This window comes from Hesperophylax consimilis, chromosome 15 (genome assembly GCF_061612785.1).
Source record: "Hesperophylax consimilis isolate HC1 chromosome 15, BYU_Hcon_1.0, whole genome shotgun sequence".
NCBI classification, from domain to species: domain Eukaryota; kingdom Metazoa; phylum Arthropoda; class Insecta; order Trichoptera; family Limnephilidae; genus Hesperophylax; species Hesperophylax consimilis.
The window spans coordinates 1,362,713-1,423,660 of NC_142850.1; the positions used below are offsets into that span (position 1 = coordinate 1,362,713).

The 60,948-nt window shown below is 31.8% G+C and overlaps 1 protein-coding gene and 3 non-coding genes across 4 annotated transcripts; 2 read left to right on the forward strand and 2 right to left on the reverse strand.

Annotated features, from left to right (window-relative positions):
- Nucleotides 1-22,107: 22,107 nt before the first annotated feature.
- On the reverse strand, nucleotides 22,108-22,179 carry TRNAQ-CUG (transfer RNA glutamine (anticodon CUG)). The gene has a single exon. It is a non-coding gene; the product is annotated as a tRNA-Gln (tRNA).
- Nucleotides 22,180-44,920: 22,741 nt separating this feature from the next.
- TRNAW-CCA (transfer RNA tryptophan (anticodon CCA)) lies at nucleotides 44,921-44,992 on the reverse strand. Its single transcript has one exon. It is a non-coding gene; the product is annotated as a tRNA-Trp (tRNA).
- A 4,346-nt stretch (nucleotides 44,993-49,338) lies between these two features.
- Nucleotides 49,339-49,410, forward strand: TRNAQ-CUG (transfer RNA glutamine (anticodon CUG)). Its single transcript has one exon. It is a non-coding gene; the product is annotated as a tRNA-Gln (tRNA).
- Nucleotides 49,411-58,001: 8,591 nt separating this feature from the next.
- Nucleotides 58,002-60,247, forward strand: LOC149417160 (uncharacterized). Its single transcript, XM_089640550.1, has 3 exons — nucleotides 58,002-58,043; nucleotides 58,509-59,011; nucleotides 60,222-60,247. Exons 2-3 carry the CDS (start codon nucleotides 58,510-58,512, stop codon nucleotides 60,245-60,247), a joined length of 528 nt encoding a protein of 175 aa, XP_089496676.1. The 5' UTR covers nucleotides 58,002-58,043; nucleotide 58,509.
- The last annotated feature ends 701 nt before the right edge of the window (nucleotides 60,248-60,948 follow it).

The following is a 60,948-nucleotide window of genomic DNA, read 5'->3' on the forward strand; positions in this document are numbered from 1 at the left end:
TTGAAAGTGAATCTGTCAGGTATGTTCATATAAATTAATGCTAATAATTCAGGGCTGTCAATTAGAGATTTGAAAATTTTTAATAAAAATCAGTTAAAATGGTAAATGATAAAATATGGTAAAGAATAAAATCTCTGCCGACGGTCAAACAACGAACTAACAAACGAAAAACTATTTTTTTATTAATGCCATATGCTTTACACAGACTGTGGGGTGCTTTTCAATATTTTATATGAATTTTGAATTAGAGACCAATATTTCATACCACGATAATGTTTTCAATCAATGTAGATAAATACAAGTTCGTCAAATAACAGAAAAATATCAATATTTTAATTAGTAAACGGAGAAAATTAAGTGATAAAAAATATTTTTTAATAATCTTTGAAAACGGGATTGCAATGCGAATAAATTGTTAGGTTTCTTAAAAAACTTTTAGTAAAATACCACGTTTATTGTCACGATGTCGGAACACGTCTTCATAAAAATCCTAACATTTTTGCATTTCGTCATTATATATTATCAAGACAGATGCAGGCGCATGAACACGTGTTCCGATACTATTATGAATTTACTAAAAGTAAGGAAACGGCCTGCAATCCCGTATTTAACTGGATTACCAATGATTTGAAGAGATTCTTAATAAATTAGCAATACACATTTTTCTCCGTGCATAATAATAGTATTTTTGACTGCATTGTTTATTTTTGACAATAGGCATAGTGTTAAATGCAACCGAGAAAGATAATATTGCAATCATCGTTCTTCAAAGGTTCTTTGAAAATAACTGGAAATATATCTGACCCGTGTAATGGTACGTATATTTTGTTAGTCGCATCAAATGCACACGATAAAATCTGAAAAGAATTTAAATAACATTGTGCTTGAATAAAAACTCGGCATTACAATATTCAGGTCAAGAGGTTGGCGGAAAATTAATCTTTAGGTACATTCATAAAAGCGTTGCATTGCTAGGGGAACATCCGCCCTTGTCACTTGTAAGTTGCGTGGGGTGGGTGGGAGTGGGGGGTTGCTTGCCTGATGAAGCCCCAGCCCAGTGTTCTGTTCCCTCGCAGCTTTATGTGAACTTCAAGTGCACTTTGGAGATGCGGGAAAGTTGACACAGTGCGTAAGCTTACCGAGAAATGTGACAAATACTGCTTGTAGGTAAATAGGTATACCCGCTTTTATGCATTTATAATATATCAGTTTTTAAATAAAATCCATAGAATACTTGATCCGTGATTACTTACGTGATGGTGATAGAAATTGAAAGAAAATCTTTCAGATATTATAATACTCAAAGACCTTTGACGCTGCTTTATATTCGTGGTTCGATAAAATAAAAAAAACCGTTTTGCATTTCGTCTGTCTGTTAATTTGTTCGTACGTTCCGTTTCAATATTAAGATGGCGGTTTTTTAATTGTTCAGTAAAGATTCACTTTTGAAATGTGAAATCATCGTGTTTATTTAGATTTTACTTTTGGATTTGGTTGGTTGACCTGTATGAAAATAGTTTAAAATAAATGTCATTTTCGTAGTTACTAGTTTTTTTGGACAAATTGTATAATTCCTCATTTGACACAAAAAAATATCATACGTTTTCTAATTAAGTACGTAGGTATTTAAGTACCTATTTACAGATCTTACGTTTTCAGAAGAAATATTTGTGTTGATTTATTAAATATTAGCTAACATTTACCCGGAGTTGCTGGGGGTTATCCTTAGAAGATAGACATAAACCACCCTAGATTTTTTTGTAGTCCTTTTTAATATAAAAAATTCCGTAGTCCATTATTTTGATGTATCTCATAAGGTTTATTTTTACTACTTTATTATAAAACATCAACTTTTTTCTACTTTCCATAAATAAAATATGCATGTATTATATTTGTAAACCTTCCGGAAAAAATCTCTAAATGATAGTGATAACCCTATCAATATCCGTTACGCAGTTTACAAAACAAACAGACAGACGCGGATAGTCACTTTATTTTATACTATTTAGAGAAGAGAAAACTGGAAACATACTTTTTTGGACGCGAGGTTTACTGTTCATAGAACTGCTAGTTACTAAACCCACTTTTTAAAAGAAAATAATTTAAAATAAGTTAACCTCAAAACAGAAGATTTAAAACGCAATATCCAAAAGGGAAGTCGAAGGCGAGGCTTAGGGCATTGCCTTTCAGATTTTAACACAAGAAGGAGGATGAAGCATCCTTTGACTCGGCAGGTACCACTTAAGTCATAAAACATTAGAAATAAATATATTAGAAAATAAACCTAAGAAAAAAAAAATTATACTGCATACCTATGCACCGGTTAATTGCGTAAGGTATACAAATAAGAATTTTTGTTGTTTGTTTTTGGGGTGTTATGCCGTGTTGCGCTAACTCCTTCTTTAGCTGACGTTTCGGACAGCGTTGCAGTGTCCATCATCAGGGCAGATCCGGTAGATCCGAAGATGTGTGAATACCGGATCTGCCCTAATGATGGACACTGCGACGCTGTCCGAAACGTCGGCTAAAGAAGGAGTTAGCGCAACACGGCATAACACCCCAAAAACAAACAACAAAAATGCTTTTGGCCGTGAAAATCTAAAAACTTAACCAAATAAGAATTTGACCATTTCAATGTTGATGTAACGACGATGATTGTACAAAAATGGATTATTTACATAACTTTAATTTTGGTATCAATGCTATCCATAATTAATTAGGTGAGTCTTAACATTTATACCCAATCTCTGTAGTTAATAATATAGAAAGTGTGGTGTTGTTGCTCAAATCAGCTTTAATGCATTGCTTAATTATAATGATTTGTACTTCTTTAATTATAATTAGACACTAATAATGACAGAAAATTTATAAAAATCCCAAATAGGGTTTTTGAAAATCCTCCGAAACTAGCTTAACGATGTTGTAACAATATAATAATAACTATTTGGAATTCATTTATTTCTTTGCTTTTAACGAATAATTTTTTTTTCAAAATAATTACGCTGTGTAAATACACTATCATGATTTTATATCATCATTTTACATCATTAGTTATAATAGTTATTTACTATAAAATCATCAGGCTGTAGTAAACAAAATGTTAATTAATAACTGTTTTTTAAAAATACGTAAAATGCTTTTGTGTAAGTTCTTTCTGTGCTATAAAAATTTATCTGCTACTTCTGCATATAGGTCACCTAAGCTGTGGGAGTTTATAAACGAATTTGTATTGACATTGTTGTTGCGTTGAAAGATATTTTTAGCTCGTGTGACTTTATTAGGAATATGACATGAAATCAATTGCAATAGTGTATGGCCGTCAATAAGGGAATTTATGATGTTTTAAGAAAGATAAATCATATCGGATATCAATCTTCTGTTACAGTTCATATTTTAAATAAGCTTGTAAGTTATACTCAATTTGAAACCGAGCATAAACAAAACGACACAAGACTGACATGGCATATTATTTAGAACACTGTTGCATTGAAGTAAAAACCATTCTAATTCTTAAACAATGTATAAAAAATGGAGGGATAAAAATGCATTCATCAGACAATGTATAAACATTGAATTCATACCACCCAAACATGTTAAAGGTACACCGTACTTTTCAATTTCATTACTCATGAATGAGTTCAGCTTGTTCCCATGAAACCATTTCAGAGATACATCATTCATTTCATATTTAAAGTGTAGCAATTGAAACGCGTCAAAAAAACTACCGATTACAAGCCCATAAACAACCCTAATGGGCGCCCTCCAGAAGTCAAAACACGCTTCCTATTTCCGCCGCCAGAGCGCATTATTCCGCGCGTGCGCATCCGAATAATTGAAATTCTAAATTCAAAAGCGTAATTATGTAAATAAAGTTTGAAAAATATCTCGGATGCTGTACGATTTAAAAAGAAACACATTTACACTTTCAAATTATATCGATGAGTATTAAATAAATGTTATAGATAATTTCGAAGGCCTCCGTGGTCGAAGGGTAAGGCTCTCGACTAGCAATACAGAGGTCGCGGGCTCAAATCCCGGCGTGCGCAAGAAATTTTTTATTTGATTAATTTTTGTTTTTCACAATTTACCATTGAAAATAATACAAATAGAGTCCCCACTGCCCAGATCCAAGGGATCTGGAATTAATATTTTTTGGGGTTAATGTTGTTAGGCTGATATAAGCGAGAGAGGAGGAGTAAAGTTGGGTAGTACCTGGCTGTACAGATCTAGCCAAAAAGACAGTTAATGTCATTTCAAGTATCATTCCGATGCCGAATGACTGTCTCAAACCCAGCTAGTTTAGTAATTTAGGACATAATATAATATATTTAATTAAATCCATATATTATAACCGCGATAAAAAAGTTCTTATAGGTTAAAAAATATCCCATTGAAGAAGAAGATAATAATAATTAACCTAAACGAAATATGAAACAGAACAAGACAGAGAAAAATAAAAAGACAACTAATAATAATATCATTGAATTTCTCGAGATAAATAAATTAAAAATCCTTAGATTTTCTTTAGATTAAAATCATCAGATCTTTACTCTATCATTAATTGAGGAACATTTTTTGCACTTTAGTTTAATTTTGAGATATATTATTGATAATGGGGGTTATGGCACGCGCCCCTGTTTAAATAAATATAGAGCGGGGGACATTCGAAAATGGAACACGGAACCCGTTTTAAACCGGAACAAAGCGAGATGTTTTAAAATGTTTACATACCCGTGAACAAGTCGGGAATATGTTTTCTGTATTGATGTCTACTAAAGAGAATAAGGTACAGGGCGGTTAAAAAAATCAGATTTTTTTTAATTAAAAGAAATAACTTTGATTGAAGCCCTCAGACTAATTTTTTCGTTTGGGAAAAGCTCATACGGTCTCTTATAAATCGTTCTGTCTCCCTTACTATGATGGTTAGAAATATGATGGAAACGGTGATAGAAAGAAAAAATACCACGCTTTATATTTAAGTCTACAATTTAACGACAGAAGAATTCAAATGTACACCTCTATGCATGGGCGCCCGCAGAAAATTTTCTAGGGGGGTCAAAATATTTTTAGTAATGTTTTAATGTAGTTTTAATTTACTGTAGCATATTTGTATGGTGACCGAACGGACAGGACACTGTACTAATGAAGAGCATACTGCAGTAACAATTTTTTTATGAACACAATATTTGTATAACATTATTTGACTATTTTCAATCAATCCAGGGGGGGGGGCAAGTGCCCCCCCTTGCCAACCCCTGCGGGTACAAAGCCTCTATGATTATGAAGCCAAAGGTTCTAAGCGAACATTGACAAAAGAGAAAATGATAAAAGATTAACGATTAACAAGGACAGATCAGTTTAGGTTTTCTATTTTTTTTCTTTACTTTTTTTTTCTTCGATGTTCTGTTTTGTCGTGGAACCAAAAAGACGACATTGAATAATAATTAAAAATATATATTTTTAAAGTGATCATTTTCCGTACACCCCATTCATATTCAACAGCCATCATTATATAAAATGGGTTTTCTTCCATTCGAGCGCATCATGTGTGAATCAACGAAGTCAAATGCGTTTTTGATTATTTGGGCGGGAGGGGGTATTCTAAGTACTTAATATCTAATACCAACCTACCACCAGAACTACTGAGGGGATCAAATAACAGAATACGCCCTAATCGTAATTACACAATGTCCTTAATGACTCGATATGTTTTGAGTCCATTGTTTTGTTTTTTATGTCCGAGCGTTCCAACTTTGAAATTTTAAAGGGTAGTTTTTTCACACGGGTGTTTTTTTGTGCAATGTGTTCTGTGATTTATGAATCAATGAATCTGTGAAATATTTATATATTTTACAATTAAAAAATATATACGTACCTACTTACAATCAGCAATTACATTTTTATTTATTTTAAGAGTGACAAAATTTGCCGTGTTTGAATAATCTGAAATTATTAAATACCGCCAAAATAATAACAATATGAATAATACTACCGTGTGAAACGATGCCCCGCAGAAAAATATCTAAATGAAGAGAAATCTATCTAGAAGTCATCAAAGGCACGTTCTTGAAATATCAATAACATTACCATTTCATTTTTGTTTTCATCAATTACGCAATTGAGAATATCTCTTATATTGAAATGAGCCCTCAGGCCCAGGACATAGCATGTTTTTCTTACTAAGTAGGAAAACGCATAATTTGTCACTAGAAAGGCTTTCTGCCGGATTATTCGCCGCTCAAAGGACCCTTCAAAGTTGCCCCAAAAACAACAAATAATATAAATAATATCATTATGATGAAAGATATTATTCCATGAAGAAGACTGTTTAGCATAAGGCTCGACGCTTGATGAAACATACTGAAATAATAACGGTGAAGCCGTATAGAACAGTATTATTCAATTAAAATTGCAAGGATTGATCCTCCCTTTAACCCTCAAATACACAAAATAATGTTTTGATAATATGTCTCTAGTAAGGAGTCATTTCGAGTATAATTCCACAGTTTGCTTTCCAAATGGTCATAGGTACACACAATGTTTAAAGAATTCAAAATAAATGCGTAAGATACGTTAATTTTAGAGATGGCGTAGATTACGACTACCTAATTTATTGATTAATTCTATAAAAAAATATTTTTGTTTTAATGTGCTTGTTTAAAATTATGAATAAATTATAAATTAATCTATGTTGAATACCCCTAAATTGCTATATTTAATTTACAAGGATAGTTACAACACAGAACCTGCATATTAATTTATTTTATTATTATTTTTCATCGTCGAAATATTATATTCCAATTCAAAATTTGGGAAATATTTACTCCCCGTTGTTATATTTACTTCATCAATATAATCAGGCTTTACATTTTTTTTTTCAATATAGTAGTAACGAGTGCTCGCACTGCGATTAAACGCAGTGGTTTTAGAATAGCTGAAAATGCCAAACCGCGTACAAATACGCACTGCGTCTGGGGTTATTACTTAATTATGGGCGGCTTGGCCTATTTCAGCATATCGCTCGCCATATATTACCTTTAGTAGTGTATGGCGAGCGATATGCTGAACTAGGCTAAGCCACGATGCCTAATGTGTCACCTACCTTAATCGCAGTGCTGCACCCACGTAGAACTGATTTATTTTGTGAAATTGTTTAACTTTGGATGTGCAAATGAATGATGGCTGAAGGTGTCAAATTGCATTGAGACTTTTACATACCTAATAATCCTGTGCACTTTTTACAAGTGTATTGTATAAACCATGTATGTGTAAAAGCCGGGCAATTAAAGGGCGTAAATAAATAAATATTCGGCTCCAAGCGAAATGTTTTTAGAAACATGTATGAGGAGATCATGCATGAGGAGATCATGCATGAGGAGATCACCTTACCACGAATGAGGAGATCCGAAAAGAATGCTAGGACGCGATTTAAACCTATTAATATACGCTTAATGCAGAAATTTCCGATAGCGAATTGATGTCACTTATCTAATATGAAATATCAAATGAAATCAGCTTAAGTAGTAGGATACTTTGGAGAGAATGTTTCGGCTTAGTAAAGAATATAAGGAATTAATCTTAGGTCTTAGCAATCAATTTTAGGAAAACGTCTCACTTTTCATGAGATATATAAATAGGTACATTTTGAAATCGAAATTTAGTTGATAATTATATCCCACAGTGTGCAAGAAGTTAATTTTGAAAAATTGTAGACCCAGTTTCATAATTTAATTTCAAAATGTGTGATATACGAGTACTTATATTTGTCTGTTACAAATGTAGTTAGTAAAGTTAACTATAATTTGTTTAATTAAATATAATGAATTATCTGTATTATTTTTAAAATTTGATTTAACAGAATTCCGTTATAAAACTTATATGAAAGAACACAAAAAAAATATGTGTTATGAATTTAATTTAATATGTTATGAAAAGTGCGCGCTTTCAGTATTCGCGTCTATCACTCGGTCAAGCGTTGACATTCACGAAAGCTCAGCTTCGCGTTATTTTACTCCACGTCTGAATGAGGTGATATATTTATGAAATTATTGAGTTTCCCCTATTTCTTACCACTAGCTTTCATCGCGTGATGTCAGTAGGTATATTATCATTTCAATTCAACGGAATGCATATTTGATGTATAAATAAATACGCTTTGATCGGAGTCATGTAATCGTTTCAGGTGACATTTCAAACAATTTCTCAATAATTCCATATAATTTAATAATAATTCCAAACGAAAAAAATTACAACTAAGCAGAAACATTTATGAAAATTATAGATTTCAACTTTCCTTCTGAATACCTTATTATGTACAGTTATACTTATCTTTATTATTTTTAGAATTGTAGCATCATTGTGCAACAAAGAAGTGAAAGTTATAAAAAAATGATAAAATTCACTTGGACCATAAATCTGATATGACTTTTATTGATGTTCCTACTTACATAAAACGCTTAAAAATTACCACAAAACGGTTTTCATGACTTAATAGCTGAATATTAAACTAAACTATTACTAAAAATTATAAATTCAAATTTCGAAGAGAGTTTTCGCGCTCCCTCCGCCAGTGTTGCCCGAGACGATAATGATTGTTATTATAGGGGATCCACCCCAAGAAGAATAAATATTAGTTTATGGTTTCATTAAAAAGGTAAAAAGAATACCAAAAGGGTTAGGTACTTAAAAAAATAGTGAGATATTTTAAGCGTCTCCTCAATTTAACTGCGAATAAAAAAAACAGATTAAAAATTATCATAAAAGCCGCACTGTTTTGCATACTATCTATGCGGTAATTCTTTTATGCGTTGTTTTTTATTGAAAGAAATGTCTTTTTATGAATGCATGATTATTTTTTTAATGATCGAACACTTAGTCTTCAATAATTTTAATAAAAAACTCTTTCGATCAATGAAAATAAATTATCTGGATTTTTATACCTTAAATCTATGCAGGCGCTTGCTGATGGATGACGTTAATCTTTTATGGTTTGTAAAAAATGTAAATTAGGTAAGCCAACCATACTAAACCGCCTTTATGACTTTTTTAACAACGACGAGCTGGTTAATATGGATCACTATAGTTAATCTTTCCAAAGTACAGCATCTTTCTACAGATGACTTATCTTGAATAAACTTCTTTAACAATGACGAGCTGATTACTATGAATCACTATAGTTAATCTTTCCAAAGTACAGCACCTTGCTACATATGACTTATCTTGAATAAATTTCTTTAACAATGACGAGCTGGTTAATATAAATCACTATAGTTAATCTTTCCAAAGTACAGCAACTGGCTGCAGATGACTTATATTGATTAAACTTTTTTTTTTTAATTTCTGCCATTAGTACATACTTCAATGAAGTTTTAATTATTTTTATTTTGCTTAGCCTTTTATCTTTTCTTAGTTTTTTTGCAATCTTATTGATCATAAATAATAAATAATAACCTACACAATTTTTGGAATTTAAGCTTTTATTTAGTTCAGACTTCAGTTTTCTAAAAAAAATTACGTTAAACTATTTTATGTAAGTTTAGTGATATTTTTAGTGGAGTCTCTTCTCACGCCTTTAGTTAAAGTGACACTTTTTATGTGATTACCGCGCAAGAGTCCCAACTGCTCCCAACGGTCTGGATCCGGTGAGACTATGGCGTCCCCAATTGGGGTATTTTGCAAGGCTGAAGGTAGAAGGGAGAGGAAAGATATGGGAAAGATGAAGGTGGGAAAATGCCTGTCTATTCACATCTGGTCATCAAACACGGCCAAAGCAATTTCAAGCAATGTTTCAATCTAAATCGTGGTCTTACACCAGGGCAATCCTGCGAGTATCTTTCACTCTGATAGCATCTCTCAGTATCGCAAATACACTATATTATTTTTAATGAGTAATTTGAAAAATACACAAATTAATCAAATACTTGCGCACGTCGGGACTTGAACCCGCGACCTCCAGCATGCTAGTCAAGAGCCTTACCCCTCGACTACGTATGCTGTCAAAGTTATTGGGACCGTGGCAGATTAATGGAGGAAGGGTTAATAAATACGAATAGCACTATCAGGATTAATCTGGCTATTCATATCTGGTTACTAAACATAGCTTAAGCCTTGTCAAGAAAAGTTCTGATACGGACCACACAATAACTTCCATTCCTCATCTCGCGCTCTACTTCAGAGTGGTAGATTCTCAATCACCCTGGTGAAATATCACCATTCAGAATCGAAACGATGCTTTAAATGGGTTAACCCATGTTTGGTGACCAGATCTGAAGAACCAGAAACTTCCCCACCTCCCTTTACTTTCCTCTTCCCACCCCTTCAGTCTCCTAACGTACCCCAATAAGAGACACCTTGGTCCAACTATTCGCATAATAAATATAACATTTACCTGCTAATGATTTCGGCTCAAAACAATCTTTGTTTCCTTAGCAATAAACCCCGTAGCAATCCAACACACCTCGACACATTACAATGCATTGATAAAGAACCAATGAAAAGAATTTGAATAATAACAATCGATCAATCACACGCAACATTGAAGGGTATCATCACCCAATAAGTTAAAGTGACACACACTGTATTGCCTGTCTGAAATTAGTCGCTAATAAATGTATGGATATTCAAATCAATATCCCACAGCAATAAAGAAAAGCCGCATAGGTAATGGGTGAGGAAATAATAAAAAAAAACATGAATAAATCATAAGTAAACAGGGTGTAGGAATTCAAATTTTTACTTTTGGGAGAATGTGGTGATAATACCTTTTATGTATACAGTAACGTACTGGTGTCTGTAATGGAACGGATTTTTGTTTATTGGAAGGTTGTATAAATTTAATTATGCAGTATTTATATAATATAAACTTTGTTTCGGATTGGATCAATCATCGTTGCATACGTTCTAACTTTTTTTAGATTAACCCCACACAGGAGACCCTGAGGATAATAATTTGCCTGAGGGTCTATGTCATCTATGAGACCAGTTGGAGAGGTCAGAGTCTCCCCAAACCAGCCTCTCCCGATCTGGCACGCTACACAGCTGGTGGGCAGGCGCATCCTGAACACATAATGTAGCAGTCTTGCTTGTTGAGTACCTACCGTAGCGGCAGACAGCATTCTCAAGTTGCCGTCTTGATTTGCGAACGAGTCTGAAGAGCGCTGTGCAGCGTTGGGAATTTGTTCCGTCAGTTGTGGCTGGATTCTCGTGTGACAAGGAACGGTGTTGAAGACTTGCCGACCTTGGCGGACTTAGAATTTACGTAAGATGCCCTCTAAATTGAGATTGATATTTTATACTTTAGTTTCTTAGGGATTACTCTGATAATATATAAATTTGTTCAGAATTATCTAATTCTCAGCTGGCGCCCATTTAATTCTTTATAGCATCATTTATCCATTCGTAAATTCAACTGTCATGACTTGCATTTTATCAACTATCGAGAATATTTAACTCGACACGCCTTGAGATTTAAACCTTTTATAATGAGTCTTTTGCTTTATTTATTAACTTCCTTGAGCAATATGTGTGGTAACAGAATTTTATATAATAAATGTTAAAATGGATAAAAGAGTTTTTATTACTTGTGCACACAATTATTCTACCCACATGTAACATAGAGTTCCTTTTAGGGAAGTTATTAATATAGGTAAAGTTACTTGCTACAATCTCATCCGATGAACGCGGGCACCTCTGCCAAATCACCAAACGAAGCGAACCACTAGAGGTAACCGATGGCAGAGGTGTTGGTAACCAAACTGAAATTATGAAAGTTAGAAATTGTTTTATAATATGTATGTCACCTGTATTAAATAAATAAATGTACTACTGTTATACCAAGAAATTTGATCTAAACTCGGAGAATTTGAGTTATGCAATTTTATGAAGAGTATCCTCAAATTATTGGTAATCCGTTTAAAAACGCGATTATAGAGCTTTAGTAAATAAAAGGTTTGTCCTGATAAGATTTTGTAAATTTAGAATATATTATCACTACAGGAAATAATACAGCATGGGAACACTCCGAGGAAATCTGTTAGTTCATTCGTTAAGGGCATGCAATTTAACCGGATTGCCAATAATTCGAAGAGATTCTTAATAATTGCAATACGAATTTTTTTCCGTATAGGTACCAATTTGACATAAAACTGAAATGCCAATAAGACCTGTCGATCGCTTGCCCTTGGACAGGCCAATGAAATTGATTTATTTATCATAATAATGATAATTTTTATTCCAGGATCTGGGGAGGTTAGTGCAATCCCAAACATCCCATACATATATCTACATATTTTTTGTACAATAGGTATGTGAAAAATGAAAAAATATATGAAGAAGAATACATTAACAACAGAGTAATTAACAACTATGCAGGGCGTGGTCTTGAGTGAGCTATATTATTATTCATATTATGTACTGTACATAGTTAGAAAGTAACTAAATTGTTATGAAACCAATCTACTGAACTTCTGTCTGGTTCGCCTTTTGTTTACGAATAGAAAACAGTAGATAGGTAGGCACATCGTATTTTATTAATCTACGTATCTGATATATTTTCATACCTAGTTAGGTATATTATTGAGTAATAAAAAATGATGAAAATACAATAGTTCATCAATATTTACGATTATTGGTAGGATTATTGCGCAATTATTTCGACCCCCGCGATGATAACAACGTCTATCGGCGCAATTTCCTACCCAACAATACGCGAGAGAATCGTTCCAATTTTAAAACGAAGCTTTCAAAGCTCCCCCGAGCAAGGCCTGAGATTCATTGGGAAAATAGAGAAAAAACCTAATGGAATTTTATTTTATACATATAAGTGATAAAAAACTACTGTGGTTGTATTACACACATTCAAATATTAATGCATTCTACATGGAGAGAAGTCGGTTTTTGCACTCACGATAAATTAATGGGCCTTTTTAGAAAACATTAATTTTAGAATGTTTTATCAATTTTCCTTGAAGTAATATATCGTGACAATGAAAAGAATTTTCGTTGTAATGCAAAAATATTCGGATTTTCAGGAACACGTGTTCCGATATCGGGATAATATATTTGGAATTTACTAAAAGTTTATCGGGAAACATGTTAATTCAATCACATGGCCTACATTCCAGTTTTTATTTCGGATTTTTATGAAGACGTGTTCCGACATCATGATAATATATTCTGAATTTACTAAAAGTATATCAGGAAATATTTTAATTCAATTATATGGCCTTCAATCCCGTTTTTAACCAGAATTACAAACAATATTAACGGATTTATAATAAATTAGCAATCCTAATATTTCTCGATGGATATCCAAGTTCATAAATATCTAATTTATTATTTATTACATTTTCTTTTGATTAATATGACTCATATGACCCAGCTTGAAGCTATCAATTGGTGCAAACTTTATGGTTTTCGTCAGCGAGTCATAATATTGCATTCCTTTATACACTAATTATGTGGATTAGCTTTGTTCTTTTTTGGTCTCTGAATGTTCTTGTTGTATTTAATTTTCTGTGAAATGTATTTTGGTAAAAAATGGTTTATTATTTTATATATATTTATGCTTATTTATCTTAGCGTTAAAGGTTGGCTAATCTATGCTACGTATACATACGTGAGTCGAACTGCCGAACTGAATCTCAACTTATGGGAAAGGAAAAAAGCAACCGCAAATGGCGTGAAACGCCGCTTGCTGTTGCTTCGCTCCTTTCCGGTAATTCGTGGCTCGGTTCGCGTTTAAGTTCGCAAATACATAAGTACCATTACACTGTTGGCCAATTTAGTTCATTTAAAATTATAGTTACTTTTGAAAATCTGTTTCGCATAAATATTAGAGAATTTGCAAAAAAATATTATTATGTTCTCCGTCGTTATTTAAGAAAATAATCTTTGAGGGGCATTTAAAATGTGGAGCAATAATGGAGTGGTTTAAAGTGATGAACCTTCAAAAAAATCTTTTTGCATTGGAGAGATATTTCAGTCCCTCATTTTATATCTTATATCAGTTGCTACATTGGCTTAAATTACATCTTTATCTAAATAATAATTTTCGTTACATAATTTATAAAAGATTCTTACAGGGTGAAAATTGGAATTTCCATTGTGTATTTTGGTATAAAGATTGTATCAATTCTTTCACTACGGTGTGTGTTGAGTTGCTGCAATTTCCATCCGGCATATTTGACGTTTATGATATGATTGCATGGTAATTTCGAATTCAAGTTCACCCTCCTCCGACGTCATCTGAAATGTACGACGCCCCGGGGATTCGAACCCGTAATCGCTTCTGTTGTGAGTGGTGGCTGATGGCTGGAACTGGGAATAAAACCAAACACAGCTTTAAAAAATATTTACTACAAAATTGACTTTTATGGAAAGGTATGTCTATTAGAATAACTGGTCCCACAATATCTCAATTTTATTTACGTAAATACACATTAAAAGTGTAGTGAAGTTCTGCTTGAAATTGAGTGATTTGCATTTCGACCGTCTGTAAATTGGTTTTTATATTAGGTGCCCGGTCAATCCTGTCAATATGGTTGCCGTGTTGTACAGTACATTTTTACTTCTTAATTATTTGAATACCGCACAAGAGTCTCAATTGCTCCCAATCGTTTGGAGCCAGTGAAACTATGGCATCCCCAATTGGGGTATGTTGTGAGGTTGAAGGTAGTGGGGAGAGGAAAGAGGTGGGAAGAGGAAGGTGGGGAGTACACATAGACACCCATAAACAAATATATCACGGAGAAGATTACAAATTTGAGGTACATAAAATAATAAAATGTATGAACGATGTTATGATTTACAAGGTGTCCGGCAGTAAAGTGCATTAACTTCGGGAAGAGACCTCATGATACTAGAAGTAAATAACTTTTTGGATGGAAAAAATTCTTCTATGATATAATATTTTTCTTTGGGAAAAAAACGATGGAATTCCAAAAAAGTTATTTATCTTTTATTATTTCTACGATCATATAGAATTACCTCCACACGGAGAAAACTTACTGAAATAAAATAAGTATTGCTAACTCATCTCTTCAAATTATTCGTAATGGTTAAAAATGGGACTACAGGCCCTTAACGAATGAGTTGATAGGTTTTCTGTTCAACTTTTTTTATTATAAAAGCAATGTATTTTCGCGATGTCAAAACACGTATTCAAAAAATTTTTTATTTTTTTTATTTATATTTACATTACAAAATATATTTATGTTCGCAATCTCACCAAAGAAGAAACTGGTTCTTGTGCTTGGTGAGAGAGTTACACTAATTATAAGAAAAATAGAATCATTATGCTATAAGTATGTATATATATGATAGGAACAATATATAAAGAGACAAAATCTAAATACAGTAGAGATGAGTATAGACTGATAATAAATATCAATGAATATCAATGAAGGGAAAAACAGGCAATTATTTAGTTAATTATTTCTCAAACAGTAACTTCAGTTTTAGTAACTAATGTTTTAAATAAATCATTATCTTTTCGCATTTCGTCATTATATATTATTGGGAAAAATGCAGATGCACGAACACGTGTTCCGATATATTAGGATTGAATTAAAAGTTTAATGGGAAATGGTCTGAAATCCCGTATTTAACCGGATTTTAATACTTATTTTTCTTCATGTAGAAGTTAGTGCACGAACACCCCGTGTAGAAATATTGTTTCATATCAAATACATTTAAAAAAAAATTATGTATTGTATTTATTATAGACTCATTTGTCTTCTGCAGTGTGACATCAAACATATATTTGTCTTTTACAGTGGTAAATAAACTAGCTCGTCGCTTCAAATACTTTAAAATTGTTCATATTGCGATAACAATAATATGTATGTACCGAATTACAATATCCTAGTCCGCAAAGCAACAATCTTATTGTTGATTTCAACTAATTATCTCAAACCAAAGACCTTTAAATAAATACACGGAGCAGCATAGTATTCCGAAGGCGAAATGTTAAATTTACGATCGAGTCCTGTTCAAAACAGTGTTGAATTGCTCAAGATTGCATCATGCAATACTACGATCCATTCTCAACCTCGCGTTAAAGTTGTCAGCGTAATCAGTTAGTTAATAACACACCCAGATTCACAAAGATGCAAATATTCCCATGCGTGCTAACTCGGTATGTACAAATATGTACGAATGTACGCGAACTGGTAAAGAACAAGGACATATGATTCTATTTTCCACAGAATCATAGCCTAAAGCACAGTTAATGAATTATACAAGCGTAATAATACAAAAAACATTAGAACTTGAACGGAAAAAGACTTTTGTGTTCTATAGCGGAAATTTCATTCAATTACCAAATTGATGTAATATTAGGCCTTGAATTACCGCCACTAAATGTTAAAACACCAATTGATTTTATTGAGAACAAACTTGGAGTATTTTCGCGGTAGTGAGGAAAGCAGAGCTGTGGGTGTTGTCTTCGTTAAACGTTGTCGAAGCGCTGCAGTAGCGCGGGAGCCCAAATCCGCTGTCGTTTTAAGCTGAATGCGATTACTTAAATATTTTCACCTATTTTAGCTAAGCATTTAGGGTCATTTTAAAAATCACCATCATAATAGCAGCACGAAGATATAACTAAGAATATAATGACATGTTTTATCCTTGGATATATTATTATTTTAGAGAACTGATAATTTAAAAAAAAAACAAAGTAAGTATGTTTTATTATAGTGAAAAGAGACTCATATATAATAAAAACAGTTTGTTTCAGAGAATTTGAAAATAAAATTTGAGTATGAAAAATTTGAAAAAGAAAATAGAAAATTGATAATCGAAAAATAGTACAATTGAAAATAGAAAGTATCAAAATATTTCTATTTTAAATGAAAGGTAAATTTGAGACCCCTTGTGTCGGTTTCTGTAAAAAATACCACAAAGTTTAACTTCTCTATAACGCTATTCGGTATAAGGACCCAAGAGTCAACATCAGAGTAAGTATTATTTCTAGTCCTTAGGTATTTTATAATGCTGGCATCCTTCCAGCAATCCTTCCCGCACGTGGTCGGTCAGGATCCTGAAATAGAATTGGAACTAATTGCCTTTGTTCCCGCACCCGAATGACACGCGCATAATTTACGATGCGGGGAAAATGGCGAAGATTGCCATCGAGAAGTGCACTTTCAAATAGAATTATATTTCATTTATCCTCCTCGGCAATAATATGTTCGGAGCAATTAAAAATAAGATTTGCGCATAGATTAGCGAGAATGTTAAAATATGCTGGGCGTGGCGTCTTCTCTGGTAATTAATGTCTTTATTACTGGCGACTCAAAACTAAGTATATTCGAGCTATTCCTTCTTGAGTTGCTGACTTTTCTAAATTTGGACTTTAGGATTCCCTTTTTATGTTTTATTTACAGTTCAAGTCAATAGAGGAGGCATATAATGTGTAAATCGCTTTCCTTGCGGGACGCACACTGCACATATTGATAAAGAACATAGAACTCACAATATCGTTATATTCATTTTTTTACGTGTGAATAAATATCTTATTTATTTAAATTAACATGTATGTTTTTCCAAAATATAATAAATTACTATAAATTGAGCTGTAAGTAGCAATTGCCATTGTGTTTTGACTGGTGGATATTAATTCCTAACTAGACAGATTTTAAGGAATTAAATACACGTGTTAAGTATCAGAAATGAAATATAAAATGTTTTGTTTTTTAAAAGAAATATTGTACTTTGTGTGAATTTGGAAAGTATTTCAATTAATTAATATTTTTAATCGGTTTCAGAAGTCATTTGAAATTGTTTTGCCAGAGGATGACAATACGCAGTTTCTTAACTTGGAGGAGATTTTGTTGTATATTTTTCGTCCAGGATAGGTGTGTGATTTTTTGGTACATTATGTCAATGGGATTGTCAAATCATATCTACTACGGCTTTTGGATGGAAATGTGGTTTAAATTTTTCAATCAATTTCACGATTTCAAAGCGTATTATTTATTTTTGAAATAATTTTTTATGAAACTTTGGTGTACGAGCATTCAACTCTTCATAGAGCAATACAGTGCAATACTTGATGCTTCTCCTGTGATTAATCTGATTGAGTACTTCTTTATGTGCCTTTAGTAGTGGGTTTAAAATCTGACTTGAAAATGATTTCTCTAGTATTAAAGGGAACTTCAATGATATCATAATAGGAAAACATATTTTATTATCGATTATTAAATTCTAAAAATCATTGAAAAATGATTACTTGTCAAAAAAAAAAAAAAATTTGCAAGAAAACATTAATTTACTTAAGGCGATGCCATACGTAGTAATGCAAAATCTTGTGTTTTTGGTTTGAAAATTTGGTCGCCTAGAAATATTTCAGATGCTTTAATTAAATACGCGAGTAGAATACATCTTGGCCTTTGAAATAATCGAGTATTTTTTAGATAAGACTTTTTACAAGCCCAGAAAAAAATAATGTATAAGGCCTATGAAAACTGCTTTAAATTTTAAAATCTTCTACTTACGAACCCATTTTCGGTTATGATTTTATTGTATAATGTGGCAAATTAAGTTATTTATAAAATGATCGAAATTTTTTAAATATTTATGCCTGAACATCTACAAAATAAAATGAAAGGCACTTTTTATCCATATTTTTTTCTTGCATAAATCAAAACAGGCGGATGGTGTTAAGCGGAAATTTAAACCTTATCGCCCTCCACGTAGGGTTGTTATTGATAGCGGCTCAATTTAAAATACTAGACGACGTAGTGAATCGCCTTAAGAACATAAAAACAATCATGATTCATTATTCGTTCACTGAAAAAAAATAGTATTGCTAATTTATTAAAAAATCTCTTAAAATTATTGTTAATCCGGTTAAAAAAGGATTGCTGATAAACTTGCCATGATTGCCTTGATAATATACAATGAAGAAATGCGCAAAAACAAGGTTTTTTGAACATGTATTCCGATATCTTGATGATACATTCGTATTTTGCTAAAAGTTTATTAGGAAGCTTATCAATTCATTCGGGGCCTGATATCTTGTTTTAAAAAAGTTTGGTTTCTGTTGTTATATTGGCAATTACCATCAATATTTGACCCTTCGCTACCTTTACTGAAAGCTGTCTGAATTAAAAGGGTATTATTTCTAATACAATGTTCAATACGTTGAATACTCCCCTAGCGGTAAATGCGGGAAACACCAACTGCGAGAGATCTCCTTAACCACAAAATAAATTGGAAAAAATGCATCGCACTTAACATTTAATATAAGAAAACGCAAACATGCGATCTGGTCGTCAGCGGCTGATGGACTAAATTGACAAATGATTATTTTTTAAGGAATAAATTGAGAAGGGTACTTTGATCGGTTAAACCCCATAAAGGGATAAAGGTGATGTATGATTTTTCAATATGTGTTTATTGTTAAACTTATTAAATTCTTTAAATTTGAAGTTTGACAAATCAGTTTTATTTTTATTTTTATGGGAACTTTTATAAGCTTTGTTTTAGCGTTTGTGAACGGCACTTTATTTTATTTTTCACTTTTTACTATAAATATTTTGTTTTTCATAATAATTTTTATTTTCTTCCGCCACGTTATCTAAGTTTAATAATTCCTTGAAAGGAATCACTGTCACGCACGAAAGTAAAGCTTAATAATTACAAAAAAATAGATTGAACACAAAATTTTAAAAGAAATCTGTACTTTTTTGGAAAAAAAATTGTGCTTTAGATCTTTTGAATCTGAAATCAGCGAGAAGAATCAACTGCTATGCCAGAGGAAGATATGTCTTGTATTGGAATAATTAAAAAAAAATAGTACCTACTTATAGTAGTAATATTGATAATCACAGGTTAATAACGCTGTATCAATTGATTCCTAAATACAATTTGCCTCTTTCAGAGCACTATAATAGTAAATATATTTTGATACCACAATCTCGTGTTGTTAAATTCCATCCATTGGCTCCCCGCCAAACCCCGGGAGATGTATCATCGGAATTAATTCACTAATACGTAACGGATCATTTAATTCCCATCAGACGATGGAAAGAAGCTGAAGGTAATTATTCAATTTAAAGAAATAAGGGTCGATTATGATTGATTGAAATTGGGCGTAGCTAATATTGATGAATGAATAAAATCAAACGTCAGAAAAAGTTTGTGAAAAATTACATTGGGCTAGTATATTTATTGCAAGGGAGGAAGTATTTTTTTTATTCCACGAACGAATTTTGAGATGCACCTACCTCAGTGCTTTTAAGTAGGTATTCTGTAATGATCTCTGTTTTGTTGTGTATTATAAATGATCGTGTGCATTATGTACGCTTTTTTAGTATTATTTTATTTTTTTATTATAGCGTTACTTAAACATTGTACACACAAAATATGACGTATTAAATATATGTATAGTAAATTGTATTTCTTAGTCCTCACTATGGTTACCTGTGCTGAAGCTAACTAAAGTTATTCATATCTGTTTTATAATTTTCTATGTCGTTTTTCCTTTAATCTCTTTCAGCCATATTTTTATTCTTGATTTGTAATTATTCAAATTTAGAAGGATGTTGTAGAGAGTCGTCCCAAAAAAAAAATCTTTATCCGAATGTGGTTTTATGACCTGGAATATTTTTATGTCATTGTGATTTGACCTTGTTTGACGAATTCGCGGTATTGTAGAGGATTCAGTATTTTTGAATAGTTTCAATAGTATATTTTTAGCAAATTTGTTGTAAATTTGATACATTAAAACTATTGAAAATTTCAATCGGAGGCGTTCTAATGGGTACTTTCAGTATGGTATTTATGACTCATTTTTTAATTAAGTTCAGGTTATGTATATACTTAGATAAAACAAAACCTATAATTCCATGTTCAATACGGTAAATGCATATTGTTAGAAAATATATATATATTGCTAGTAAACAAAAAAACATTCTTGAATTTCTGCCGACATTTTTTTCCATATCTAACGACATTCGTGATGTTTTTTGAAATTGCGATAAATTTACACTATGAAAACTGTCTTAAAAAACGGTATATTTTTCGTTATTTTTTACATTTATTTACTTCTTATTTAATGTGCAAAAAACGACAAGACTCGGGTAAAAAGTCGCTTTCGAACGAATATTTCAATTTTCCACTTCACAAAACTTCACTCACTCACTCACTCACTCACTCACAGGGGAATATTAGTAAAGGATCGAATTCTCACCAAAAGTAAATTAAAAATAACAAACTACAAATATATCGTGATGCCTACAGCTAAGTATGTATCTCACCTTTTGCATAGACGCAGAAGTTTTATATGGTAGGAGATAACGGGGCGGGCAGATGCAGTATTGATTTTAACCACCCTACACAAACATACGGATGAAATCAGATTGCATTTGTAAGCTTGTTTTTATTTATGTTATATTGACATTTATCGAAAGAAAATAAAATAACTATTTAAATAAATCATGTTGGGTTCATAATTAAAAAAACAGTAGAAAACATTGATTATAACTACTTACTAGATAAATTGTCCTCATTAAAACTTTCTGAAAGAAGAATAAACACAGATTTAATAGTACTACATAAAATACTTCATTACAAAATTGACTGTCCTGAGTTACTCCAATTAATCAGCATCCACATACCCAAAAGATCTTGCCGAAATTTACTACCCTTTTATTTTTACAACACAAGGACACTGTCTTATCAAAATTCCCCAATTCCAAGACTTCACAGTCTCGGAAATAAATACTCTGATCTGGGAGATATATTTCATCTTAAAAATAATCAATATAAATATTGTTTATTTCAATTCTTTTATAGATCGAGACACAAATAGACATCTATAATTTCCGCAATATATATATTTTTATTTTTATTTTGAATATCTATTTATGTGAGACTTCTTATCATTTTTACTAATGTATCTTATTTTATTATATGCTTTTGTTGTAACATTTAATATTTTTTCTTTTTTCGTTGTATTATGTTTCCTTTATTGTTTTAATTTTGTAGAATCTATAATAACTGTGATACTCTACTATTAAACTTTGTGGTGTGTAAAAGCCCATTAGGGCGTGTAATAATAATAAATAAATAAATAAATAATAAAAAGCGGATTGGCAAAAATTCAGGTCCCACCGAGATTTGAACTCGGATCGCTGGATTCAGAGTCCAGAGTGCTAACCATTACACCATGGAACCGGATGAGGAAATGGGTAAAGGCTTTCCACTCGTTGCACCAGAGATGCACATTTCACAGGTGAAAACTATTTTATAGGAGCCGCTTAATAAAGTAATATGTGTAATGTTTAATTTGAGCATTTTAACCATCTCTTATATTTATTAATAAATCAATTAAATCTATCTTAGCAAAAAGTTATAATATACGTCTTCATCGGTGTGATTTATTGAAAACGTGTAGATTGGGTTAGGTTTGTATATGATGCACTTAATGAGTGTATTCGTTTGACATTATATGTATGCAGTAAAATGCAGATTAAAAGCTGTGCAAGTCCACTGAAAAGATGAAGGTAACAGAATTCATGTATTGAAAAAATAAATTAAATAAATATTAAATCAAGCCGGCAAAGGGTCAAATTACATTCACTGTATCAATCACTAGTCCAATTCATCAATAGATGCCACCTCACTATTAAGTTGACCAATTAACTCCCTTCAAAGCGAGGGTTGTAAAAAAATAATGGATTGTCATAGAAATCCACTTTAAACACCTGTTTAAAATGTCATTCACGCCTCTGGGGGTATTTTAAAAGCAATAGAGCTCAATTACCTTGCGCATCGTATGTGTTTATAAAAGCATTATAATTTATTGTTTGAATACAATTTGTACAGCTTTCGAACAAATTAGTGGGTAGAATATTCCAATTTGATGAATTTTAAAAAGTAAGTGGGAATGTTTATTTTATGTACTTTTACTAACGTTATTATTGAGCAGATGCTTCTTTATAATAATCCACTTACCAAGCGAGGTGCAAATTAGAGATAATTACGGGCACAGGTGTGTTCTGACAATCAAAAAACATCTAATTTAACTATAAAAATAATATTTTCATTCATCTGGTTCCTGACGTGAAACCGAATGATGATAGCGAGCCACCAACCGTGATAAATCGTGGAATCACTTTTGATACGAGTCAAAGCTTGAAAAAAATAACATTTTAAACAAATGAGAATAAACCGTTTAGCTACATATCACGTCATAAGATAAAGTTTCAAGTACTTGTCTTGTCCGAAACATTAAGGTAAGTGTCAGGATAATAGTGTCGGCCTGACGTGATCGATAAGCAATCGGGGGAAATGCATAATTACCGCAACGACGCCTCGCATAGTAGCTACCAGCCAGCTACCAAACTACCTACCCTAGACAAGGGACACCGCGACGGCCGGCGACGCGACGCCGACGCCTCGAGCAGAACATCGGCTACCTACACTGCCCGGGGCTAAATCAAACAGGATCAGCCATCTGAAATTTTCAATGGACTTTCAATGCAAATATGAATGTAATAATAACACATATTTAAAAGGGCTCGATTGAAATTTGGCCGTGGCAAGCCATGTAAGTAAGAATAACTGAGTCAATATTCTCGATATATAATAAACTATTGGATTCTCCGCAATTCTTCGCTATTAATTTCTCGGGCGCCTCCGACTTCTCCTACCATTCACTACTGTATACCACAATGATACTGTTAAAAAACTACTTTAATTCGACTCCGTATCTCATTATGGTGCAGAGATATTGCATTAAGTATTCCTAGGGCGCTCCTCCTGGCACTTATAACAACAAAGTTTTAAATTTTAGCGATATCGATCGACTACTTTTCGAGTTTTGCAAGCACCAATATAAGCAGGCTGCATTTCAACAATTTGGAATGCATTTTACAATATAAGACGTTATCCTGTCACAGACCATATTCTATGTAGGGAAGTTAAAATTTGTGATTGTAATCTTTGGATGAGAAATCAAAAAAATAAAAAAAGCGTTGAAAAACTAATAAACCCAACCATACACATTCACAAAATTTAATTGAAATTGGTTTGGTCGGTTTCGGAGATAAGCGTGTACGAAAACAGTGACACGTGATTTGTATATATCAGGAATTCACGCTGGCCACATTTTCACTCTTTCAGATTTTAAAGTAAAGTATTATTACAAAGATTTGTTTGCAGTGAAAGTCGAACTGTCTACCGTTTGAAAATTCCTGAGAGGTCAACGCTTGATTTTTTTTAGATAATTTAAATTAACCATACACAAAATATTTTCCCCTCAGGGCCTATGTCATCTTTGGGGCTATTGTGTGGAAGTGTTTTTTTAAGAGGAGAAGAAGTTCTGATAAATAAAAAAATATGAAGGGTGGGTAGGAATCTTAGGATCAGTGTTTCTAGAAGTGACCAGTTGAAGAGGTCAAAGGATCTCCCCAACCGGCCTCTTCCGATCTGGCACGCCACGCATCTGCAGGCGTAGGCGCATCCTGAACACGCCTCACCCGATAATAATAATAATAATAATTGGATAATTTGTAGAGCGCCGTTTTTGTGAAAAATCACCTCAAGGGCGCTGTACAATTTATTTCCTAGGATCTACATTTGTTATTTAGAAAAGATACCAAAACATACTTACCTGGCAAGTCACTTCCAACAAACACACTTATATTAAAAAGTTTATGCTTATAAAAGATAGAACTGCACGCAGAGGACACTATATCAAAAAACACTGGTCGTCGCATGATCTTAAGTCTGCTATAGTTTTTTATTTTAATTTAAATGTATTTTAACTGTCTTAAAAGCCTATAAATTGTTAGTTGTTATCATTTTTAATTTTATTTTTATTTATTTATTTTTAATTATTATTTTTATTTATTTTATTTTATTTTTAGTATTTTTTACATTTTGTTAATTTAAATTTAAATTGCCGTCAACTGTGAAAGTGGAGGTTTCTGAAATTATGGATACGACTGTCTGAAAAGGTGCGTTTTAAGTTTAGACCTAAATTCTGTCGAGTCTGCGATCATTCTCAAATCATGTGGCAGTCCATTCCAGGCTTTAGGTCCTGACACGGCAAAAGCACGCTCACCGAACTTAGTATCTGGTGTGCGCTTTGGTTCCTTCAACCTTCCGATAGCTGATGACGTTGCTGACCTAAGGGTTGACTGTCGGGAATTGGAATCTTCTGGAATACACAATTCTGATAAATAAGCCGGAGCCATTCCGTTAAGTGACTTAAATACCATCCAGCATACCTTGAACTGGATTCTTTCAGGACATTTGAGCCAGTGTAGATTTTTGAGATGCTCTGAAATGTGGGAGTATTTAGATACTCCGGTGATAAGCCTTGCCGCGGCGTTGAAAACTGATTGTAATTTGTTGATTTGACATTTAGGGAGACTTGCATATATTCCGTTGCAATAATCTAGACGTGAAACAACATAGGAATTGACTAGCAATTTAGTCGCCTCTGTTGGCAGGTTTCTCCGCACTGCTTTAATTTGCCTTAATTGAAAGAACCCCGTGCTTACAGTTCTGTTCACCTGAGTTTTAAGGGAAAAATTAGCGTCCAGATTGACACCCAGTAATTTGATGCACGTTTTTGGAGTGATGTCACTTCCGGAAATGGTTATTGGGGAGTTTTCAATGTTATGCTGACGTCTGCTTGTAGCAGTCCACAGAAACTCTGTCTTTGTGGGATTCAGTTTCAATCTATTTGAGGTCATCCAGCGAGTAATTGGAATCCGGGCACCCCTGCTAAGTCACAAAAACGTAGCGAACTACATGGAGTGATCTATGGCAGAGGTGCTGGTTATCCAATAAATGGTTCCAAGGGCAGCGGTACCCAAACCTGCCTCCAAAATTGAATAATAATGAATTGTAATAGGCAAAACTTGCTTATAAATAAACTGCTTTTTTGTAGATTGAATAGTAATATTATTGAATATATTAAAGAAAAACTTTAAATTATAATTGAGTTCTACAAATTAAAGTTTAATTTGTTTGCATTTTGGTAAATATGTATATGTTAAATATCTCATAAGTAAAAGTGTTCATAAATAAAATAATTCTTTGAGGGTAGTTGGTAATTAAGGGTTGATAAACTGAATCTTAGACAAGTAGATCTCTATTGGCTAAATTGATATTCTCCTCGGTTCCACAAGTACCGTTAATAATACTACGTATCTAATCAAGAACCGAAGTAGGTACTTTACACAGTGTGCAGTGGGCAGGCCTAGGTGTACTGTACAGACTACAGGTATAGGTACAGTCCACCTGTCATCGCGTGACAAGCAAGTGACGTATGCCTGTTAGGCATTTGCCTGGCGTGATAATCCATTCATGTGATTATCCCGTGGATTGATTGTAGGTACTTCCCATTGCCAATGCCTGGATAATCCGATCTTGGTTTACAGTGCTCAGTATAGCGTAGCCGGCTATCAATGATGTACGCATGCCAATCATAACACTATTATCACATACTAGAGCACGGCGAAATGCTTTGCTATTACTAATGTCTTTCTCGGGCGTCTCCGACTTCTACCACCATACACTACTGTATACCACAATGTTACTGTTAAAACAACTACATTACATCGACTTTAAGTGGAGTCGAGATATTGCGTTAAGTAATAAAACCAATCTAAACAATCCTGGCACTAATAAAAACAAACTTTAATTTTCAACTATATCGTTCGACTACTTTTCGAGTTTTACGAACACAAATATGCGAAAACTGAATTTTTATATAATAACTAGCTGATCCAGCAAACGTGGTTCTGCCATATAAATTATTTATAGTGAATATTTCGGTTCTTAAATACAAATTAACGAATGTATTGTAAGTGTGTGGGGATGGGATCTATGGCAGAAAGATGAATGGAGCACCGAAGACTATGACCGCCGACATAAACGAGAAAACACCATTCATTTTCTCAATTCAATGTGTTTCATTAAGTAACGTACATATTCATTGTTCGATCTTTTAAAGGTTAAATGAAAAGTGAAAAAAATCAATTTATTTTTTATCCTTAATTAGGAAAATGAAATAAAGAAAATCAATATTAATTTCGAAGAGCAATTGAGTGTACAATATTTTTGTCGAGAACATGCCAATTATTATTGTCCATTTGAAAAACATGTTGTGTCGAAATTTAAGCAGAAAATATTTGAAAATTGAGAAATTTTCTAAGCTCGGGTTTGAATATTACGGTCTTACTAAAAAACATGGTTAGTTTTATTCAATTGATTAACGATAGTGTATGTGAAAACCTTACTAATATAGAAACTGACAAAAAATAGTTCATGGAAAGATATATATATATATATATATATATATATATATATATATATATATATATATATATATATATATATATATATATATATATATATATATATATATATATATATATATATTATTCACGCAGCCAAAGGGTTTTTTTTATCTGTTATATAAACTTGAAATTTCTCATCTAATTTCGGAACTTTTCCTAGGTATTTTAAATGTTCTATATATTTCTTCGTTTTGAAGATCTTGTTAAAACAAATATCATTTTAGAAACAAGATATAATTACCTTTTAGATGTTTCTTTCAAAAGATAATTTAGTTCTTAAAAATCAAAATATTTTAATCTTACAAATATAATAGTAAATCGACTATTTTATGAACAAAAACACTATTTTTGAGTATATTACTGAAGACATTAAACAAACTGTCACCCTCAATTGCACAACGCATCTTAGCGGGAATAATAAACACAAACGTGAATGCGTGGGTTTGTTGTCAGATGCCAAATGCAATGTTGCTGGATTAGAAAAAAGACTTAAACCTTTTTTCATTAGTGCCAACTCGAATTTAAACTTTGATAGTCTTTATGCAATGTGTAAAAAAATAACAGTTTACCGGTTGGGAAGTTTTTTTTATCACTAAGACTGTTCGGTTTTTGTAAGCAGACATTTTCCGTGAAAATTTATTACATATGAACTACATATGAGAAAACACGATAGGTAGTTTTGTTAGTAATAGCATATCCGTGAAAAATTACAGGATAGTCAGAATTTTTGAGAAATCAGTTCCAATTTTGAAAAGGATTAAATAGGAAATAAGGATAACAATGGGAAAATAATGAATTTAAGAAATATTTTGACTTTTAAAAAATTCTTTCATTTACATAAAAAAACAGCGATTCTGAATATACCTACATATTTCTATATTTTTACTCTGAGAATTAATAAATCATTCTTGAAAAATGATTTAAAAGCTTTACTGTGTATACGCTCCATGATTGGTCAAATGTACTGCGTGCGTGCGTAAGTTTGTACAAAGTAATAATTACAGATCTCTTTCTGTTACATGCGTACTTTGATAATAAGAGGGAGACGTCGCTATATAGTTTTGAGTGTGTAGTTAAGTTTCTTGATCCGAGTTTTTGAGATGATTTGTGGTTGTCTTTTCAGTTTTAGCGATTGTTTTAACTTACATCGTAGAATCTCCTGACATTTTAGTAGGTTTTGTTAAATTCAAAGCGGTAGAATTGAGGCTATTCCATAATATAATGCAACTCAAATAACCTACATGCCAATTCAACGTTATTTTTTTTAAAGTATTTTTTTGAGTAATTAGGGACTAATTCAAAATTTACTATAAGACTTTAGCGTACGGTCTTTGTCTATCGATGTTTTGTCGAAAATCACAAATTCTGACGTTAACAATTAATATCAGAATGATATTTTGATATTAAAAATAATCTTCTTAATTATTCTTCTTCTTCTTAATTTAGGTATGCAGTTAAAATTGATTTAATGTAATGGATATCCTTACTAAATAATAAAAAATAATCTCCATATAAACTGCACTAACCTCAGGACTTGACCTCGCACGGATGACGCCACGCAACCTCCCGCATCTTACCGCTCGGATTGCGATCGTTTTGGCGGGCTAAAAAATATTCAAACTTTTAGAACTATTTTTTTTTTTTTTTTTTTTTTTTTTTTTTTTTTTTTTTTTTTTTTTTTTTTTTTTTTTTTTTTTTTTTTATAAATTTAATTTAGATTAAATTTGATAATATTATTATTAAGTTCTGCAAGTGTTTTAGTTTTTTATTATTGTGACAGCTGTTTCGGCTTACAAGGCCATTTTCAAACTGTGACACAGATCACAGACACAGTTTGAAAATGGCCTTGTAAGCCGAAACAGCTGTCACAATAATAAAAAACTAAAACACTTGCAGAATAATAATAATAATATTTGGCTAATTTATATAGCGCCGTTTTCGTGAGAAATCACCTCAAGGGCGCTGTACAAATATATTTCTTAAATATTTAATACTAGAACTACTGACTTATCTCTAAGACTTATATCTAGTGACTTACGACTAAGGCCTATAACTACTATCTTAACGACATATACACGAGTATTTACATATTTGGCAACTTAAAACTAAAATTAAAATTAACAATTTAATCTTACTAACGCCAGAAGAAGAAGGAAGTTCTATTATATTAGGGTGGATTTATTGTTAGCTGGATATATTATATGTTAAATGAATTAAATTAATGAATAAAATCAATCAATCGCCAATCTTAATAATAAACTATCTTAATAATAAAGAACTTAATAATAATATTATCAAATTTAATCTAAATTAAATTTATAAAAAAATTAAATGGAGTTCTACGAATTAAACACAAAAACAATAAATAAAAAAAAAAACTTTTAGAACTAATTTAACCATGAAAATAACATTAAAACAAATAAAAATACTGGTATTTAGAATTGAATGTTGATGTTGATAACAAAAATATCTCAAATTTCCTTATTAAGGCGATGCACTACGTCTTGTAATATTTTAAATTGAGCCTCTATCAATAACAACCCATACGCAGATGGCGATAAGGTATAAATTCCCGCTTAACTCCATCCGCCTGTTTTGATTTATGCAGGAAAAAAACTTGGCCAAAAAGTGCCTTTTATTTTATTTTGTGGATGTTTAGGCATAAATATTATAATTTTTTTCGATCATTTTATAGATAACTTAATTTTCCACATTTTACAATAAAATCAAAACCAAAAATGGGTTCGTAAGTAGGAGATTTTGAACTTTAAAGCAGTTTTCATAGGCCTTATACAATATTTTTTTCTGGGCTTATAAAAAGACTTATCTAAAAAATACTCGATTATTTCAAAGGTCAAGATGTATTCTACTCGCAGTATTTAATTAAAGCACCTAAAACATTTCTAGGCGACCAAATTTTCAAACCAAAAACACATGATTTTGCATTACTACGTATGGCATCGCCTAAAACTAATTTTCTGTTAAGATATTATAAAAGTAGGTACTTTATCACTTGTCTGAATTATTGACATATAAGTTCCAATTTTGAAAATTGAACACTTGAATTTAATCAAATTTGAGTTATTTAACAATTAATTAATTAAAATTTACCATTTCAACCTCTTTCGTCTACTGTAACAACTTTATATTCTACACAAATAATGTGCCATAACACCAAATAATCGAACTAAACTAGAAAAGGAGAAAAAATCAAAATTATAAAATGTTGTCCTTAGAATAGTCGATCTTTTGAATTATACAATGAATTGAATATTTATAAAATAAAATATAATAAACCCATTAAAAAAATGTACACATTGAAATACATTAATTAATAACATTATTTCTAAAAGCAATAACCATATATAAACACTTAAACACAAGACCTTAAACCGTGGACTATTATTTTGATAAGGAAAAAGTATAAGGTTTTATAAAAAATATAAATAAAAAAAATAATCGATTCTTTTCATGTTTCAAGCGGTTCCCATAAACAGTCAATAAATCGATGTTCTTACAGTGTAAATAATATAATTAATGTTGAATCACGTCATCCCTCACGGCTAATGACTCCTTGAATGGGACTGCACGAGGATAGAATGGCTGTTTATTTACACCACCTGTGGAGATTTCAATCAACCCCTCACGCTGGGGTCACGTGACCGGTGTAGGGCGTAAGCTTTTGGAGTTGTGAGAACTCGGCTTTATCTACCAATTTGTTTTGTTCAATTTTCATAATTTGTTTGGTTTATTTTGTAGTTTAATTAAGTGGATCACGATCAGATTTTAGAAAGTACCTACATAACGGTACTAGATAGGATATTTCGAAAAAGGTTGTAAAGTTACATAAAATCCTTAGGTATAATCAATCAAGTACTTTTTTTTGTATAACAAACTTTTTTCTATATACAATGCACATGTAACATAAACTATATATTAAAAAAGAAGAAATATATATTTATAATGGGTAATGAATGGCATTTATATATCTCTTGAATCCTTCAAGGCTACTGTTAAAAATGTCAACAGTCTTTAGACATATAATTTAATAGCGCCATACCATACTATACTATGCCGAGCCAGTATGTCTGTTTTGCTATGTGTGCAGATCATGGTGCCGTCCCTAGCTATAGTTGTTTGGTACGAATAACTTATAGCATTCCAGGAGATATGGGCTAAGGCGAAGCTTAATGCCAAATCACTATTTTGATTAATCTTTATAGCGAATTGGTGTATATTATGAAAACTAAAAAATACGTTTTAGTTAAATTGAAGGTTTTCCTATCGCTTCACTTGAGTCGAATACAAATAAAAACATAAATTACTCAATAAAAAATATTAATGCAAACTACTAAAAAAAATTTTTTTTCAATACAATGTATGAACGCATAAAGGAAACAACTTTTAAAAAATACAGTTTTATAGCTTAGATTATCTGTGACAGTTTCACTTGATTGACTCTTTTGCATTCTTATAAAATTATTTACAAAATAAGTAAAAAACAGTTTTTTGCTTGAAATCGAAAGTTTCTAGACTCAGTTTGTCAAGCGATTTTAATGCCTATTGCCTACAATATAAGGTTTACCAAGAATATACTCATTTTTGGCTTGTAGCTTCCTCTTAAATTATTCAAAATATTATACACCGTTAATGTTAGGACCCCACTACTCCTCGACTGAAGACTTTGGGAGCGTGTTTTATCTACGTGATGAATCGCGGGTACTCTCCATGCATTCTCATATACTGGTATCTAAAAGCTTTTTTTTAATCTGTTCTAATTTCTCAATTTATTTTTGTTTGTATGGGTCCCATACAGCTGAAGCGTATTCAATTTTAGACCTTATAATGCAATTATACTTAGTCGTCAATGCTTCGGGATTAGAAAACTGTTTGCAACTTCTTATACACACCCTAGAAGTTTGTAGCATGATGATGTCAACTGCAATATATGATCTGAAAACATAAGTTTGGGATCAAAGACTACCCCTAGGTCCTTGATGGATTTTACTGGTGACAATATATTATCATCTTCATCTTAACAACTGTTACATCTATTAAAGACCTTGGTGTCTCTCTTGATAGCAAGCTTTCTTTTCGGGATCACATAACTGCAATCGTTAATAAATCCCTCAAACTACTTGGTTTCATCACTAGAATCACTTCGGACTTCAAAAACGTAAATACCCTTAGAACTCTTTACTGCTCATTGGTTCGCCCCCATCTTGAATATGCTTGTGTTATTTGGTCTCTTTTTTATTCTGTCCACATTCGACGCATTGAATCTGTTCAACATCGGTTCTTAAGAGGGATTGCTAGGAAGCTAGGTTTAGAAACAGGCAAATACTCATATGATGAAATTGAACTAACTCTAAACCTCTCTCCTTTGGAAGTCCGTCGGGAAAGAAATAACCTCATTTGCTTCTTCAAAATTATAAATGGTATTATTGATTCACCTACTCTACTGCAACTCATTCCCTTCAATATCCCCTCGCAAAGACTCAGAAATAATGAACTGCTCTTCCTCAACCATCATTCGACAAATTATGGATATTATTCACCACTGTCCAGAATGTGTAGACTGGTCAACTCAAGTCAAAACCTTAACTTTTTTGGGATAAGTCTAAATGATTTTTGCCAGTCGCTAAACAAGTGACGGAATATTATAAGTGTCCTGTGGTCCTGACCCACGGCGTATTCTTGACTTGATGCGACTTGTCACTTTATTTTCTTATATTATATCTACCATATGTCTTTGCTTTCATGTACCTTTGTCTACTCCTATATTTTTAATTTTACTTTATTCGTGTCATTATATTGTAATTTGGACGATGTCCGTTAATAAATAAATAAATCTAAGTTAAATGTCTTTTTTTTCTAACTACTCTCTACTCTGGGGGATGAGATACGAAATAGAAAGGAGGGAAGTACCTGACTATTCAGGTCTAGTATCCATGCACGGCTAAGGCCATTTTAAACAACGTTTAAATAGTAAACTAAACTAAAGTAAATAGTAAAACTTTCACCAGGGCGATACTTAGAATCATAAAATCTCCCACTCTAGAATGTGCCGCAAATATACTTTACGAGTATATCACATTAAGAGAATTAATTGTGAAATAACACAAAATACTGAAATAAGTTTTACTTGCGCACATCGGGACTTGAACGCATATTTTAAGTATCTACGTGGCATAATCAGATGTTGAATTCTAGTACCATCTTATTTAAAAAAAAATATTGAAATTATGTAGGTATAGGTATTTTTCATAAGCGAATATTCCGAAGCTTAGAACTGGACGGTGGGGAATTCTAAAGAGTATCCTAGTTATTATTATAATTTATTCTAGGTAGGTAGCTACTTGTTATAAATATGACCTGCTAGCTACCAACTGACCACGACTGCTCAAGAAGAAATTCAAATTTTGTAATATCGACAAACGATAGCTACGAAAAAACATTACCATGATTCATTTCTTCACTCCTGCTTGTTAAGTTCACATCGTTTCATTCGGTTATTTTCATTATCATCTCTCCATCAATTTAATTAATAATATCGAACTATCCACTAGAGTGATTTTCGGCTTATTATACCGAGTTTGCAGAACGCCTTGAGTGATCGCACGCCATTTGACTCTCAGAATTCGCGCTTTTACAATTTTTTTTAAATTTTTTTAAAAATCCTAAAAATATAGCATAAACGTTAAAATATAGGTGAACTCTATGGCTATATATCATCAGTTTATATGTCTCCGTATTAAAATTCAGAGGTATGAATTTTTTAAATGAGGGCGAGAAATGTCCGTGTAACTCGAACGCCAATCACTCAACTCGTATTCCAGTTATTGACGCAAGCCTCGAGTGGTTATAATTAGTTATATTAACACTGTGCTTACTATAATAAACCCCTACTGTTAAACTTCGGTGATTCCTTTCATTTTAATACCCACATCTTTGATTATAATAATATACTCAATTCACAACTATAGACGCATGTACGAATCGCCCAAGATTAATCTCAAGTACCTATAAATATTAATAATCATATTCCCACACTATATATTATTTTCTATTATCAACTTGGTATCAGATTTCACCCGAGTTCTAGAAATATTTTCTCACTCAACAATATGGAAGAAACCACTAATTTTTCAAACAGTTTTGTGGATATTTTAAAGCTATGATGAAAATGACTTGTGAGTTTATATATTCTTTTGATGCTATCTCTACTCACCGTTTAATGAACTCATTTTAATCTCTCTTTACAGTTAAAATAAACGAAAAGTAAATGATCATCCAAACATTTGGTGATCACGTGTTCACACCAGGAAGCGTTGATCTGTCACGTGTCCTGGTAATTAAAATTAAGCTCCTGTAATGTTCTTTTATTCTGTATCTATCCCCTTTTCAAGTTCTTGTAACAGTAAATTCTGTGTACATCTAATCTAGTGAATTAGTTAGCAGTAAAGTGCATTATCAAAAAAAAACATGTTGGTGCATTAATAGAATGAGGTAGGTCTTTGAAAATATAGAAAAATGCATCTTTGGAGGTGGAAGAGTATAAAACTAATGCTTATTTACAAGAAAGTCGTAAAATTATGGAATCGTGTAGTAAAGTGAATGGATAAAGGTAAACATGTTTCATTATACTTCTCAGATTATCGTGAACATTTATTTTAACCACCCAGTGAAGCTCACATTACCAAATAATATTTTATTTTTAAAAAATACTTATAATGTATCAATAAAAAATAAAATAAAAATACCAAAGTTCAGGGCACTTAAAATATTTATAATATGAACAAAATAAGTTAATAGCCAGAATAACAGAAAAGTGTGTAATGTGTATGCATAGGGTAATGAAGCAAGCGGTGTTGCCAAAACCATGTTGTTTGGCTGTCCATCCTCTTTGACTACCCACGCGTGAAACGGCATGATGGTTAGTTAGTTACAATAACTGTTCTTGCATTGGAGTAATTTTTTTAAAACACAATATATCTTCAAGTATTTTTTTTTTTTAAATATGTTTGTATTTTCTGTTCGGCATTTAAAAAATATATATTGTTGAAGTGAACCAAGTACAGTCGAATGAAACAAAAAATGTATGATTGTGAGTGAAGCAAGGAGTGAGTGTGCTAATACCGAATTGTTTGGCGGTTCGTCCTCTCTACCTAAGTTTATATGAACTAAGTTTGATTTTATATTTTACGTACAATTTTAGCTTTAATTCTTTAATGAGATTCTCTGTTAATTGAAAATTATTTTTTTTTAAATTTTCACTTTTCATCGTATTTCTTCATGAATAGAAGAGATGATGGCTCAAAACCATTTTGTAGGGAAAATTATTATTTGAATAGGCAGTTACCTATATCTTGGAAGAAACTTTTTTTCAAATACTCCTGAAGATGGAAGAAGTAGCTGGCAGAGTAATTGCACCCTAGACGATAGGGTGGGAATACGACGCATTTGTCCACTCAGCTACTACAGTCGATCAAAAAAACTGCATTAAATTATGATAACATAACCATAAAACATTTAATAACGCACATTAATAAGACCCCAAGATTTATAATTAAATCGTCATGGTGCCTACCTACTCGTACAAGGGCCTCGCGTTCGTCCATCAATCACGTGGTCTCGGAGATCTATTTAAATTAGGAACGGGACCAAACTTCTTCGTAAGTCAATTCTCCGCAGAATAAATTGCAAAGGCGAAATTAATTAATTATAAGAGGGCGGGATTAGGGAATACTGGGGAATTGTAGGGAATAGGGGTAGGTACTTAGGGATGTAACCTGCAAGTCATAGAGCCCGGAATGATGGGCGCATTTTGCAAAGTGATTCGTGATGAGTAATAGAAGGTTGGCGTTATTTATTTTACTGTACTATTATAATTTAAACTAACAAACGTAGCAAAGTTCTGCTACTTTTCAGTCTGAAGAAAATTAAAAAAAAAAATTATCATTAAGATGGCATTTCTTTGAACAAATTGCGTATTAAAACACCCACTTACAAATCTTTTGATTTCAGGGGAAATTTCGGTTTTGATTTATTTTAGATAGTTTCATCAAAAACCCTATAATAATACGTCCAACTAACAATATTAACAATAGAGGCGCTAGTGTAGCATGTTGACGTTGACATCCCTTTCAATAGCGGCAAGCTTTGATTTATTTAATTGGTAATATAACCTTTTATGCTGACGATACAGTCATCATTGAAAGTGACAATACATGGGAATTAGTTAAACTAAAAGCAACAGAAGACATAAACACTCTTAAATACTGGTTTGACATAAACTTACTATCTCTAAATAGCGAGAAAACTCAAGTTATACCATTTGCGATAAAATCAAATGACGTTCCACAAAATTTTGATACAATTATACACGACAATTTAAAAAAAAAACAGAAAAACTGTAGAATAAAGTGTTCCACGTTGAAAATATCAAATGAAATTAAATACTTAGGAATAATAATAAACAAAAACCTAAACTGGAAATATCAAATCAACCAAACCGTCAACAAAATAAGAATATAAATTTATATATTTTTGAAAATTCGAAATTTTCTCTCATTGGAAATTCTAACATCAGTCTACCACGCTTTAGTACAATCGAATCTCCAATACGCTGTAATCAGCTGGGGAGCTGCATACAAAACAAATCTACTCCCTGTTGAAATTGTACAACGTCTAATTATAAATATAATATTGAAAAAACCAAGAGATTATCCAACACACCTAATTTTTGAAGAATTTAAAGTATTCAAATTTAATGATCTTGTCCAAAAAAACGTAATAACTCAAATAATAAAAGAAAAACAAAACCACAGCTTTTTAACTGAAAGTCGTACTCGTCAAAAACATATTATATTTCCAACACAAAAATGTAACACCACTTTTGCTCAACATCATTACAAATATCTAGGGAAAAAATACTTCAACAGCCTACCCGAAATTATCAGAACAATAGAAAACGATAAACACCTACTAAAAGCAATTAAAGAGAAGTTCAATGTAAAAATACCAAAATGATGAAACTATCTTTTTAAAATTACAAACACTAAATATTTTTAATCTTGATGCTCACCACTCTTTTAGACACAAGCGCCAGCTTCTATAGAAGAGGAATATTAAAAAATCAAAAGCAGTGAAAACTAATTGTATGAATTATTTTAGTTTACATTATTGATTATACTCTGTAATACTATTACACTGTAAATTGATTAATTATTTAATAAATAAAAATACATTCTTATTTAGTACTTAGTGGCGGTGTTGTGTTTTGTTTTAAATTATTATTTTGAACAATATTGATAAAAAATATTAAAAAAGGTCTCAAAAAATAGATTCTGTGTTTGCAGTTTACGGATGTAATCATTTCAAACAACAAAAACAAGTCTTTTTTCAGGACACCAAAAAAAGTTGACAGGTTAGCTGGGGAAATATAATATGAACCACGAAAAATATCATTTTAAAAATTTTAAGGATAATTCAGAAAAACTTGTTGGTTCCATGTGGCATTCTGTTCGTGTTGAAGTAGTCAATCATCGTTAATGTTGACGTTTAAAACACATTTTTGTAAAATGCGTTTTGAATTATTGATTATATTACATCATTGATGTACAATATAAAAATATAAAATTATTTTATTTAATAAATATAAGGAGATGTTTTTGTAAAATTTCTCACAATTATATTAGTAGTTCATAACCTGTCTTACTATAAAGACAGGGTTAATAGCCGCTTTAATATTTTTTTATGTATGAGCAAAAAAAGCATCAAGGTCGAATGCTGGTTACCTATTTTTTTATTGTTTTTTGATTTCTATAATTTATTAAGGTAAAATAAAGAACATATTTCACATAAAATGCATGAAAGAAATCCAAGGCGCACAACTCACGCCTCAAGGAGGCGCTACTTTAGCATGTTGCATCAGAATGTATGGGAAATGTCAGAAGTTGGATGTGCTTTTAATATTACAAGGAATTTGGTTTCAGAAGTTGGAGGTATTATTAATATTATAGGGTATTTGGTTTCAGAAAGTTGGAAGTATTATTAATATTGTAGGGTATTAGATTTCAGAAGTTAGATGTATTATTAATATTATAGGGTATTTGGTTGTAGAAGTTGGAGGTATTATTAATATTAAAGAGTATTTGGTTTCAGAAGTTAGTGGTATTATTAATATTTTCGGGTATTTGTTGAGATGAATAAATTTAAGAAAATTCTACAAAATATAAAATTTATCATTTATCATAGAACCTACGACAAAAACAACCTTAGTTGTCTTTTACGTAGACAAATATAAATATATTTTTAAGCGAGGCAGGGCCGTCAATTATGCAATGCATTTAATGTGCTAAGATTATGATGAATTATTCATTTTATTTATCTGCTCATGACGATGCACTTTCAGCAACATCGCCATCTGCTCTATACAAACATGTGCGAAAATATTTTGAATATTTTTATTTATTGATTATTTGTATTTAGATTTATATTTCAACCATATAATAAAGAAGAACACAAGAAATGCCCTGCGGACGTGTTTAGTGATCCAAATATTTAGCCAATCGGGCCTTGAATTTTGATTTAAAAATTTTTGTTTCTCCATGATTATGGAGTTCAAAAGGGATGGAGAACTCGTGTGTCAGGCCAGGGGAAGGACGGGATGTTTCGTAGAATTTGAGCAATTCATAAAAGTTAAAAATGTGAAGGTTCTATTGTTATTTCTTCGTAAGCTGGTTGTTTCAGAGTAATTGGATAGTAACAGAACATGAATAGGACTTCAGAACTTAAAAATGAACTTTGATGAATTGTTCTGAAATTTGTATTGAATTCTGTGAAACAATCCGTCCTAAGTGAGACAGAGCGCGTGCTCAATGTTCTAGAACCAAAAGGTACTAAGATATTGGCAATATTTTTTGCATTCAAATTTATATGGAATGCACTTCGTAGGTAGGTATTTAACACGTTAACGTGATGTTTTCCGCTCAGTCGTAAGAAGGTATTTAACACGTTAACATGATGTTTTCCGTTCAGTCGTAGGTAAGTATTTAACTTTGGTATATTCTTGTTGGCGTGCTTCTATTATTCAACTTATTCCGGTTCTCATCCTACTAGAAGATCTCTTCTCACTTTCAACACCTGTCGATTGACGAATGTTCTTCAGTTAGTTCTTTCTGAAATATCTTGCATTAGTCACGAATAAAATATTCTCATTCCTTATTTAGCATACAATCGATGTAATGTACATTTATTGTACAATAAGCCCCGCTGTAAACGGAAACCATCACGGCTGTATCCTGTTTTTACGACTTTATTTAAGGCGCCAAATTAAGCTTCCATTTCCAATATGGCGGGAGACGCGCGACGGAGCGCCGTTAAAATTCGAAATTTAAATAATATCATAAAAGTGGAGCCCCCTTTTAAAATCAAACTAATCTTTCGCAATTGGATGAATCCGATGCATTCATGGATCCGGGGACATAAAACCTGGATGCATGTTTATAGGTCATAAAAATATGCTAAAATTAGTTGCTCCGTCTTACCGGTAGATGAGATTCAACTCGCTTACCTTTCTCATCTTGTCTTTTACTTTCTTTTGTCAGGAAAGTAAAAAGAAAGAAAAACTTCCGAACACGTTTCTCAAGCCAATGTTGAGTAAAACACTAAAATATAATGTTTTTTAAAAATAACTGTTACATCTGATAGTATTATTGTCCCAGCGTCTGGACGATGTAGGCCCTGTGATTGGTGAAATTCAAATTGTGTTTAAATAAGACATTAAAAATTAAGACACGATTTAATACTGAAATAGAATCGCCACATGTAATACGATATTTCTTCAAAAATATCGTTTCTGCTCATATAATTTTTGGATAATATCGAAGAATATATGATTTAGAAAGTTCACAATCCATTGGATTAATTACATTACAGTGAAAATTATCCACAATTACGTGATTAAGTTTGACGTTTGACGAAAAAAGCACACGTTAATTCAATATGGCCGATACGCACCGCGGCAATAGGTGGCCGACAGAGCGCACCTCTGGCGGTGTAAGAACGAACCAAATGACTGGCGCGTATATTTAAATATGCAAAATTACTTGAATATCAAGCGTTTAATAATAAGATTTCTACTGAAGTTTATTTCAACTTTGCAATGGCATTTTTCGTTATTATTTATAATTTTTTTTGCTTATTAATTATATATGATTTTATATTGACATGTTTTCTAATTCCTAAAATTTCAAAATTATTTATTTGCGATGCTTTAATCCTGAGTGAAGTATTTTAAGACCTGAATTTTGATCGAAAGTGTGATTCAAAAGATGATTTGCAAACTCAGATTCACTCTTTCCATTTAGAACCCTGAGGTGTTTTTTTAGTTCTGACTTCAAAGTCTCTATTGGTTCTACCTTTGTAAAAGAAATTACAATCATCCCAATTGAGTTTATAAACTCCTGATTTTTTTGTTTGATTTTCGCCATCTTTATTATTAAGAATATATTTCTTCATTCTGTTATTAGTGTAAACCGCCGGTTGAATAGTACCAGGAATGTTTTTTTAAATATAATTTTAGAATTATCGTTATCCACAAACAGAATTCTACGCCATTGTTTATTTATATCTTAAGAAATAGGGTAAAAATACCGTTTGAAGAGAATATGTTTAATTTTTTTATTTAGTATTTCAACTATCAATTTATTAGAATAACCGTTATTAAATGTTATTTGTCTTATGAATATATTGTTTTATGGTTATATGCAATTTTTTTTCTGGTCTTAAAATACTTCACACAGGATTATAAAGCATCACAAATAAATAATTTCGAAATTTTAAAAATAAGAGAACATGTTTATAAAAGCAGATATAATTAACAAGAAATTTTTTTATAAACTCTCTTTTAAATATTTTCCCACTTAACTGGTCTTTCATATTGTAATTACTAATTCTTATAAACCCAGCCTACTCTTACCCCTCCCCCTCCTTCCACTTCTTTTTTCTAATTGTAATCTATATTTAATTTTTGACTTCGGTGTATACTTCGTTCATGAAACATGTATTGGTTGTATATAATAAAGTGATGTTAAAAAAGTTATTTGTTTTTTAATAAAATAAAGTTTAATCGGATAACATTATTTTATCTATTTCCATTGTATATCAATGCATACGTACATAATAAAATGTAAACATTATATTTATTTATTAATTAGACAATTTGCATAGCGCCGCTTTTGTGAGATATCACCTCAGGGGCGCTATATTGTAATAATCTACCTTTATATATAGATTTTTACTCTCCTGATGAAGGTGTATATATAATCTATCTTTAAACTTTATTAGATACAGTAACAGTTTTAGGTAAAGAATTACCACCAGTTGGAGTAAAATTCACACCTTTTAATTAAACCGAATGCTAATCTCATCGCACAATTACCCTCCTTTTATCCATAAACACGGGTACAATTAATCAATATGTAATAATCTATTATTTCAGTCAACTTTGTTTTAACTATCTTTAATTGTTGTGACAAACTATACGATATTGATTCAACTTATAGACATTGACGGTTGTAACACATATTTAAGCACTGCAAGTCTCCTATGAGCAAATTATATTAGGTACGATAACAGCTAATATCAGTATGTAGTCAATAATAGTGTTTCATTTGAAATAATCCATCACAAATACGTAAAATTTAATTTATTCAAACAACTGTCATTCTTATTATGCGTAAATGTAGCATGTTATTATTCATTAACTCCTTCCTGTTCCGTGTTTTAACAATATAAACTCACCCTCTCTCTGTGAATGACCTAATATCTATCTATTAAATGTAACTGTTGTTAGTATCACTTAAACTGGGCGCAGCCCAACGTAGTGCCGCCCGCAGGGCCTAGCAGCAAAAACCCGCGGAACGGGTTTTTAACTGCTAGTCTTAAAATAATACTGAAAACGTTTAAACTAGTAAGATGTTGTGTAGACAACCAAATAATCATTTTTGAATAATGTCTTTTGTGAAAGTATGTATTGGATGAATGATTCCTGTTTACATTACATAATGTTTATGCGAACAACACATACTTAGCATTGCGTGTGTTGGTGCATATGTATACATTTCTAACAGAAATATTCTGGGAAGCGTCACTGACAAACGGCATTTATTTTGCTACTCCAATTCCTCGTTTTTAGCGAAAGAGGGAACTAAAATGATTATTAACATTGGTATTACTGTGAACTTTTAAAATGTCTTTCAAAATAAAAATTTAAAAATAGGAAAATGTCTTTAAAAATTATTTTTTTCTGAGTATGAATTATTTCTAGAGTCGACAACTCCTCCTAACCTCGCCAAATGCCGATCGGCTAGGACTAACATTTATTTCGTATATTAACTGTTTTAACATCCGATTTCAAATCAATGCGTATATGTCCGCATGTGTGTTCGTGATAAACGATAGAATGCATTGTCATCGACAACGAGTCAACCTGCCGAGTTTCAGCTAGATCGGATGTCGGGAAGTGGGTTAATTTCCACTTCCAATATTTGGATTGATTCATTTATTTATTCCCGAAAACAAAAGTAAAAATCAAATAGATGTATTTAAAAATTGAAAATTCTTGACTGGGTTTTCTGTTTAATTGAATTATTTAAAATTATACGGGTAAACTATTAAATGCAAAGAGAAAGGTTTGTGTTTTGATCCGAGTAGTTAATAATAAAATTTCTGAAGTCGAATAACAAGTTTGAAACATGTTGTATTCAAGCAATGCATCTGTGTTAATATTTTGTTCGAATCAACATTCGCTGAGATACTGCTAGTCTATAAAGGTTATTAAAAAATACTAACACTAGCAGTCTTACTAAAGAAAAACCTCTTTACATTCGTTAAACGGCATTTTTGTTACACATTGTTTAAAGACTGTGATAGTTTAGATTTCAGTTGGTACTAATAAAAATTATCTGTAACTGGACTTCGAAAGAACTGGCAACGTTGGATTTTCCGCAGACTGACAAGTGAAATTCCGGTCTTGAAAAAGTTAGGCTATTTCAGACACATTATTCTATAATTGCCTGTTACCGCGTGAATTTAATAATAATTTTATGAAAGTGATATTTTTTAATAAAACAAATGTTTTATATGTGTGTAGGTAAACATAATTTACAGAAATCAACGTTTATATTGCGAAAACAATGAATTAAAAATTTCAATTTCGTTGTTATTTTCTTGGAATTATTATTAAACATATTTATTTATAATGTTTTTGAATAACCGAAATTAAAAATTATGTGAATGTTTTCTTTCGAATTCCCAAAATAAAAGGAATTTTTTTACAAAATTTCGCACTCTTTCAATTTTTGGAGTAAAAATATGTTCGTTTTTTTAATTTAAAATATTCTAATTTATAAATATCAAAGTTTATTTCAAATATACAAATCCAAAAAGTAATTTTATCTAATTTCTTAAAATAGTATTTTTTACAACATCTTCAAAAATAAGAAATATATAGATCATTTAAAATATCTTGGAAATATTCAGAAATTCGATGAGAAATTTCAAGTTTATTTAACAGATAAAAAAAACCCTTGGCTGTGTAAATAATGTATATATCATTCCATGAGCTATCTTTTGTCAGTTTCTATATTAGTAAGGTTTTCACATACACTGTCGTTAATCAATTGAATAAAATTGACCACGTTTTTTATTAAGACAGTAATATTTAAACCCGAGCTTAACAAATTTGACCAACTAAATATCAGGCAGTTTAAAACAAAGGCAGAGAGAATAAACCGCCACAAAACTCTGTTTAGGCACACAGTATCTGCTTCATTCACATTCATACATCGTCTTATGTCATAATTTTGTAAATTTAGGTCCATTTGAAGTATAGATACGAGCAGATAAATGTCACGTTTAGTGGATCAAGGAAAACCATCCCCTTATAACCTAACCTCAAATAGTTCATCCCTCGGTTGGATTCTGGGGATGAAGAGCGAGTAGGTAGGGTAAACAGTCGTAAAGATCGTTGGTAGTGGCTGTCATATTTTAAGAGGTCCATATAATATGGGGTGATTTACCGTCGCATAAAACGCGCGAGGGTATTTACAGATCATTTCTTACACAACTGAATCGAAAATCTCTCACTTAGAACGCTTTTTCGCCTTGTTATTTGCTATGCGAAATAATTGCTTCATTCGATTTGGAAAACATAAAATGTTTCCATTCAAATATGCTAGTTATAATAAAATACGTATTTTTATTTTATTTATAACTAGCGCGTGAAAATCACGGGAAATTATAATAATTGTAACTGGTTGGTCTGATTTGTGAAGCTGAAAGTATTAAAAAAAAATATTTGTTACAGGATCATTGCATTTCAAAAGAAGGTATTTGCTTTACGACATCTATCAAACAAAACTAAAGCGACAAAAATGTATTTGTTCTAATAGTGCACATTATTCAAATATGCAAAGCATGATTTTTATGTTACAAAAATATTGAAAAAAAAAGTTTTATTGAAACATTATTATAATTATATTTAAGAAACCTAAAAAAGTTGTAATAATAAATTAAAATTACAAAAAAATGATTGACCCCGACGTGATTTGAACACGCAACCTTCTGATCTGGAGTCAGACGCGCTACCGTTGCGCCACGGAGTCCCGTGACGGCTTTGCGATAAATACGTTACATAGTTATTTGCTATGTCAACAGTAAAAACACGCGTATTACTTCGGAATTCATGTTTCCGTCTGATAATAATTTTATCTTTTGCAAGTGCCGACGATAACCATGATAACTACATAATATTCGTTACTTGTTTCTTTGGTACTTCTTTATTATTATTATTATTCGTGGAACTTTATTTTATTTCACATATATATTACTGATATTTTTGTTTCATGATCTAGTACCTATTTATTTTCTTTCTGATAGTTTTATAATTTACCTTTGCTTTTTCATTTGAATCCAACCGTTTGGTTTTATTTTGGTTGAAAAATTCCAAGGTTTCAGCTTTTGCCGCTAGGGGTCAACAAAATTCACAGTTTCCAGAACATTTTCATAGAGGCGTTACCTTTTTAGGTGTTTTCTCTGTGTGATGTCTCATTGAAGATAAATAAAGCAAAATTATTTTGTTTTTAAAGACTTTTATTTATTTTATATGTAAATTCAGTTTTTGTTACGTCGCAAACAAAACCGTAGGCTGTTTTTATGCATTTTCCTATTGTTTGTGTATTTTTAGGTAGACCTCTTATAATTAAATAAAAACCAACATTTCATCTGAAATCATAAGATTTATAAGTAGGTACTTAAATACCTACCTACATACTTAATTATAAACCATTATATTTTATGTAACATTTATTGAGTAACCGGACAACTCAACACAATGACAAATCAACACGCATTTAAAAAGTGATACACAGTCACGAAAAGCGATGTAACAAAAACTAGGTTAAACAGGATAGTTTTAGAGGTTGTTTTTTCCATCGCTTTAAATGACTTTATATCAATATTTAAAGTTGTGTTGTATTTTCATTCTGTTCAGCTGTCAAGGAAACTCATTTACGGTACCTAGTACCCAGGGCCGGCTCTGTGCGGGCGAAATTGGAGCAGTATATAATGAATTAGCAATATTCAATATCAGTTATTTTTCTATATTTTATGTAGGCTGTACTAAACCACCCATTAACGAGGTGAACATTTTTAATTGAACAAAAAATCGTATACTTACCTACACGTGTATCAGCGATATATGTGTTTTACAACATTATTTTTTTTCTAGTTTTCAGTATCTGTTCATACATCGCATGTAGAAGCTGGTGAGTTAATCATCAGGGTAGGTGTATTGCATTGCCAACCTCCCGACTAGGTAGGTACCTATAACCCATATAGACAACGGACCCTATATTTCTTATTGTTTATTCTCCCATAAAACGCATCTCAGTGTACCGGAAATTATGGCAATTTAATATCATCCCTTTTATGAGATTATGTTATTATTTTAGGCTAAGTTTAAAGCGGAAAACATAAACGCAGGAAGAGCAAACCTCCCCATCCTCCCTTATACCAAATATCTCTTCTAGGGGTTGGGATATTTTATTATAGGCGTTTTATTTAGAGCGTTGTTTATAGTGATTGGATATTCCAAGTGGATTGAGTTATTTGTTTCGTCATACAAGCAAACATAAAACAGTCGTGAAATCTTAAAATGGTGACGATAAAGCTGTTTTCATTCCGGTAAGCATTTTTTGCTATTACCATAGAATGTGATATTTTTTATCTTATACGTAAGACTAACTTAGATGTTTGGATTTGCAATAACTTAATATTCATAATAACGAGATAACATCAATTTAGCACTCTCTTTGTTTTCACCTAAATCCCAAATCTTACTCACGCAATGGAGGATTTGGTAATGTCTTACCCATTTAGTATGAGATTCATTCTTATGCTTCAAATATATAAATTGACTCAACATTACTTTTAAATCGTATTCTATCATTTTTCACGGGTTTAAAAGTTGTTTCAACATGTACAGATTCAAATATATAAATATATATTTCCTCAAAAACATCTTACACACTTATTTAGATCTCCAGCTAAATGTAAAAAAACCCTTTGTTGACAAAAAACGTACTGAAAACAAGAATCATAAGAAATAATTATATTTATGCATGGGTTTTTTAATAAGTTTGCAAATTATTTAGTAAATTTAATTAGTTTGTTTTTATAAATCTTATAAATTCCTCTCGTCCTACAGTGAGTTTTGTAACCCATCGGGATTGCTCTTGCAAGAAATAATAAAATAAATACAATTATTAAGGAGCTCTTCAAGTTATTTGTTATCCTATTTAAAACGAGATTGCAGGCCCTTAACGAATGAATGCACAGGTTTCCTAATAAAATTTTTGTAAAATACGAATGTAATCCTACGAAATACAAATAAAATTCAAAGGCAAATGCAGGTGCATGAACACGTGTCCCGGTATATTTGGAATTTTCTAAAATTTAATAAGGAAACGGCCTGCAATCCAGCTTTTAAGTGGATTACTAATAAATTCAAGGGATTCTTAATAAATTAGCCGTAATCATTTTTCTCCGTCTGTACAAATGAAAAACCTTAGATTCTATTGTGACTTTCGAGTATTGAAAAATGGGTTCAAATGCAGTACCGAAATAATTTATTATAAATTTTATTGCGAATGTAAAAGGGATAACCTTTTAATCGTAAAAACGCATTATAATCGTAAAAAAGAGTATCGAATTTATTACCATGACAGAAAACAATGAATCCCGTTTGAACTTTGCATTGCAAATCCAGATCTCTTCAGTTCAAATAATAATTTTTAACTGCTAGCCCATCAAATGTTTTCACGTTAGTCATAAAATGTTGTAGGAAGTTTCGATTTATGACCGGATATTATTTGAATGGAAATAATTTATATGAACCGATCAATCTGTATATGAAATAAAATATGACTACTGTTAAGGGTGTGCTATAATAATATTTTAATCAGGCGCTGGAATTTGTATGAGATAACCATTTTTAATATTCTAGTAATTGACGACAGTTCACCAGATTTTGATATCAAATATACAAATAAAGAAATAAATTGCAAGTGTAGCTATATGCATTCGAGTATACCAAAACACCTATACATTCAGTCAAAAGCGAATTATAATGATTCAATTTTTATTGGAATACAACGGAACAAGACACAGAACAATAAAAAGGTAATGGTCTCAACTGGGAATCGAGCCCAGTCTCTGTCAATCTCGGTTTTACCGGAACAACGTCTCTAAACACTTCACTATTGGGACCTAACCATTATGCGTCATTTTTGGCGATCTCATATTTCAAATTCAGAATTAACAAATATATCCAGCAACTAATGTTTCCAAATTTTTGGGTTTTTTGAAAATATATTTTTTTTTTTTTAAAAGAAAGACAAACATTCCCGGGTTACGAATAACCCAACAATGTTTAAAAATCTCCTACTACCACCACAGAAAGCCGAAAATGTTGCTTGTGTTGTGATGGAGGACTTAGCCAGCTACAATACAATACATTATAAGGAAGGAAGCTTTTGAGTGTCCAACTACGAAGGTTTTCCGTTTTAGGACAGTCAAATTGACAGGTTTCAAATTATCATACATGTACACAATTACAATTACGTACAATTTTTACAAAGATTTTGATTGATTACAAAGTTCTAAAGAATTAGTTTGCAACCTAGATAGTTATAAAATTAAATAATTAAATTTTAATAATTTTGAACGAAATACTTATTTTTTTTATTTTTCCGTGTCTTGGTTTGTTTCATGTTTCGTTCAGATTTATTATTATTATCTTCTTCAGTGATAATTATAATGATATTTTTAATATTATGAAATATGAAGGATAAAACGAAATGGGTGAAATGTACATACATACTGAAAATCATTTAAAAAAAATACAATTATCGCTTTGTTCCAGAATGACAGTCTTTTCCAATAGTTCCTGCCTGTGACCATTAATAACAGTTCAAAATATTCAATTACAAATTTTCGGGAAGATGTATGAAAACAAGTTACAAGAAAATAAAAATAAAGTTTTACATCAAAAGAGGTTTACATCAAAAATCAAGTTCAAAATTTTATTTTGCATTTTACCCATAATTAAAGTCGTGAAAATAATTATAAATAATTACTCTTTATAGAATACAGAGAAAAGGCGTGTTTTGTTATATTTCTTTATACTATCGTATCATATATACAAATGAAGTAATTTGACCGCCAAAGAAAAGGTACAATTTTGGTCTCTAAAAGAAGAAACAAATGCAAAATTATGGAATAAGGGTGTTTGTAAAACGTATAGTCGTAGGTCAGGCTTACCCGTTAAGCGATTAGATTGTGTAGTTTTCAGCGAGATTTGCGCATGCGCGCCCACGTGACGTCTGCGCGAAAACCTCCCCCTGAAAGTTCAGGAGCTTGAGAAACCTTCAGTAGAAGCAACCCCTATCAAGGTCCCATGGTGTAATGGTTAGCACTCTGGACTCTGAATCCAGCGATCCGAGTTCAAATCTCGGTGGGACCTGAATTTTTCTCACCGTTTTTCTTTATGTACTAATTTACAATATTGCTTTTTGAGATTCGGCGACTGATTAAACATTTACTAACCCATTAAATCATAGTTTACAACAAAATACTTTGAGACTATTGTTATTTGTTAGTTTTCGTATTTTTCAAGGAGTTGTGGATTTCCTCAGTACTCAGAGACCTCTACATTATGTTCAAATTACTTGTGTCAAATGAATTAAAAGACTTATAAATAGCTTTGAAACATAAATTGCGTTTACTCTATCGGCTGTTTTTTCACATATTATTAGTAAATTTTAATCTCTTTTTTTCCTGCGCAGTTCATTTCATTTGACTAAAGTGTTTGTGCTCACCGCAACTCAACATATAAGTTGGTCAAAATTAGAGATTCTTTTGGTATACCAAATGACGAAAACATCTAAAAACCCAATCGATCATAATTATTCATAAAATAATAAAGGACCTATTACCAAAATACTTTTCAAAGAATATTATATACCTCAAGGACGTTCACAGACATAACACAAGAACATGCAAAAAATTAACCTACCAACAAGGACAAAGCCAAATCACAAAAGGAATTCAATATTATAATTCGCTGCCGGAAACCATAAAGTCAACTCCAAGTAGATTTAAGTGAGATTGAAGGAGATATCTTAATCAAAAGTCAATATAATAATTAATAAAAAGGTAATAATATATATTTAATTAATAACAAATTAAACATTTTTAAACTTGAAATAAAATAAAATTAGTAAATAACGACAAATTTTGACTCCTGGAAGTGTTCAAATATAGAATATAAAAAATTGGCCGCACGATGAATGAAAATTAAAAACGTCTATGCATTTAGTTGGATTTGCAGAATTTCTTAAAATGCACATCTGTCGCCAGATCAAAAAAGGTCACTTTCAGTAGGGAAACAAATGAATACGTTACAAGTGCAAGAGAGGGTGAAGAATTCATCCGATTAGGGTGAATCAAATAACAAATAATCACAGTGATTGAATTTACTGGTGGAAACCGACACGGGAAAGGCGGTATGTTTCAGTTTGCATTTAGTTGGTTGCATGGCCGATACTTGTCACTGGCATTTGATCAAGAATAGTTAACAAATCATCAGTGGTGGAGGAAAAAACATCGTCTTTGTAGATCTTTAACTATTTGGAGAAAAAAAATACTATTGGTAATTTACTAAGAATCTCTTGAAATTATTCTGGTCTTATGAATGAATTAACCGGTCTCTAAACTTTTAGTAAATTACGTATATATTATCATGCTATGTCGGAACATGTGTTCATGAAAATCTGAATATTTATCGATTGAATCGTCATGCAATATTATCACGGTAAATCGATAAAACGTACTTAAATTGATGTTTTATTAAAAGGCCTGTTAATTTATCGTGAGGGCGAAAATCGATATTTCTACGAATTGCCGGCTTTGTACGAGTTTCACAAATACCGATTTAGAGTATTTTTCCTATAAAAAATTTGAAAAATTATAGTTATATATATTGAAAACATCTTATTTACTTAAGTTGTATCGACGATTCGAAGATCCCATGGATAGCGGTAGAAATAAACTCAAAATTATTTAATTTATAAAAAAGGCGGAAAAGGTGAGTAATTAGGAATGAAGTTTTCGTTTTTCAAAAAAAATATTTCTGTTTTATAGTCAAAATATGTTTTATTTAAAAAGTTTTCACGAAGGACCATAATGGAAAAAAGAATCCTCTTTTATTTCGTGATTTGCATGTTAAACATTTAATGTTCCTTTCTAAAAAACTAACGAATGTTCGTGCAATTTCTATAGAGTTGGGAGGCAACATAAAATTACTAACCTTTGAATATGTTACTTATGCCAATCATAGGGAACGAGTACACATTCCGAATATATTATATTTTTCCATTAAAAAATACTGGAGTTTAATACGCGGGGTTTAACTTTAAGATTTTCAAGAAAAAAAGATTCAGAGAACATATGAAACAAAACGGTTTGTCGAATATTAAAGTGATATTTTATTTTGTTCAGGTACACGATATAATGGCACGATGCGGCCAAGGCCGGTCCTGCACCAAATGTCGTCTGGCGATAGTAAAAACCTCAAGGGCGCTGTATTAGAAGGTCTTAGCTCCTTGGCGCCTTGGCAAATCTGATATTTCGGGTAGGCTGTTGAAGTTTTTTTTCCCTAGATATATGTAATGATGTTGAGCAAAAATGGTGTTACATTTTTGTGTTGGAAATATATGTTTTTGACGAGTACGACTTTCACATAAAAAGCTGTGATTTTGTTATTATTTTATTATTTAATCGGCGCCCTGACGACGTCCAATAAAGTAATGTATAATTATAACTTTTGCATTACCTAAGTAGCTACTTGTAGGTTCTAAAAATGCACATCAACTAACGTGACGACATCGTCATTCATCGTCAGCAACAACAGTGACTACTCTGGCTATTCTATATGGACTCTGTAATTCGACTACCTCAATGAATCTGTCATTCGCGTCCTTCTCACACCCCCAAACCTATATATATATATTTGTAGTTTCTGTTTCAGAAGTTCAGATTTTAGATAATTTAAATGAAATTGATCAACGGATTGTTTATACGTCCCGCGATGTAAAATGAATTTAACATACAAGCGAATAAAATAATTGTACAACATAATTATATATTTTCAACCTCCTCCTTTGTCAACTAACACCGACTCTCGCAGGATTGAGTGACATTTTCATTTGGCAAGTTGCGTTCACGTCTGTCACGTGTTTATTGGCGCGAAAACTGGAATGCGCGCGAAATTGGGGTGGCTAACGTCAAACCAAATGACAGCCCTTCACCCTGTTAAGGGAATAATAATATAATTGTTGTTATTCCACACCAATTCGTAACACCATTTTATAAACAGTACACATTTGAATTAGGAGGGAAGGCTCGATTTGGTTTGTGAATCTTTGATTAAAATTGACGAATTTTATTCAAGTACCTATTATTTTATTTTTGTATTCAGATTATTTGTAAATTTGCCACACGTTTTTACAGGTGTACCTGTAAAATTGATATAAAATTTTCAGAATGAGTTTCATTCTATTATTGGCATAATTTTTTTTTAATTAAGTATTGATTTTTTCGGAAAGCTGAAAGCTCGGTGGAATTCCTCAGAGCAGCGTTCCATCTCAAACCAGACATACATTTCAAAGAGACTTAGAACCTATTTATTTATGCATGTTCTCCATAAAATGGTTATGCACTATTATATTGTAAACTGAATATAAAAAAAATGTATTGACATTACTCTACTCGTTTGTTGTACATGTATCTCTAGTGTGTAAACATACCGAGCCTAACAAACGCATACCTAAATACCCAAACAATGAAATAAAAATTTGCCCACTAACTTATTATTGACAAAGTTATGTATTAGTCGAGTTCTACCTCATTATTTACACCCATTTGTCCGTGCTACTATTACTTCAATCTATTTGACATGTCAATTTATATAAGGCAACAATTATTTGTCACGCCTTTAAATGTTACTAAACCACTCCAATGTTCTGTACAAAACTTTCACGTAAAACCATTACAAATCAAATCACTTCTTTACGAGACTTTTATCACAGTGAGACTTGCAGTTAATTAGGCAGGTAAAGATGTAAAATTGGTAGCCCTGTCCTAACCTCTTCCTCTTTTTAATAATAATAACGTATATAACAGAAATAATGATTACAACTAAGATTTAAGTGCCTTCAGCTGTAGGAACATAATACCAAGTCATATTAAATTCTTTTTTTTATTTTTGAAATAATTTACTGTTGTGTGGTAACAGTAGGTATTGATTGACCGATGCTATTTTGAAGTTGTACAATTATGGGCTTCCACATCAATTCAATCGTCAAGTCCATTTAATATGGGCTGGGATTATGAGCCACAGACGTGAGTACATCAATGATGGGCGGTAATTGTTCTTCTGCTATTATGTTGGACGCACTCGAACAAATCTCTTCCTGTTGGTGGCTGAAGAGGCGGTTTGACCAGACTTTCATTTTAAGCTTTTTGAATTTAAGTCTATTTGATTGCATCATTCAATCTATTCGCCATTGATGTTCAGATAAGTTTTTATGTGTAGATACTTATTGGTGTTTTTGTCAGGATAAAATCATATAATATCGTTGCTGTTATTTAGAACCAACAAATCTTTACCCACTTACTTGAACCTCTCTACTACCAAAAGATAAAATTTGTTATAAATATTATTTTATGTAATGTTATTTACGTCGAAGATCTAGTGTTTTTTTTAAAATAAATTATCCATGGATGTAACACGCAAAATTTTATTTGATTAATTTATATTATTTCACAAAATACTGATCATAATAATATATAGTATATTTGCAGCGTATTCCAGAGTGGAAGATACTCTTAGTAACGCCCTGGTGTAAGATCACCATTCAGAATTGAAAAGTAGATTGAAACGGCTTTGGCCGTGTTTGGTGACCAGATCTGAATAGCCAGGTACTCAACCACCTTCTTCGCTCTCATCTCCTTCCAATCCCCACTACTTTCAGCCTCACAACATACTTCAATTGGGGATGTCATAGTCTCACTGGCTCCAGACGGTTGGGAGCTGTTGGGACTCTTGTGCGGTTATTTAAACATTATTTTTTTTTTTAATTTACGATCGTCTTGTTTAAAAGTATATTAGTCTTTATATATAAACACAATGTTGATTTAATTTCATTTAATTTAAATACCCACAATGAAATTACTGTTTTGCTTGTAACATTTTGAATTGAGTGTTTTAAAATACTCTCAATAAGGAATGGTTTCACCCTACAGTTTTGAAAACATAATATGTAAACCAAACTGGTTTTGTTAAGTGTGGTAATTAACTAAATATGCTGATGCATTATTTTTAATACAACCTTGCAAAGAGAAGATATACATAATGATGGAATCATTATCAGGAAGTACCAGACGCCTCTTCTAATATTCTAGAGATACTCGTATCTACAAGTGGTCGGAGTCGGAGATGATCTAATCAAAACACTGTTTGTAAGAATTAGGAAGAATTCAATTCACTTTTGTATGTCTCAAACGATTCCGGAAGAGTGTAAGCTGCCCAGAGCCTATGGCACTAAGGCATCTCCGATTTAGGGAATATTCTGCAACTGAACGTTGTGCGAGAGGAATGAGAATGAAAACAGGAATAGATCTGGTAATAAAGGTGTGGTCATTTCAAATATAGTTTCTATTATGACTGCTGGTTTAGATTTCTTACTAGTTCAATATTGAGAGGAACACGTGGAATGAGGTGCAAATATAGCGTACATAACCTATATACATGTAAAACATGTGTATATGCCCTCTCGTTTTGAACAATAATCCGTGGGAGATTTGTTGACTTTCGTGATTCGTCTGGTCCAAGATATCTAGCTAGGTACCATCTTTCTAGCTATTATTTCTCGAAGATACTAGGTACCAACATTCTAGCTATTATTTCATAAGATACTAGGTATCAACATTCTAGTTAATATTTCATAAGATACTAAGTACCTACCAACATTCTAGCTATTATTTCATAAGATACTAGGTATCAACATTCTAGCTATTATTTCATAAAGTACTAGGTACCAACATTTCAGCTATTATTTCATAAAATATTAGGTACCGACATTTCAGTTATAATTTCATAAGATACTAGGTACCAAAATTCTAGCTATTATATCATACTAGGTATCCACATTATAGTTAATATTTCATAAGATACTAGGTACCAACATTCTAACTATTATTTATATAAGTGTGGTGGTGCCTTTCGTGATTCGTCTGGTCAAAGATACTAGGTACCAACATTCTAGCTATTATTTCTGGGGTTTCTCCCCTCTTCGGAATTGAATTCCACTTGAAACTGGAAGCAAGGAACAAGCAATTCACTTATCTCGATAGAAGTTTTATTTTTTATGCCACTCAAAATAACATCGATGTTAAAATCTACTTGATCAATATCTGACGAAATATTCAGTGGTGAAAAAGCATATTTAAGTGATAATATGTTTACCGCATAATTCAAACAGTTACTTTACAAAATATGTTAGTATTTGGATTTAAAACTTTTAATTTTGATACTCTTTTTGGTCGTAAAGCTAAAGTAAATAGATAAAGGTGAAAACGTAGGTATTTAGTGAAACTGTTTGTCATTAGATAACACAAATGCTTCGGCTTTAATGAACTATTGCTTTTACCTGCTGTAACCATTTAGTAATCGTGTAAGTGAACCATTCATATGCGTTTAGATATATCGCAACTTACGCGTATCCAACCGCTTCATAAAAAGTAAAATCCCAGCAATTAGACTGAAAATATGTCATTTGTATTCGTCACGGTATTGGACTAATTTGACTGTTATTTTACATAAACAATATTGAATGGGACATTGACACTCTCACGATTAAATTAAGAAGGTACAAGAAAAACATATTATAAGCTCTCGAATTTTATGTAACCTTTTTTGAACGGACTTTTTTCAGTAAATTGTTTATCAATGGTTTTACAGAATTTTTCGACCACAAAACTTAGCACAAGTGTTGTGGCGGTCGGTTTTTTCTATACCGCATTCAAAATAGAGCATGGAAGTAAAGCATAATATACTGCCGTCATAAGCTAAAAGGCAGAAAGGAATTTACAAAAGTCGCATTCTGATGTGCGTTTTTTATAACAGGTGAATGGTTTCGTACATCAGAATTTGATTTTTGTAAATTCCCTGCTGCCTTTTTACTTATGACTGCAATAATACACATATACAATGGCTGCATTAAAGAAAATAACATTGTCGTGAAATAATAGTACTAATAAAAACATATTATTGTTATGAGATAAAAAGAATTTGGCATTCTCAGACTATAAAAATATTACCATTTGTTATTTCGGCTACTGGCATTATTTATACCTAGCTCTGTCATTAAAAATTTAGGCGTATTAGATCTATCAAAAAATTTATATATATAAAAATGCAAAAATCAGTCATTTTAAATACAGGTAGGATTACGAAAGATTTTTTAAATATTTATGTTGAGGGATCAGTAGGATTTATAGGCCCTGTTAAGAGTTCTACCGAGCCGAACCCTCTGATATGAATATATCTGTAGTCGGTGAATCGTTTTCCCATTTGATCTCTGGTGAGTTGACGTGTTATTCTTGAATTGTTTTGTATTTATTTTGCTTATATAATGCACTTGCATAATGTGGATTGACTAGATGATCATTTGTGGAAAAGTATGTGGAAGGGTTTAGTTTTTCCTATGGGGAAGATTTAACCCGGACATTTAAATAAAGTAAAAAAAAGTGTAAGTATACAAGTACATAACATATGAATAAAATAATAAAAACTATATAAGTGTAAACTAAAATAAGCTTTGTGTACATACATATCTAATGTAAACATCGACCAACTTCATATATCAAGGAATGGAACTTTATTATCTTTAATGTTAATTTAGTCTAAATGAATATTTTTGTAATACTAGCTGAAGTCCCCGGCTTTGCCCCTGCTTTACACAGAGTTCTTCGAAATCTAATATACACAGTGACCTTCCTCTTGTTTTGAAGGTCCAGTGTTCAAAATTTCTTCAGTCTTGGAATAAAATTGTAGATTAAAAAAAAATTCCATGCCGCGCGCCCTTTGTTATTTATATATGAGTATTATACCCTTATCATTTCCGTGTTGGAATAATTCATTTTTAATTGTTTTATCCATAAATTCAATGTCTTTTATTAAATTTTCTGATAATGACATCACACACAAATATGATTATTATATCGTTGTTATTTGATAAATACAATAAAATGATGGTCCATTTTAAAATAAGATACCTCTTGGTGATACCTCGGTGAATGATGAAGGTGAATTGTGAATCGTGAATATTGCGTCACACCTACTAGACAATACACACTCTTTTGATAATCGAGATGTTAAAGTAATCCATACCTGCAATACAGGAAAAAACTAGGTAAACTAGAATTATTAGAAATCGAAATAGAAATCCTAACTTTGTAATGAACAAAAAATTAGTAACCAGTCTCCGCTGCTATATCCATTATAATATTATCACGTGCTCTAAAAATATGTATTTTCTTAACTTATAGTCCATTACAATATTATTTTCTACTCCAGTGTAAAACATGTATCCCTTTAAAGTCTAACATAACAAACTACAATAAAAAACCCTATGAAAAGGCAAATAGGCAAGCATTAATCAAATGAGAGAGCAGCTAAATTGGATTCCTTTAAAAAAGATACTGTTATTTAATGTGTAAATTGCTTAACCCTTTATAGGTCATAAGCTAAAAACGGATAGTTTTGAGACCTGCAATATTAAGGTCTATATTTCTTTGTGTTAACTAGTTATAATCACCCTTATGGGTTGTAATCATTCTCAGGTAACGCACGGAGGTCTTGAATCAAACCAACCGCCCTGAAGTTCGTACATGTTCAGTAAATTTACGAAAACCGCGTCCTGGTCAGTTTCTAGACCTGCGTCCATTTAGCAACACGACAGCTGCCAGTTTTACAAGAACACTTATTTTTATGTTATTGTTTCTCTAACATTGAGAGTTATTTCTGAAAACAAAGTAAGTACATTTGTTATATACACAATACTGTATAGTTTTTGTATTTTTAATTAAAAGTTGTATGTGGAATAATCGAGTAAAGTCAAATTATTTACCATCATGTCTAAAATCTAACCTCAAAAGCTAAAATGTAGGCCCTTTTTGATTATCATATTATAGACACTGCAAATAATTTCTTAACCACAAGACATTTAATTTCGTATGATAATATTATGTTCTTTTACAACTAACAATTATTTTTTGTGGATATTTTCCCGCTATCGAGTTTCTTGATGATATGTGTCATCCTTGATAAAATGATTTTCGTAAAAATTTCCTATCAAAATTATTGTTTTTGTTTTCATTCAAACTGTAATAATTATTTGAAATACATATCTCAAATTGAAGTAGAATAGTTATGGAATGTTATATGTATAAGTAAAAGCCTTTATTGCAGCGCAAAACTATCTTTTTACTTTGTTTTAGGATGGAAAATAAGAGTGGCGGAGGTTTTAGTGTGAAAGACCTTGAAGACATGGGTGAAGGTGCATTCCTATCACTATTTGAGGGAATTACGGAGGACCAAGCTGAGGATTCGGAGGTTGGAGGAGACTCCGATCCCGAAGATGAGATTTCCCAGGTTCTTTCAAGTCCTCGGGATTCAGTTCCTAGGAGCGCTGCTAAGAATAATTTCGATTCTAAACCTGTCAATGCGGTGTCGGACCCTACTTATATTGAAAGGATTATGGAAGCTGATTGTTCTTCAGATGAAGACCCAAACATTCCCGATCAATCACCGGAAGTTACTCCTTCTCCTAGTGCGACCTACTATAAATGGCGGAAACGAAGGCATCACGCGCCTCCCGAGTATACTTCTCACAAGTTTTCACAATTCGAAGGAATTCATATTGAGGTAGATTTGTCTTCACCAATCAATATTTTTTTCAATTTTGTTACTCACGCTATTCTGCAGCACATGATTGACGGAAGTAATAAATATATTAGGCAAAATAATGTTGCCCTTGATTTATCCATAGAGGAATTAAAAGCGTTCATTGGCATCATTATTATAATGGGATTTCACCAGTTACCTAGCTTACGATTGTATTGGTCAACCCATGCTAATTTTTATGTTGCCCGTATTGCAAAAGTTATGAGCCTCAGGAGATTTTTAAAAGTTATTCGATTCCTTCATATGAATGACAATCAAAAAATGCAGCCTCGCGAAAGTTCGCTGTTTGATCGTCTACATAAAATAAGGCCATTATTGACTCACTTCAGTGCCGTATTTAGGACTGCATTTTCACCAAGCAGATTTCTTTCTGTAGATGAAAGTATGATTGGTTTCAAAGGGAGATGTACACTAAAACAATACGTGCCTTTGAAACCAATAAAGCGAGGATTCAAAGTTTGGGTGATATGTTGTGCAGTTACTGGGTACATGATCAACTTCCAAGTTTACGAAGGAAAAGAAGTTACATCTCAACACCCCGAAATTGGTTTAGGAGAATGTGTTGTGAAGCAATTGTCACAGATGTTTGAACAATTGGGATATTGTTTATTTTTTGACCGCTTCTTCACTTCCATTCCTTTACTATCGAAGTTACTAGCAAATAAGTTGTTTGCTTGTGGCACGATTCAAACAAACAGAAAATTTTTTCCAAGTGCAAAAATTAAGCAAGATAAATACATGAAACTTGGTGAGCACGACAGTGTTATGGCAGATTCTATATCTGTAACAAAATGGAAAGACAGGGGTACGAAAGCAGTTTGCATGGCGTCCAACTTTCACGATCCTTCGAAAACAACAACAATAAAACGAACCAACAAGCAAGGCGGCAAAGATGATGTGCCCTGTCCGATAAGCATAGCAGACTATAATAAGTATATGGGAGGAGTTGATCGATTTGACCAACTTGCTTCATCATATAACATAACGTGGAAATCAAGGCGGTGGTGGTTAAAAATCTGGTATTACCTTATTGAATGTGCCATTGTTAATTCGTACACTTTATATAGGGAAACATTGAAGAAATTGGATAAAGAAAAAAAACCTATTAATCATCTTCACTTCCGCAACCAATTGGCTGATCAGTTGATAGGATCTTTTACTTCAAGAAAAAGGATTGGTCGTCCTCAGACTTCATTAGCTAACGATATCAATTCTAATCATTATCCTGAAAAATGTACACTTCGTAGATGTGGATATTGCAGCACGTCGCTGAAAGTGGTACGAAGCTCAGTAGCATGCAACATTTGCAAAGTAGCTCTTTGCATACCGTGTTTTATGCCGTACCATTTATCTGGTCAAAAGAAGAAACTAACGAAGCCTTAGAATTTGTTAACATTTTATGTCGCACCATGTATCTGATCAAAAGAAGAAACCAACAAGGCCTTAGAATTGTTTATTATTTTTTGTTTATGATTTTATGTTGTACCATTAATCTGTTCAAAAGAAGAAGTCTTCGAGGCCCTAGAACCGTTTATTATTTTGAAAATTTTTTATAAAATTATCAAAGCAGTTATTCTCTTGTAACGCAAATAAATAAAACGATATTTTTTCTTACCAAACTGTCTTTTTGTAATGTAAACAAAATTTTTATAAAATATATTTTTTTTTACCTAAATGGACACCGGTCAGAAAAAAGACCGCTGGAAAATCGAAAAATTTCAAAAAGACGAAGCAAAAAAAAAAAAAAATGGAAGTTTTTTCCGTTCATCAAAATGAATATAGTATTCATAAATAAAACCATTAAGGGTGTATCGTTAAAAACAAAAGTTGTCCTATAAAGGGTTAAAATGCCAAAATATTTTAAGGATGAAATTGTTTTTAATAGAGATGTTCATAATTACGAAACCAGAAATGTAAATAGGATTAGATTGCCACATATGAAGAAATCAAAATCACAGAACTGCCTAATGTACA

Excerpts from the sequence above, each read along its gene's own strand:
- LOC149417160 (XM_089640550.1), top strand. The coding sequence starts at position 58,510 with ATGGAAAATAAGAGTGGCGGAGGTTTTAGTGTGAAAGACCTTGAAGAC. Across the intron at positions 59,012-60,221 it reads GCAGCACATGATTGACGGAA|ATGTGGATATTGCAGCACGT; the intron begins GTAATAAATATA and ends TACACTTCGTAG.